The sequence below is a fragment of the Aquarana catesbeiana genome, linkage group LG06, assembly GCF_042186555.1.
Source record: "Aquarana catesbeiana isolate 2022-GZ linkage group LG06, ASM4218655v1, whole genome shotgun sequence".
Lineage (NCBI taxonomy): Eukaryota > Metazoa > Chordata > Amphibia > Anura > Ranidae > Aquarana > Aquarana catesbeiana.
Window position 1 is genome coordinate 361,920,385 of NC_133329.1, and position 72,089 is coordinate 361,992,473.

At 43.2% G+C, this 72,089-nt stretch overlaps 1 non-coding gene across 1 annotated transcript; it reads left to right on the plus strand.

Annotated features, from left to right (window-relative positions):
• Positions 1–26,348: 26,348 nt before the first annotated feature.
• TRNAA-CGC (transfer RNA alanine (anticodon CGC)) lies at positions 26,349–26,420 on the plus strand. The gene has a single exon. It is a non-coding gene; the product is annotated as a tRNA-Ala (tRNA).
• The last annotated feature ends 45,669 nt before the right edge of the window (positions 26,421–72,089 follow it).

Consider the following 72,089-nt stretch of genomic DNA (forward strand, 5'->3'; position numbering starts at 1 on the left):
TCAGTGAAATGAAATAAGTATACATATAAAAATCGCATGGAATGTAGTGTTTAAAACGCATGAGTTGGTATGGTAACTAGAAATGGGGGCAAAAGGTTTGAATATATGTTGATCCAACAAAGTGATAAACATAAATATAAGCAATAAAACATATGTCTAAAATCATTCAATCAAATAAATAAGATATATCAAAGTGCTGGTGCTCTCGTGCCTTAAATAAAATAATACAGACTGGTAAGTATAATAAAGTGCATAAATGGATTACAAAAAATCAATACATCAAGTGAAAAAACAAGAAAGGCATAATCGCCAAATCCTGGTGTTGCAGCAAGTGCAAAAAGTAAATTCAGTGTGGGTGATCGAATAAATAAATAAATATCATAATCTGATATAATTACTAGTGTCCAAAAGATAATAATATAGTGTCCAGAAAATCCGTGCAACCAAAGACAAATCTTATCAATGGTGCACAGAAAAAAGTGCTCAAACTCAGCAATACAATGACAGTGGGGTGGTGATATGCAGACAAAACACTCTGTATCCTCCGTGTCCTCTTCGTGCAGCATGCGCTAGTGTAGGTAATGGCCCCTTACCTAGCGGTGCTAGGTCAACTGCATATAAGTTGTTTAATCACAAGGTCCTGGGTCTCTACTGCGTCTCAGTATCCACGCTTGCCGACTCTGTAGGATCCTATTGAGGGCTGGATGTATCTAGCTATGGTCCTGGGACAGTGCGGTTCCTAGCTCCTCCTCCACATCTCATCTCAAATGTATATAAAATATAGGACAAGGTACCCAGATAGTGAAGTATGTTTTTATGGGGGTCACTTTATTCATGTATACATATAGACAGAGTACTCACATTAAGCAGTTTGTTAACACAGCGTTGTATCCTACGAGCAGCGAGCTCGTAATGCTTTCAGCAGCGAAGGAAACAAGCCTATTCCGTCCCTACGCGTGACGTCACCGATCACGTGACTTCTTCAGGGGATAAAACAAAATAGGCTAATACTGGTCTTAAATAGTCTCTCCCATAGGAATAGATTGGCGGCCATTTCCTTGTAGCCGCGCCGGCCATAACTCAATTCCCGATGTGCGCGGCCATGTTTTTGGTTAGTGAAAGCTAAAATCGCTAAATTCAATGGGGGAGGACCGAATGCTTGTATATTTCCATGGTGATGGGGCAAACAAACCTCATCACAGTCTCATATCTTTCAGGAAAAAACGTTTCCATAGCACACTATGTGAAGGCAGACTCTGTTAACTGCAAAAGTTCAAACTTGCTGACATATAGCTCAAATAGTGAGCTGATAGTAGGCTACTGCTTTGCTATATACAAAATTATAAAAAATATATAAAAATGTGAAAAATTATAAATTTATTAAAAAGTGAATTAAAAAATCTTTAATAAAATATTATAAAATGTTAAAAAATGTAAGATTTGTTGAAAAGAGATTGAATATTCTCTCTGTAAAACTACAAAAATATTTAAATAAATGGAGAGGACTTATTTATTCAATAAATATTTAAATAAATGGAGAGGACTTATTTATTCAATACTGGAGAATTAATTCACGATGGCTCATCTTAAAAAGATATATATATATGGAACATATATATATGAGGGAGGGGAGATGATAACAATAGTATTGAGTTGGCTGACTACTCCACACGGAGGTGATGGAATAGGCCTATTTCCCTCTTGTGCCTTAACATAAAAAACACACCTGAAAGTATCTGGGGGAGGGCGGGGGGAGAGAGAGAGGAAGAAGGGGGGATGGGGGGGGGGGATCAGGGGGGGAGGGGGGGGAAAGGGGGGAAGCCAAGAAAGGGGAGGCGGGGACATATATGTTGCATAGACTACGGAGTGGGAAGAGATTGTCATGCATACTACTCATTAGAAATCGCATTAAAAATCGCTTAAAAAACAGTTCAAATCGAACTCAATGTTCAAACCTCTAGGGGCAAAAGTGTCTAAAGTATATATCCACTTGGATTCAAGCTGGCTGAGGGTTCTAACTTTGTGGCTCCCCCGCCAGTGCCTAACATACGGTTCGATCCCCCAAAATTTTAATTGTGTGGGGTCTTTATTGTGACACAACAGGAAGTGTTTGGATACACTGTGTTTATCGTACCCCTTCAGGATGTTATTCAAGTGTTCTTTAATCCTGACTCTGAGGGGTCTCTTAGTGCGGCCTATGTATTGTAGGCCGCAACTACATTCTAGGGCGTATACTGCTCCCTCTGTGTTACAGCAAATGAAATCTTTGATCCCATATGTCTCTCCAGTGCTGTTTGATGCAAAATGAAATTTCTTTTCATTTGGGCGCTTGGTTCTCAAACAAGCAAAACATCTTTTGCAGGGGAAAAAAACGTTTCGTGTAAAGAAAGAAATCGTTTTCTTTGGAGGGTCGATAACGTTTTTTACGATTTTATCTTTAAGGGTGGGTGCTTTCTTATATATAAATCTGGGATTACGAGGAAGTTTATCTTGCAAGTCTTTGTCCGCTAGAAGTATGTGCCAGTGTTTCCTAATGATTTTCTCTATTCTTTTATGTTGAACATTGAAATCCAAAATTAGTGGTGCTACCGCAGGTGCCGTTTCTTTTCTAATTTTGTCTCTAATTAGTTCGTTTCGGTTCATTTCTTTTACTTCCAATATCTTGTTTCTTATAAATTGCTGGTCGTATCCTTTATTGGTAAATTTCTGTGCAATGTGTTCTGCCTGTTCTAAATACGTGTTTAAATGGGTACAGTTCCGTCTGACCCTCATAAGTTGACCTTTGGGGACGTTGAACAGCCAATTTCTGTGGTGACAGCTATCTCTTGGGAGGTAGCTGTTTCTGTCCACAGTTTTAAAATGCGTGCTTGATGATAATTTGCCGTCTTCCTGTGTGATGTCCAAGTCTAGGAATGTCACTTTTTCTTCGCTAATCTCCCAGGATAATCTGATATTTCGGTCATTGACGTTCAAATTCTCTAGGAAGCTAGTGAGTTGGTCTGCTTCGCCTTTCCAGAGTATAAGGACGTCATCAATATACCTCTTGTAGATGGCTAGTTCAGTGGGTCTGTTCTTAAAAACATTTTGCTCCTCCCACTGGGCCATGAATAGGCCTGCCACGCTTGGGGCAAATTTGGCACCCATAGCTACTCCTGTTCGTTGGTGATAGTAATGTTTGTCATACCAGAAGTAATTGTTCTTTAGGCAAAAGTCTAAGCATTTCACTAGGAACTTCCTTTGGACACATGGTAACTTGGTGTATAGCCTCAGGCCCCATTTTGTGGCTTCACATGCTTGGTGGTGGAGTATCACTGTATATAAAGATGAAACATCTGCGGTAGCCAAAATCCAAGGTCCTTCTTCTTTCGGAATATCTTTTAGTATTTGTAGCATCTGCTTCGTATCTCTGAGGTATGCCTCTGTGTTCTGGACCGCTGGCTGTAGGAACACATCGATATATTGCCCCATCCTTGATGTTAAGGAGTCTATGCCGTTTACAATCGGTCTTGGTGGTGGATCTGTTTTATTTTTTTATTTTTTTTTTTTCAATTTTAAAGAAGTTTTATTGAAGAGCAGTACATTACACTTCATAGACTGGCAATGCTGTGGGACGCAGCCCACTTCTGTGAACAATGAACAATAACAGAGAAGTTGATCAAAAACGTATGGTTATACGTAAGGATAGGGAGAAAAGAACCCTCAGGAATGACAAGGTAAGACCTAGTGCTGCATGTGGGCTCGACACCCCTAACGGGAACATACTGTGTCGAGCACCGAAGAGTGGCCTTCGATAACCATAGGGTGAGTGGCTATTCTGTTAGGGCCCATCGCACCTTCCGGGAGATTAATTGTCCCAGACTGCGTGAGGGAACCTTCCCAGGCTCTCTCTAGCCAGAAGGCCAAAGGGGCTAGGGGAGCCGTAAAGAAATCCTGAGGGTTCCAGCTTAGAAGATCGACCCATGTGGAATGGATCGAGGTACCATCTGAGTACACACTAGTGCAAATAAAACTGGAAGGAACCGTGTGAAACCGTATACTTACAGTAAAAATGTAATAACAACTTCCTGAGATTTAAGAAGAAAGAGAGAGAGGAAAAGTGGGAAGGAAGACAGAGGAGAAGAGAGGAAGGGGGTGGGGTGTGTTGACAGACTGCAAAATCACAATAGCACCAGGTCAAGCTTCAACTCCCGGTATAAGAGAGATGCCTACATGCCGCGCCCAGGGTTCCCAAACCGCCAAAAATGCTTTATTTGAGTCTGCTATGGTACTAACTAACTTTTCCTGAGACATGATCCATGAGATCTTTCTCTTGGCTGATGCTAGGGAGACCCCCGGTTGTTTCCAAGCCTTTGCTATGGAAATCTTGGCGCCTGTCAGAATAAAAGCGATAAGTTTAGCAGTTGTTTTGGAAGTTTTGGGGATATTACCATTTAAGAGAGCCATTTGGGGGGATTTTGGAATGGGAGTGTCCGTAATTTTCCTGATCAGGTGAAAGATCCCGTTCCAGAACCCCCTGATTTTAGGACATTCCCACCAAATGTGTAACATGGAACCCTGGGCTTGGCAGTTTCTAAAACATAAAGGAGACGAGGAAGGGAACATCAGTGCAAGTTTGGAAGGAACCAGATACCATCTCGTAAGGACTTTCATGTTAGCTTCTATTAATGCAATATTAACTATACCTTTGTAGGCTCTTGTGCTCATTCTGTTCCAGCTCTCCAGGTCCCAAGACTCGCCCAAGTCCCTCTCCCAGTCTGTCATGTATGTGAGTTTGGATGTGGGAGTTGACAGGGCTTCATAAATCAGGGATATGCCTCCTTTTTGCTCTGTTGCTTGTCCACACCATTGTTCACAAGGTGTGCACTCTGGTGGGATTGATTTGACTTTCCAAATGGTGTGAAGGAAATGGGATATTTGAAGAAATCTAAATTTCTCGGAATCTGGGAGTTCTAGTTTATCAACGCAGTATTTCTTGGAGATTGGACCGGAGGCGACGAGGTAATGTCCGATACGGTACATTCCCTTATCAAGCCACCATTGAAAGGATTTGATGTCTAATCCTGGCTTGAAAAGGGGGTTGCGGAAAATGTGTGAGAGAGGGCGGAGCTGTGAGGTCAGAGCTGGGTTTTGAATCAGGGTGTCCCAAAGTTTGAAGGAGTGTGAAAGTGTGGGTGCCATGATGGGCGGTCTAGATTTGCTGGGGGTCCAGAGTAGATAGTCTAGTGTGTGGGAAGGAACCGCTTGGCGTTCTATTTGTATCCAGTCGGGTTTTTCGCCTCTGAAATATAAGGTGGAGAGTTGGGCCAGTCTGGCTGCTTGGTAGTATTTGAATAGTTCGGGGAGACCCAGTCCTCCCTTAGACTTTGGGGCATAAAGGGTGTTTCTCGAGAATCTATAACCTTTCCCCCCCCAGATAAATTTTATGATCTTCCCCTGGAAGTGTTTGAGGTGATTTCTGTTAATCGCGATTGGGAGAGCTCTAAATAAGTACAAAATTCTGGGGAACAGGGTCATTTTGATGGCATGGATTCTCCCCAGCCATGATAATTTGTGGAAAGACCAGGCTCGTATGTCTTCCTCCAATCTACGAAACATAGGAGGGAAGTTAGCTTGGTAGAGGGAGTCTATGCTGGGTGTGAGGTTTATACCTAGGTATCGGATTGAAGAGTCACTCCAGTTAAAATTAAAGGACAGTTTTAACCTCTCAACTAGGGCTGGATTAAGGGAGATGTTTAAAGCTTGTGATTTGGTCATGTTGACCCGCAGGCCTGAGACTTCGCCAAATGTCTGGAGTAGTCTGTTAATGTTAGGGAGGGTGGTAATTGGAGATGTGACGAATAGAAGAAGGTCGTCTGCGAAGAGGGCGCATTTATGGGTGTTCAAGCCGCAGTTGACACCTTTGATGTTTGGGTCTGACCTGATCGCAATGGCTAGTATTTCTATTATTAGAGCGAAAACGAGTGGGGAAAGGGGACAGCCCTGTCTTGTGCCCCTGGCAATTTTGATTGGGGATGAGAGGAAGCCCTGTAGTTTGACTTTCGCTTCCGGTTCTGAATAAAGAGATTTGAGGATTCCGATGAAATGTTCTCCGAATCCCCAGAATTTAAGGGAAGCGAATATGAAGGACCAGGACACAGAATCGAAGGCCTTTTGAAGATCTAGGGAGAGGAAGAGACCCTCCTGCTTTGGGCCTCCGTCCCATCCCGAGTGCAAAATTGAGGCTATGTCTATGGCCCTTCTGACCTGGTCCGGACCCTGTCTGCCGGGGATAAAGCCCACCTGATCCTTGTGGATATAAGTGTTGATGAATGTATTTAATCTATTGGCGTAAATTTTCGTTAGGATTTTTAGATCGTTATTTATTAGTGATATTGGTCTGTAATTTTCTACCTGATCCGGATTTTTGTCGGGTTTAGGGATGACTGTAATGAAGGCAGCATTCATCTGGGGGTCTATGGGGTCTCCCTTTCGTTTGGAATTGAACATTTTAGTTAAATGTGGCGCTAGAGTCACGGCAAAAGTCTTGTAGTAAAGATTGGAAAGACCATTTGGACCTGGAGCCGAGCCCCCTTTCAGATTTTTTATGACCTCCAAGGTTTCCTCCACTGAGATCTGAGCCTCCATAATATCTTTGTGGGATTTTTGTATAGTGGGGATAGGGAGGTGCTCTAAAAATGCTTCTATAGCTCGTGAATCTTTGGAATCATTTGCTCTGTATAGTTGTGAGTAGAATGCTTGGAAAGAATCCAGGATTCTATGTGGATTTTGGGAAGACGTCCCATCCTGTAGTTTTATTTTGGGGAGGGCGAAGAGACGGGTCCTAGGGGATAACTTGGAGGCCAGCATCGTGCTCATTTTGTCCTGATTCAGGTAGAATTTCACCCCATTCCAACGCAGAGAATCCTCAGCTTTAACCGTGAGCGCCAGGTTTAGTTTAATCCGAGCAGCATCAAGCTGGTCGGATTGAACCAGGGATGGGTTAGCTTTATGGTTTTTACGTAAGAGGAGGAAATCTCTCTCCAATTTTGCAATGTCCATGGTTTTCTCCTTTTTGAGTTTGGAGGATATTTGGATCAGTTTGCCTCGTATCACGGCTTTGTGGGCTGCCCAGAGGGTCTCGGCTGAGATGTCGTCTACGTTATTCAGGAGAAAATATTCTTTTAGTGTCTTGGTGAGTTCCGAAATCTGAATGGGGTCTTTAATGATGTGTTCTTTAATACGCCAGATGGGGGAAGAGGGTCTGAGAAGCGAGCCTTGGATAGATAGGGAGATCATAGAGTGGTCGGAGAGGGGAGTATCCTTAATTTTAGCTGAGATAGCGGCTGGAATATGCATGGAGGAGATCAGGATATGGTCAATTCTGGAGTATACTTGGTGGGGTATTGAAAAGTGGGTATAGTCCCTAGAAGTGGGGTTGAGTTCTCTCCAGATGTCTGTGAGGCCCTGTTGGTGAATCAGTTTAGCAATTTTGGAGCTGGTTTTTGTTGGCCTAGAGAGCTGTTTAGCCGGGGGTTTAGATTTATCGAGGCTCTGATCAAAGGCGACATTCGAGTCTCCTCCAAAGATTACTGTTCCTTCCAGAAGGGGACCTAGTGTTTGGAAAAGCGAAGTGAAGAATACAGTCTGTCCCTTGTTTGGGGCATAATAGGAGATCAGGGAGAGAGTTTGGTCTGCGATCTGACCTTTTACTAGTATGTACCTGCCTTCGGGGTCACAAAGAGTCTGGCTTACTTTGAATTGGCAATCCTTAGCAAATAGGATCGCGACTCCCCTGGTCTTATCCTCAGCATTCGCCAAATAAAACGAGGGGAAGCGCGCGTGTAGGAATGAGGGGGAGAATCGAGAAGGGAAATGCGTTTCCTGGAGCATTACTATCGAAGCCCTTTGTTTATGATATGATTGGAAGGTTTTCCTTCTTTTAATTGGGGAATTGAAGCCTTGGACGTTGTGGGAAATAATTTTTATCTGGGGGCGAGATGGAGTGGTGTTAGGCATGTTTTTTGAGTGATGTGTGTGCTAATGAAAGAGGAACACTTACCCTGACCCAGTTGAAGAGGGGTGGGCAGGATGCGAATGAGGAGCGAGGTCTGGAACCCGGAGATGCTGGACAAGAAGGAGCTGCAGACAATCCGTCAACCCTGGCAGGAGGGGGTAAGGGAGAAAAAAAGCACAGATGGGTTAAAACATAGAGACAGAAGGAGAAAGATAATATGTACAAAATGACCTGAAATAGGCCGGAGGCGGAGAGGGGGGAAGGTATTCCCCTTTCCGAACTCCAACAACAGGAGAAGGTGGTCCTTGGATCGAACCACCAATCCATCGAACGAGAATGGGAATTCCATTTTCGTAGGATGGAAGAAGTCGCAGGGCAGCTACCGCAGCCCAAACCACCCTTGAGACCTTGCATAGAGAAATAAGCTTTGTAACAACATAGATAAAAAAAAAAGGCATACGGAGAACAATAAGGAGTATCAAAATCTGAAAAAAACTGAAGTGTTTTTAACTTGGGGCCGCTCTGGTCTGGAGTACAGATAGAGTCTTCCTGGTAGACATAATGGGTTCCTCTGTGGGGATGGAGAAGGAAGGTGGTGTGGGGAATCCAAGTCCCACTGTGGGCTTAGCCAGTCCGTTGTGAGGGAATGAGGTTGTGGAGATGGGCCGTAACATCCTGCTGGCGCTGGGGGAGCCCAGAGGGACGATGAGGGAGTGATGTTCAAGAGCCGATGAGGCCATTCTTGTGGAGATCAATGGGCTAAATCTTTAAACCTCCTTGAGGCGTAGGTGAGGGATAGGGGCAATAGTAGATCTTGGGGATCTGGATGCGTAGCCCCGCTGGGGTGTTGGGATGCAAACTTGAGAGTTAGGGGCGAATGGAAAAATTTCCCCTCGCGGGGACAATGCCTCTTTGTGAAGGATCCGAGAAAGGTGGAGAACATCTGGTATGAGATGGATTGGGGACAGTGGAACACAAAGAGGAAGAAGGGTGTCGCCGGGGTCTTGTGTAAGACCTCCTCAGGTTGGTAATTGTTCTTTCAGTCGCCTGCTTTTATTAGCTTTCCAGGCTGGAGAAATGGGGCTGTTGGGAGTTTGGCGTTTAGATGAGCCCGCTTGAGTGTTGGTTATGTCCATTTCCGAGTCTAGGGATATGAGCTTGAGTGAGAGGAGGATTCGTTCGCCTTCAGTGAACGTGGTGAATGAGTGGGTTCTGCCTTTAAGGGAAAATTTTAGGGCGAAAGGGAATGCCCACCAATATTTAATCTCCTTCTGGGAGAGGACGAGCAGAAGGGGCTTGAGGGCTCTGCGTTTCTGGATGGTTGTGGGGGAAATGTCCGCGAAAATTTGCACTTCCTGTCCTTGAAAAAGGATGCGGGATTGCTGGCGTGAAATTTTCATTATTTCTTCCTTTACACTATAGAAGTGTGGTTTCACGACCACATCTCTGGGGGATCCGTCTTTTCTGGGTGGGCCCAGGGATCTGTGTGCCCTGTCCAGCTCCAACTTGATGGGGGGCAGCTCAGGGATGAGGGATTTGATTAAATCCTGGATAGCTTTGGGGACGTCTGTGATTGATTCGGGGATACCTCTTACTCTAAAATTGTCCCTTCTCGACCTGTTCTCCAGGTCATCGATTCTGTTCAGTGCCACCTCTAGTTGCTCTTGAACAGTATGAATGTGCTCAGTGTTCTGGTTAGCTCTGGACACTGTAATGTCTAATTTGTGTTCTATGGCTTCCATCCTTGCTCCCAAGTTTTGAAAGTCTGCTCTTATCTCGTTTGTGATTCTTGTGGCTGTGTTTGCTAAGCCTCTGTCTAGTAGATCTGACAGTTTGAGGAATAAATCTCCTGTGTTAAGGGGTATGGCAGCCTCCGGATCTCCTATGGAGGTTTCAGCTCCCTGATGTGGTGGTGTAGCGATCAGTGGGGACAGGGAGTAGTTCTCATAGGTGCGCTCTAGGAGGGATACTGTGGAGGCTGGGGATGGGGTCCCCATAGGCTGGTTATGCAAAGCAGGTAAGGGTGTGTAGGCCAGAGTGGCAGGAGCGATCACTTGCCTGGTTTCCACGTGTCCCCCTGCATACTGCTCCTTGTGCTGTGCTGCGGCCGCCATCTTGGATAAGGCCCGGGAATCCTCTGCTGAAAACCGCGGTCCCAGGTCCCTACGGACCGTGCTGTTTGGCATGGGTTGATACAGCGGGTGTTCCCGGGTCCGGTTCCGCTAGTGGTGGGCGAAAAGGCGGCCTTAATCCAGCTCTAGGGTGGCTTGCTGGGCTGGGTAGAGCGGAGCTCCCGGCTTACGCGGCCATCTTGGGAGTCCCGCGCCTGCGCACTTCTGGATCTGTTTTATTTTTATGTATTTTCGGCAGTGAGTATATGATCGGGGTTCGGCAAGAATCCGGTATCAGGTATCGAGCTTCTTTTTTATTTAGTATGTTTTTCTTGATTCCCAGGCACACCACCTTCTCTAGTGCTTTTCTGCACTTAAACATTGGGTTGCTTAGCAGTCTACTGTAGGTTGTCTCATCTTCCAACATCTTAATCATGCTCGTGTGGTATTGTTCTTTAGATAAAATCACAATTCCCCCTCCTTTGTCAGCTGGTCGTATGACTAAATCTTTCCTTCTTGTTAATTTCTTAATACCGCTTTTTATATGGTTTGGATCTTCTTTCTTTTTGATTTTTAAAACTTTAATAACATCTAAAACAAGTTGTTTAAAAACTTCAGTATGCTTATTGTTCTTTACTGGTGGGTTAAAAACAGATTTATTTCGTAGTGCGCTATGGACAATCTCTTCATCACAGGGTTCCGTATACCTTGGCCTTACTGGGTTTCCTGCCATATACTTGGCAATATTCAGTTTCCTCACGAACTTTTGAATTCCCAAATAAGTTTGGAATTTATCCATATTTTTGTAAGGTGCGTATTTCAATCCTTTGTCCAGAACTCCTGTTTCTTCATGCGTTTATGTTTGGCCACTCAAATTGAAAATGCCTTCTCCTTTTATACTCTTCTTCTTTTGCTCTCTCTTTCCAGATCGCTTTCCTCTCTTCTTTCTTGACTTCTTCTGTGGCTTCTGTTTTCGTCTAAATGTCTCTGAGGGGGATTCTCCCGGCTTCTGTCTAAAAAAGGCCTGCTGTAGTCGGGGTTTTCATTTTGTGGGGGGTATTGTCTATACTGGTTATTTCTCTCTTCCCCTCGATCAGTTAGTGGAGCATAATAGTTATATGTGGGTACCGGACTTCGTTCGTGGTCTCGGTAATCTCTTCGTTGGGGTCCTCTTCTTTCTCCCTGTTCGTAGTCTTGACCGGGGCTTCTACCTCTTGGTCCGTGGTAATCATATGCTGGTCCTCTATTGTCTCTATATTCATATGGCTTCCTGTATTCTCTGTAATCTTGTATGTATCCTCTTTGATCCCTCTGGTCGTATGGGGGTTTGTGCCAGTTATTCCAATTGTATGGCTTCCTGTTGTTTCTTCCATAAAACGGTCTCCTCCCTCCATTCTGCGGCGTTCTGTCCTCCAAGATGACCACTGCCTCGCTAAAGAAGCTGAGCGTAAAGGTGATGGACTGGCCAAGCATGTCTCCAGACCTAAACCCTATTGAGCATCTGTGGGGCATCCTCAAACAGAAGGTCGAGGAGCACAAGGTCTCTAACATCGAACCAGCTCCGTGATGTCATCATGGAGGAGTGGAAGAGGACTTCAGTAGCAACCTGTGAAGCTCTGGTGAACTCCATTCCCAAGAGGGTTAATGCAGTGCTGGAAAATAATGGTGGCCACACAAAATATTGACACTTTGGTCCCAATTTGGACATTTTCACTTAGGTGTGTACTTACTTTTGTTGCCAGCGGTTTAGACATTAATAGCTGTGTGTTGAGTAGGGATGAGCCGAACACCCCCCTGTTAGTTTTGCACCAGAACATGCGAACAGGAAAAAAGTTCGTTCGAACACGCGAACACCGTTAAAGTCTATGGGACACGAACATGAATAAACAAAAGTGCTAATTTTAAAGGCTTATATGCAAGTTATTGTCATAAAAAGTGTTTGGGGACCTGGGTCCTGCCCCAGGGGACATGGATCAATGCAAAAAAAAAGTTTTAAAAACGGACGTTTTTTCAGGAGCAGTGATTTTAATAATGCTTAAAGTCAAACAATAAAAGTGTAATATCCCTTTAAATTTCGTACCTGGGGGGTGTCTATAGTATGCCTGTAAAGGGGCGCATGTTTCCTGTGTTTAGAACAGTCTGACAGCAAAATGACATTTTGAAGGAAAAAACTCATTTAAAACTACCCGCGGCTATTGCATTGCCGACAATACACATAGAAGTTCATTGATAAAAACGGCATGGGAATTCCCCAAAGGGGAACCCCGAACCAAAATTAAAAAAAAAAAATGACGTGGGAGTCCTCCTAAATTCCATACCAGGCCCTTCAGGTCTGGTATGGATATTAAGGGGAACCCCGGCCAAAATTTAAAAAAAAAAATGACGTGGGGTTCCCCCTAAATTCCATACCAGACCCTTCAGGTCTGGTATGGATTTTAAGGGGAACCCCGCGCCAAAAAAAAAAAAAACGGCGTGGGGTCCCCCCAAAAATCCATACCAGACCCTTATCCGAGCACGCAACCTGGCAGGCCGCAGGAAAAGAGGGGGGGACGAGAGTGCGGCCCCCCCTCCCTCCTGAACCGTACCAGGCCACATGCCCTCAACATTGGGAGGGTGCTTTGGGGTAGCCCCCCAAAACACCTTGTCCCCATGTTGATGAGGACAAGGGCCTCATCCCCACAACCCTGGCCGGTGGTTGTGGGGGTCTGCGGGCGGGGGGCTTATCGGAATCTGGAAGCCCCCTTTAACAAGGTGACCCCCAGATCCCGGCCCCCCCCCTGTGTGAAATGGTAAGGGGGTACATAAGTACCCCTACCATTTCACAAAAAAAGTGTCAAAAATGTTAAAAATGACAAGAGACAGTTTTTCACAATTCCTTTATTTAAATGCTTCTTCTTTCTTCTATCTTCCTTCATCTTCTGGTTCTTCTGGTTCTTCTGGCTCTTCTGGTTCTTCCTCCGGCGTTCTCGTCCAGCATCTCCTCCGCGGCGTCTTCTATCTTCTTCTCCTCGGGCCGCTCCGCACCCATGGCATGGGGGGGAGGCTCCCGCTCTTCTCTTCTTCTTTTCTTCTCTTCTTCTCTTCTTCATTTTCTTCTCCGGGCCGCTCCGCAATCCATGCTGGCATGGAGGGAGGCTCCCGCTGTGTGACGGCGCTCCTCGTCTGACAGTTCTTAAATAACGGGGGGCGGGGCCACCCGGTGACCCCGCCCCACTCTGACGCACGGTGACTTGACGGGACTTCCCTGTGACGTCACGGGGAATGCCACAGGGAAGTCCCGTCATGTCCCGTGCGTCAGAGGGGGGCGGGGTCACCGAGTGGCCCGCCCCCCGTTATTTAAGAACTGTCAGACGAGGAGCGCCGTCACACAGCGGGAGCCTCCCTCCATGCCAGCATGGATTGCGGAGCGGCCCGGAGAAGAAAATGAAGAAGAGAAGAAAAGAAGAAGAGAAGAAGATGAAGAAGATGAAGAGAAGAGCGGGAGCCTCCCCCCCATGCCATGGGTGCGGAGCGGCCCGAGGAGAAGAAGATAGAAGACGCCGCGGAGGAGATGCTGGACGAGAACGCCGGAGGAAGAACCAGAAGAGCCAGAAGAACCAGAAGAACCAGAAGATGAAGGAAGATAGAAGAAAGAAGAAGCATTTAAATAAAGGAATTGTCAAAAACTGTCTCTTGTCATTTTTAACATTTTTGACACTTTTTTCGTGAAATGGTAGGGGTACTTATGTACCCCCTTACCATTTCACACAGGGGGGGGCCGGGATCTGGGGGTCACCTTGTTAAAGGGGGCTTCCAGATTTCGATAAGCCCCCCGCCCGCAGACCCCCACAACCACCGGCCAGGGTTGTGGGGATGAGGCCCTTGTCCTCATCAACATGGGGACAAGGTGTTTTGGGGGGCTACCCCAAAGCACCCTCCCAATGTTGAGGGCATGTGGCCTGGTACGGTTCAGGAGGGAGGGGGGCCGCACTCTCGTCCCCCCCTCTTTTCCTGCGGCCTGCCAGGTTGCGTGCTCGGATAAGGGTCTGGTATGGATTTTTGGGGGGACCCCACGCCGTTTTTTTTTTTTTTTGGCGCGGGGTTCCCCTTAAAATCCATACCAGACCTGAAGGGTCTGGTATGGAATTTAGGGGGAACCCCACGTCATTTTTTTTTTTTAATTTTGGCCGGGGTTCCCCTTAATATCCATATCAGACCTGAAGGGCCTGGTATAGAATTTAGGGGGACTCCCACGTCATTTTTTTTTTTAAATTTTGGTTCGGGGTTCCCCTTTGGGGAATTCCCATGCCGTTTTTATCAATGAACTTCTAAGTGTATTGTCGGCAATGCAATAGCCGCGGGTAGTTTTAAATGAGTTTTTTCCTTCAAAATGTCATTTTGCTGTCAGACTGTTCTAAACACAGGAAACATGCGCCCCTTTACAGGCACACTATAGACACCCCCCAGGTACGAAATTTAAAGGGATATTACACTTTTATTGATTGACTTTAAGCATTATTAAAATCACTGCTCCTGAAAAAACGTCCGTTTTTAAAACTTTTTTTTGCATTGATCCATGTCCCCTGGGGCAGGACCCAGGTCCCCAAACACTTTTTATGACAATAACTTGCATATTAGCCTTTAAAATTAGCACTTTTGATTTCTCCCATAGACTTTTAAAGAGTGTTCCGCGGCATTCGAATTTGCCGCGAACACCCCAAATTGTTCGCTGTTCGGCGAACTTGCGAACAGCCAATGTTCGAGTCGAACATGAGTTCGACTCGAACTCGAAGCTCATCCCTAGTGTTGAGTTATTTTGAGGGGACAGCAAATTTACACTGTTATACAAGCTGTACACTCACTACTTTACATTGTAGCAAAGTGTCATTTCTTCAGTGTTGTCACATGAAAAGATATAATAAAATATTTACAAAAATGTGAGGGGTGTACTCACTTTTGTGAGATACTGTATGTAGCTTAGAATTTGGTCCCAGAAGGTTGATATTTTGGCACAGCTCCACATTCTATGAAGTAGCGTGGGTCGTATGGTACCACACCAAGAACAGGTTGAGGCTGAGTGATCTGATTTATTAATCAAGAAGGACATGAAAGCTGAATGCAGTAAAGAATTTTGTTTCCCTCCAATTTTCGCTACTTATTAAACTGCTAATTTTTTTTTTATACCCTCCGAAAAGTTTATCATCTAATGCCTCGTCTGGAAATTCCTTAGTCCATCCTTTTAATAGCGAGTGTCTCTGTGATGCAGTTAATTGATAGTTTAATGGAGAATAAAGGTCAGATATTGAGTGTCTTTGACGTTGTATTGCATGGTCTATTAGATCACTTTTTTTCACATTTATACGTTACTGTATTAATTGTAATATAATTCCCTTTCATATGTAGAGCATTTTTATAACAATGAAACATGTTAATGCAACATAAAAACTAAAGGGAACTAAATCAATTTGGGCCATTCTTTATGTTGTTACGTTATTTTGGATGCTTCAAACATTAAAGGAGAAGTATAGCCAAAGCTTTTTGGCTACACTTCTCCTGTAGGTCACAGGAGTGCAGTTCATTCTGCACTCCTGTGACCTGTTTTCAGCCAACAGCTGGCTAAAATTCACTCAGCCAGTCCAGGCTTGAGAAAGATCCTGATCATATGGTCGGGATCCACCCAGGTGCCTGAACTGGCAGCTGGCTCAGCCTTTCAGCGATCTGTCAAAAGCCTAAGTCAGCCCCTCCTGCCCCGTCCACAGCCCAGCACTCTTGTGATCGCTGAAGGGGAGAGCAGAGAGCCACTGACGGACAGTCACTGCTCTCTGATCAGAGTGGAGGGGGAGAACTGAGTGATCAGCTGTGTTTGGTTGTTCAGTTCTCACTGCAGAGCCGGCAGGGGACAGATGCAGCAACAGATCGATGCTGCATCCACCTAGGTGAGTATAAATGTTTGTTTTTTTCCAAAGCCATACTTTTCTTTTAACAAAAGACCCAAACTATTGCATTACGTCATCTGAATTAAACAAATTAATATGAATGAATTTGCTGTATAAATATAATTTATTTAATCTTTGTTGAAATTTGTTACTTTTGTGATTTGTAGATTTAGATACATCGGAATCTCCGAATAATGAAAACGTCATCTGAATTTTGGTTCGTGATGAAACGAATCGCACATGTCTAACGACTTTCATGTTTCTAATTAACTGTTTTCTTTTATATAAAGATACAAAGCACACATTGATTTGGTCATGTACCATAGAAATTATGATGGAAATAGCATTTACAATGACCATACATTGTTTCTTAATATAGCGCTACTAGTTTGTGCAGCGCTTTGCAATATAAGTGAGACAGTATTGTTACAATACTGTCAGAAACCATGAAATCAGACCGAGACAGAAGTACAGTTAAATCACACTTGTTTAATAAAAAAAGTAAAAAGAACAAACGTCAAAATATAGCCACAGTTCAGTAACCGGAACGGATAGTCAGCCAAGCCAGAAGTCGGGGATCAATGTAGTGGAACAGCAAGCAGGATCTGGAGCCAGAAAGGATGTCAGCAAAGCAAGTCTTGAACAGGATCGCAGGAGATAATTTCTGTCATGTTGACCAAGGCGAAGGCAGAGATCCTCTGGACTGGACGGCTTAAGTAGGCAGGACTGACGAGCAGGATATCATCAACAGCTGAATAACTGTGGAGAGAGATGAGAGCTGGCAATTAGCCGACAGCTGAGCGGCCAGCTCAGAGAAGGAAGGGCTGAGCCCAGCCTTAACAAATACAATTCAATACAAGAGGGTACAGAGGGACCTGCTCATGCGAGCTTACAATCTAATAGGGAGGGGAGAGTGGTACAAAAGAGAATAACTGTGAGGGGAGAGCCAATGGAGGATTCAAAGTTCAAGTGGAACTTCACCCAAAAGGGGAAGTTCTGCTTGTCTGTCTCTTACCCCCCACCTCTTTAAGTTTTGTCAGTTTATTTTTTTTTGGGGGGGTACCTGGTTTTGACAGGCACCCGCTCCCACTTTCGGTTCACCAATTTGTTTCTCCGCAGTCTTCTGGGACAAGACACGAGTCCCAGAAAGCTGTGGGACCATTTACAAACCGCAGCTCATGCATGCACATTGATTGGGAAGCCAGCTGTGAAGCCGCAAGCAGTCACAGCTCACTTCCCAAAGTAAATATTCATGCGCCAGGACCCAAAGACGACTGTGAGGACCACGCTGGATCCCTGGACAGGTGAGTGTCAGTATCTCCAACTTCACTTTAGACACTGACCCCAGCTCTACTGCCTACAGGAACTACCGCCCACCTGGCTGCTTCTTAACCAGCCCATCGAGCTGCTTTTTCCAGCCCACCTGGCTGCTCCGAAGATCGCCCAGGGCAAGGGAATGGAAAAAATTGGAAAAATGGAATGGAATGGAAAATGCTGTCTTCCAGAAAGGCTTGCTACATGTGGCAGTCTCTCTCCTTGTGAATCCCTGGGTGTGCTGATGTTCTCACAGTGTCCTCCTTACTCCTGCTGGTTCTCAGGCAAGATTCCTTTCAAACTGCACTGCTGTCCTGATCCTCCCAAGCCAGCCCAAGCTCCAGCCTAAGGCAGAGCCCCCCCCCCAGACATAGGGGCCCCCTTCAAGGCCACTGACAATCTCCTCAGCACTCCATCTTCCACTCAACTCCTCTACTGGCCTGACTCATCCATATGTAAGGGCTGGCTCAGCCACCCTGCCAGGCCGACTGCCAGGGGATTGGCCAAGTTCCCTTAAGTATGCGGATCAACCTCCATGGTTTCTGCCCACTCACTTCTAGAAATCTCTCTAAACTTTTAGAATCAGGGGGAAGCACCAGAGGTCTGCCTATATGAGCCTGACCTGCAGTAACCCATGATTCAATTTAGACTCACAAGTTAAAGTGGTTGTAAGGCTGAAGGTTTTTTACCTTCATGCATATTAGGTAATGCTTCTACGCATGAAGGTAAAAAACCTTAAGTGTGCGGTTCCCCCCTCAGCCCCCCTAATACTTACCTAAGATCTCGGTCCAGCAATGTGCACAAGACCCAAGGCTCTCCTGGGTCTCTCCCTAGTGATTGGCTGAGATGCAGCAGCAGGAGCTATTGGCTCCCGCTGCTGTCAATCACAACCAGTGAGGAGGGGGTGGGGGTTGGGGCTGAGCCGCGCTCTCTGTGTGCAGAGAGCTGGCTCATGAGCGAGCACCCATGAGTGCCCCCACAGCAAGAGGCTTGCTGTGGGGCCCAGAGCACCAGTGGGGGACCCTGAGAAGAGGAGGATTGGCGCTGCTCTGTGCAAAACCACTGCACAGAGCAGGTAAGTATGGCATGTTTGTTTTTTTTTTTTAAATAAAAAATTTCCCTTTACAATCACTTTAACTATGATTCCGAAGGTAGATTTGGCTACACTAACACTAGTAGCACACTAGGGGGCGCTACATAAGAAACAGAGAGATCATTCTTGTCAACACAGGGCTGTGATTGGACTCCCGCTGTGTACAATCACAGTGGGTGTCGGCAGGGGGGCGTGCATGCACGTGTCCTAAAGCCGGAAGCAGGCAGTGACATACAGGTACATCGCTTTGCCTGCATGGGCCACCCATTCGCAGTACATTGCGGGTGGGCGGCACACAAGTGGTTAAAGTCCCCATATTCCATTTCTTTTTTAACCTTTTCTTAATCTATTAAAACAAAAAGCAAAACAAAAAATCACTGGAGTTGGGCTAGTTCCCCTTCAACTACGTCCGGACTGCCCACCACACGTATACTGCGGCGGGGCAGCCTGGCTGTGCGAAACAACGTGCCTGTACATTGTTCGCACTTCCTGGTCTCAGGCGCATGCTGTCGGCAACCCGCTGCCACTGTGATTGGACACATCGGGAGCCAATCAGCAGGTTCGGTTGGGGAATAACAGAACGGCGGTCTGCCTATGTAAATAAGGCAGACCGTCGTTCTGTCACAGAGGAAGAGAGAGATCTGTGAATCCTACTAATCAGAAACACAGATCTCTCTCTTTGTCTAGTGTCAGCGTCCCCCACACAGTTAGAAAACACACATAAGGAACACACTTAACCCTTTGATTGCCCCTTATGTTAACCCTTTCCCTGCCAGTGTCATTTACAGTGCATTTGTTTTAGCACTGATCACTGTATTGGTGTTACTGGTCCCCAAAAAGTGTCAATTATGCCGTGTACACACGAGCAGACTTTGTAGCATCTAAGCTCCGATGGACTTTCGGACGACCGGACTTGCCCACACACGAACGGACTAAAGTCGTTCAAAAGTCCGTTGGTTTGAACGTGATGAGGTACGAAGGGACTAGAATAAGGAAGTTCATAGCCAGTAGCCAATAGCTGCCCTTGCATCCTTTTTTGTCCGTCGGACTAGCATACAGACAAACAGATTTTTCGACTGGACTCGAGTCCGTCGGAAAGATTTGAAACATGTTCCAAATCTAAAGTCCGTCTGATTTTCGACAGAAAAAGTCAGCTGAAGGTCTGATGAAGCCCACACATGGTCGGATTGTCTGACGGATTCGTTCCGTCGGACCAGTCCAGTCAAAAAGTCCACCGCAATGTCGCAGTCTCGCTAAAAACTGCTGATCGCCGCCATTACTAGTAAAAAAAAAAAGTCCCTATATCTATCCCATAGTTTATAGACGCAATAACAATCAATATACGCTAATTGAGATTTTTTTTTAACAACAAATATTTAGCAGGACACAAATTGGCCTAAATTGATGAAGAAATTCAGTTTTTTACATATTTTTATTGGATATGTTTTATAGCAGAAAGTAAAAAATATTGCTTGTTTTTTTTTTTAATTGTTTCTCTTTTTTTGTTTATAGCGCAAAAAATAAAAGCTGCAGAGGTGATCAAATACCATCAAAAGAAAGTTCTATTTGTGGGGAAAAAAGGACATCAATTTTGTTTGGGTACAAGTCATACGGCCGCGCAATTGTCTGTTAAAGTAACGCAGCACTGTATCACAAAAAATGGCCTGGTCATTAAGGCTGGGTTCACACTGCTGCGGTGGCAGACATCGTATGTGATTCGCAGCGCACTGCTGTTCACATCACATGCGATGTCTGTGCTGTGCGATATCAGCCATACAGATAGTATGGCTGATATCGCACCGCATTCGGTCCAAACTCGCACAGGACCCTTTTTTTTGTTCGGACCAGAATCGGATCGCATGGGTGTTCACACCTATGCGATCCGATACATGTCCGAATTGTCAGTTCGCAGTGCGATATGCGGGCTGAACTGGGGGTGTCATTAACATTGTATGACACTCCCCAGCAGTTCGCATATGGCAGTGTGAACTGCCGTGCGAGTTGGTGCAGTAAATTCGCTGCGTTCCCGTACCGCAGCAGTGTGAACCCAGCCTAAAGGGGTTATAAACCCCAAGGCTGCTTACACACTGAGGTGCTTTACAGGCGATATATAGCGCTAAAAATAGCGCCTGCATAGCGCCTGTAAAGAAGAGGAGGATCGGGGCCGCTCTGTGCAAAACCCTTGCATAGCAGAGGTAAGTATGACATGTTTGTTATTTAAAAGAAAAAAAAAAGTGAGACTTTACAGCCCCTTTAACCGCTTCAGCCCCGGACCATTTGGCTGGCCAAAGACCAGAGCACTTTTTGTGATTCGGCACTGCGTTGCTTTAACTGACAATTGCGCGGTCGTGCGACGTGGCTCCCAAACAAAATTGACATCCTTTTTTCCCCACAAATAGAGCTTTCTTTTGGTGGTATTTGATCACCTCTGCGTTTTTTTTTTTTTTTTTTATGCTATGAACAAAAAAATAGCGTCAATTTTAAAAAAACGCATTATTTTTTACTTTTTGCTATAATAAATATCCCCCAAAAATATATAAAAAAAATATGTTTTCCTCAGTTTAGGCCGATATGTATTCTTCTACATATTTTTGGTAAAAAAAAAAATCGCAATAAGCGTTTATTGATTGGTTTGCGCAAAAGTTTTAGCGTCTACAAAATAGAGGATAGTTTTATGGCATTTTCATTAATAATTTTTTTTTTTACTAGTAATGGCGGCGACATTATGGCGGACAGATCGGACACTTTTGGCGCTATTTTGGGACCATTCAGATTTATACAGCGATCAGTGCGATTAAAAATGTGTTGATTACTGTGTAAATGTGACTGGCAGTGAAGGGGTTAACCACTAGGGGGCAGTGAAGGGGTGTCCTAGGGATTGATTATAACTGTAGGGGGGATGGGCTATGTGTGACACGACACTGATCACCGCTCCCGATTACAGGGAGCTGTGATCAGTGTCCTGTCACTAGGCAGAACGGGGAAATGCTTGTTTACATCAGCATTTTCCCCGTTCTTCCTCTCTATTAGACGTTCGCGGGTATCCCCATGGACATCGAGTCCGCGGGACCCGCGATCACACTCACGGAGCTCGCAGTGGGCGCCCGCAAACCGCTTCTTAAAGGGCAACGTACAGGTACGTTAATATGCCAGTATGTGCCCTTCTGCTGACGTATATCGACGTGAGCCGGTCGGCAAGCGGTTAAGGGCGTAAATCCTTCCGGGGCTGAAGTGGTTAATTGACATCACTGAGTTGTGGAAGTTTGGCAAGATTTTGGAAATGTTTTGCAGCCTTTCATCCTTTAAGCTGAATTATAACAAATGTATTTGTTTATGTATAAAATGTTGCAAAACAGAATGCCCGATTCATGGCACAGACAGTTTGCAGTATGTAACATTGAAGCAATACCCAAACTGTAGTTGAACATTTCCTATGTCAGTCGCCTTGACTCAATCAGGAGGAGCATGCAGGAATATTTTTTAAATGTCAAATTCCCATCCGGAAATCTTAGACATCTCCCACTCATCTGCACTTATAACAAGGATAAATCTGGAAACACAAATATGTAACGCCACAGCTTTGTGTAATATGTCTAGAAGCTTTATGTAATAAATCTATTGTAATACGTAATACATCCAGAGTCAAGGGGGCTGCAATGGTGCTCATGGGAGCTCATCCAGAAGACTATTAGGACCATGTCACATGATAACTTTCCTAACTACCAATTAGGCCCCATGCACATTGGGCGTTTAGCCCCATTGTAGGAGGTCCTGGCATTTTGGTGCAGGCGGAAGGCACAGGTCCACCATGTGTGTAAAACTGGTTCCTGCAGCCAACACACGTTATTCTTTTGCAGACATACCATTCATTTCTAATGGTACTCTCATGTATCAGAAAATGTGGCACGCTAAAGCACCATGCATTTCCATGTGGCTGCGTTTTAACCACTTGTGGACTGTCTGCCTGCAATGTGGTGCGGACAGGCCGTGCAGGCAATGCGATGTACCCGTATGTCGCTTCTGGGTTGAGGGTGTGCGCATGCGCCAACACCTGCATTGATTGTACACAGCGGGAGTCTGTCAGCAAGTCCTGGCCAATGATTTATTGGCCAGGACCTGTTGATTGGCTGTGTCTAATCACAGCCCCAGAGCCCTGTTTTGACAATCAACACAGGACTCTACACAGAGGGAACAATCTCTCTGTTTCTTCTCCCTGCAAAGCAAGCATAAGAAGCAAAGAGATCTGTTAGTAAAAGCAGCACATAATACACACATTACACATTATTAGGCACACATTTAACCCCTTCATCGCCCTAGATATTAACCTCTTCCCAGCCATTGTCATGACGGAGCTATATAAGTACCTGAAATAAATAAAAATACATTAGTACAGTGACAGTGTATAGTATTAGCACTGATCACTGTATAAGCCTGGGTTCACACTGAGTGCGGGAATGAAATCATGCGAGTTCAGCTGAACAGTGTCATGTTGGTCCCGATTTCGGGGACGATTTCAGAGACATCTGTGTGGGTTTCTGCACAGATATCAATGGAAATTGCACCCCCAAATCGCCAAAAGTAGTACAGAAACTACTTTAGGAATCGGTGTCGCACCGATTTGGACGCTGTTATTGCCGCCAATTTGGTATGCGATTTGACATGCCAAATTGCATGCCAAATTGCATCACTGTGAACCAGAGCTTAGTGTCACTGGTGATATCTGTGGCAGTTAGTAAGTTCCAGCCCAGTGTCAGTTAGAGTCAGATTGACCGCCGCACTATTGCAGTCCCACTATAAGTCGCTGATCACTGCCATTAGTATACTACACTACATTATTAAAAAAATCCAGTATACAGTATATACCATAGTTTGTAGGCGCTATACCTTTCACGCAAGTCAATCAATATACACTTATTTGTTTTATCATAGGCATGTAGGCAAAATTTATGAACATATTAGAATTTGTTATTTTTTATTTGATATGTTTTCTAGCAGAAAGCAAAAAATACTCTTTTTTTTCAAAATCTTCAGTCTTTTTTCATTTTATTTAACCCGGCGGTGATCAAATACCACCAAAACAAAGGTCTATTTGTGTAAAAAAAATGATATAAATTTTGTTTGGGTACAGTGTTGCATGACCGCGCAATTACCAGTTAAAGTAGCGCAGCGCTAAATAGCAATTAAAGCGGAGTTCCACCCATTTCTTTGTTTATTAAAAGTCAGCAGCTACAAAAAGTGTAACTGCTGACTTTTAATAAACAGACACTCACCTGTCCCACGGTCCAGCAATGTGGGCGCCCGAAGCCTCGTTTCTCACCTTCTCCTCTCCGCAGTGGCGGCATTGCAAGTGTGGGCACCCGGCTGTGACAGCTTGCGGCTTCACAGCTGGGTGCGCAATGCGCATGCGCGAGTCGCACTGCGTGTTCTGAATGGCCGAGCAATCTTCTGGGACCTGTGACGTCTCCCAGAAGATTGCAGGGAGGGAGGGGCGAGAGGAGAATTTCTGCTTGGGGGTCGTGGCGCCATGAGCGGAAGTAGGAGCCGGGTACCTGTCAAAACTAGGAACCCCCCCCCCCCAAAAAAAATGACATGCCAAATGTGGCATGTCAGGAGTGCTTAAAATGGAAGTTCCACTTTTGGGTGGAACTCTGCTTTAAGGGCCTGGTCATGAAGGGGGTGAAACCCCCTGGAGCTCAAGTGGTTAAATAAAGGGTTAAGGACTTTTTCCCTGCAGGAAAAACAAGTACAGTAGCCCATTAAATGCATGGGCTGCTGTACTCACCCAAACGTGAGCTGCACCACCCACACAGATGTGATCCTAGACTGCGGGCCGGTGCACAATCTACCTTTGGGGTGCCATTAACCACCTAAGGACCGGCCTATAGACAAATGATGGCCGGGCGGTGGATTTGTTATCCTGAGTTATCATATGACGTCCTCTCAGGAAGCGCCAACTGCGTGACCGCAGTGCCGCACACTGGTGCGCTCTGTCACCACCCGTGTCCGCTCGTTGCCGGTACCATGTGACAGCCGGGACGAATCACAGCAGATCACACGACAGTGGATGCCATCCAATGTCTACAACTGTGTTGCTAGCTGTGATTGGTCAATTTGGCCAATCACAGCCCATCTGTAACATATGATTAGCTTTGACCAATCACAGCTAATCACAAAAAAACAGACTGAATGAATAATAAAAAAAAACACCTTACTATGGTAACATTATATTGCTCTGGTCACAGTGTGTTAAAAAAATCATTAATAAAGTAATAAAAAATTATGAAATTTAAAAAAAAAAAATTTTTTCTTCATACTGTCATCAGTCAGTGTCCCTGATCACCGCCACACCTGTTATATGATGACGCTGTACTACACTGTACTACACTAGTGACAGTATGTAAAAAAAAAAGAAGAAAATTTGACTTTTTTTTTTTTAATTTCTTCATTTTCCAAAAAATTATGACAAAAAATTACCACTTCAAAAAACCTGCCATGCCTCTTACTAATACCTTGGACTGTCTACTTTCCAAAAAAGGGGTCATTTGGGGGGGGGGGTATTTGTACTGTCCTGACATTTTAGGGGGCCTCAAGAAATTATATAGGCCGTCAGTACGTCAGGATTGATCAATTTATCATTTGTGTGAACAAAATGATAAAAATGTAATTTGGGTACAATGTAGCATGACCGCCCAATTGTCATTCAAAGTGCGACAGCGCTGAGAGCTGAAAATTGGCCTGGGCAGGAAAGGGGTGAAAGTGGCCGGTATTGAAATGCTTAAGAATCGGGGCTTTTTTTCAGCGGGAACGCGGGGGAACGCAGTTTCGGCACCTCCAGCACGTCCAGCACTGAATGTATGTACTGGAAAGGGGTTCTGGAGGGTCTGTTGATGTTTGCTGCTGGGGTATCTATTATCGCTGGTGGGGATCTGTTTTGGGGTGGGTGTCTATTGTTGCTGGGTAAGTCTACTGATGCTAGTAGGGGGGGGGGGTATTATCTTGCTGAGGGGTCAATTGTTGCTGGGTGAGATCTACTGTTGAAGGAGAGGTCTATTGTTGCCCTGTTAAGATTATATTACCCCCTGCAGGAGATCACACACCCTTTTGAACACGGTGCAGGAAACGTGCACATGCACAGTGTTCTGGTGTTAACTGGACCCTAAAGACAAATATCTCGGCTATCTTTTTGGATCTTTTCAGTAACCGGTGCCTTTCGAGGTGTCCAATGGCGGTTATCCTGCCAGGCATTCTGGGTAATCCCCGCCCAGCCACTACATCAAATACATTTTGGCTGTAGATCTAACTGTCCGCCCATCTGTCCACCATGCACAGCTTCCAAAACAAAACTGTTGATGTATGAGAGTAGACTTGTGTTTAAGTATTATTGTATCAGATATATTTCTGAAACCATTTCCTGTATATTAACAACAACAAGATCAACAAAGATCTGCACAGAAACTGAGCAGCAGCAATTTCTAGGAGCAGAACTCAGGCTAAGAGACAGATACTTTTATTTTGATTAACAATATAAAAAAAGTGCAATCTATGTGAAGAAACATTCAAAAGTAACCCTATAAGAAAATGCAAAGCATTGGTGGTTCAGTGGTAGAATTCTCGCCTGCCACGCGGGAGGCCCGGGTTCGATTCCCGGCCAATGCAAGCTTACTTTTTCTTTCCTCTGAACTTTAAAAAACGCCAAATAATATTATACATTATCAAACTGAATTTTGATACCACTAAAAGTATATTCATTTGTTTCCATATAAAACACTTGTGTTTTCATTCAGTTTATTCTTTTTATTTCAAAGCAAGTACAAAAGAGTTTGAGGAAGGGCGAAGGACAGAAAATCAGCAAAATTCAACAGCCTGCATGCTAGAGATAGAGACACTTCCTATTGTGTTAGCGCGATTGACGCAGTCAGCTGGGGGATGTAGCTCAGTGGTAGAGCGCGCGCTTCGCATGTGTGAGGTCCCGGGTTCAATCCCCGGCATCTCCAGACTTTTTTTCCCCGTTTTTTACTTTAAATTTATTTCAAATTATTTTTAGTATGCTCGGAGGAGGAGGGAACAAAAGAATATCAAATACCTGGCTTACTGTGCGTCTGTTACTCCTGTAGCTTGGACAATACACTTATCATTACTGTATAGATAGATAGATGATCAAAAATGTTTTTAACTAGAAATCCAAAGCACACCTGGAGAAAGTAGCAAACAAATAGAAAAATAATAACAACAATAATAATATATATATATAGATATATCTATAGATATTATACTGTATATAGATCTCTCTCTCTCTCTCTCTCCACTTGATTAAATGCAAAATAATACAGTGGGTACAAGAAATTCCCACACTCAGGTCTCAGAATACGCTCAGCTCTCCTCTCTATGCTGTGTAGGTGTCAGGGCTGGGCTCAGCCCTTCCTTCTCTGGGCTGGCCACTCAGCTGTCGGCTAATTGCCAGCTCCTATCTCTCCACAGTGACTCACCTGTTGATGATATCCTGCTCGTCAGTCCTGCCTAGTTAAGCCGTCCAGCCCAGATGATCTCTGCCTTCGCCTTGGTCACATCTCTAGAGACGCTCTCCTGTGTTCCTGTTTAGGATTTGTTTGGATGACATTCCTTCTGGCTCCAGACCCAGCTTGCTGTTCTACTACGCTGTTCTCTGGCTCCCTGACGTTTTGGCTTGTCTGACTATCCGTTCCGGTTCCTGAACTCTGGCTATGTTTTGAGTATGTTTACTCTGTTTACCTTTTTTTTATTATTATTAAACAAGTGTGATTTAACTGTACTTCTGTCTCATAGTCTGATTCATGGTTTCTGACAGTAGGGTGTGGCATTAGATCCCTACCCCCTTACAATCAGAAATGCTGTGTAAAATGTGCTTTAGGAGGCTGTAGAGAAAGAATTGCTGTGGATAAACAGGTACAATCTACATAGGAGGATTTGTTTAATCTCTGTGTATCACCTGAGGCCAGTCACTTCACCGAGTACATGTAAGGGTTTACAGCCACTAAAATTATGCATAGTCCTTACCAGCTTTTCTCCACCTTTTTAACATTGGAAAACCCTTAAAAAAAACGTTCAGGTCCCAGGGATCCCCTGATAATAATTTATTATATCTACATCTCACGGTACAATAGCATGGACAGTAGGTGGATATAAGACCTCCTGCTCGCTAGCTTCCTCATCACCATTTCCCATGCTCGCCTCCAGGACTTTCCAAGAACCTCTCCCATCCTCTGCGACTTCTTACCCCAATCTGTCTGACAATCTCCTACTCTAGCCACCTTTAGATTATCCCTGAAAAATCTTCACTTCAGAGGGGCATATCCCACCTCTAACTAATGAACTATACTTTTACTTTCTCCATCAGCCCATCCCTCCAGTTATTACCTGTTGTATCACTTGACCCTTCCTATTAGATTGTAAGCTCTAATGAGCAAGGCGCTCTGATGTCTCTTGAATTTAATGGAATTGTATTGTAACTGTACTGTCTCCCTCAATTTTATAAAGCGTTGCACAAACTTTTGGGGCAATATAAATCTAGTATATAAAGAAGAAGATAAAGAAGAAAAAGAAGAAGGAATAAAAGAACAAGGAATGTGGCATAGTCATATTATTTGACACCCAGAGATGCAGTAAACATCAACATTATTTTCAGTAACAATACTGAAATGAAAGAAATGACAATAGAGGCCAGAAAAGAAATGCAGACTGTTTCCATTGGTAGTCAGTGCAGAATTGTCCTCTTACATTGGTGGTCAGAGGGAGAAGAACCCTTTTTATATTTGTGGTCAGCAGAGTAAAGAACCCCCTTACAATATGGTCAGTGGCAGAATGACCCCCTGTCGGTGAGAAAAGTGCCGTTTACACTGGTGGTCAGAGGGAAGAATGCTCCTTACGCTGATGGTCAGTGGGAAAAATGTCCTTCTTAGAGATGAAAAAAGATAAAAAGATCATTGGTGCCAATCTGAGATTGCTCAAGGAACCCTTATCAACCTCTGGAGGACCCTTTGAGTTCTATGGAGCCCTGGCTAAGAAAGGTTGTCCTATACAGTCGGTAGAGTCTATAGAGTCAGTGGGCCTGAGTAAGGAAAAGATTGGCCAGATCCCCAAAATGTTGGGTCCTTAAAAACAATCCAGGCTGCCAATAAGTTCTGAAACTTGTCGTTGGCATCTCTATCTATGGTCACAAGACTTTCCATGTGCATTATTTTATTCTGGAGGTCCATCCACTCCACCAACAAAGGGATGCGTGTAGACTTCCAACGTCTAGGTACAGCTGGTCTGCCAGCAAAAAAAAAAAAAAAGAATTATTGTCTTTGGCAGAAGAGATTGCGGTGGTATTATTAAAAGAGGCAATCTAAGAAAAGAGAAAAACCATCCAGCTAGACCATGAGAGTTGCCACATCCCTGAGATAAAGAAATAAAAATACCCCCAAAAGTCAATGGGACTTTAATGGCAACGTAAAGAATTTTATAAAAGCGAATTTATTGATATAAGCAAAACTACACAAAAACAGCAATATATATATAGAAAACAAAATATTATACAGAGTATTAAACCACTAAAAACAATGATATAAAAAGGGTAGTGATGCTTGTAAAGTCTTCAACACGACCCTACGCGTTTCAGGACTTGGTAAGGCGTCCCTTAATCAGGGGACGTTTGTGGAGAAGAATCACACTGTATAGTAGAGTCAAATTGAAAAAAAGGAAGAGTATATCAATAACTCTTACATAAACAGTATTATACAGTTGCTATTGTGTTACAGAGCAAGCGGCATAGTAGTCACATAGAAGGAACACATACCCAAACATATCAGAATTGGAGTTCCACTGCCGCAATATCAACTGTATAATACTGTTTATGTAAGAGTTATTGATATATTCTTCCTTTTTTTCAATTTGACTCTACTATACAGTGTGATTCTTCTTCACAAACCGACCCTGATGAAGGGACGCCTTACCAAGTCCTGAAACGTTTAGGGCCGTGTTGAAGACTTTACAAGCATCACTACCATTTCATATCATTGTTTTTAGTGGTTTAATACTCTGTATAATATTTTGTTTTCTATATATATTGCTGTTTTTGTGTAGTTTTGCTTATATCAATAAATTCGCTTTTATAAAATTCTTTACGTTGCCGTTAAAGTCCCATTGACTTTTGGGGGTATTTTTATTTGCTATTAAAAGAGGCAATGTCAAAGAATTGATAATATATTCAAGATAAACATTAGTATAAACTCTGATTTTCCTGTCCCACAGGGTGTGAATGGGTGGGCACATCCAACAAATGTGTGCATGTCTTCCAGTGCTCTAATGACAACACTAGCAAATATCAGTATGAGTAGGATAAACTGAATGTAATTTAGATGGTGTCAAATACTATCTGGTAGGAATTTTGAAATTGCGCTCTAGAAAATCTACAACAGATAGAGCGTTTATGTGTTAATAAGATAGAGAGCTAAGCCTAGTACATACCAACTGCTGGGTTGAACGAAAAAAAAACTGACAGCTCCGGTCAGAGCCTCTGTACTAACAATCCAATGTTAGTACAGCGATCTCCCCTGCTGTATTATTGTGTTCTGACAGGGGGACAACCCCCTTCACCAGAACACTGGCATTGTTCTGAGAGTGTTGATTGGGAGCTGGTTGGCAGACCCTTTTTGGTCATAAGCCTTCGGCCAAACGGACAGATTCTGTCGGACCGGCTGCCCTACACATGGACTGAATGTCGGCCGGTTTCTATTGAACCAACTGATGTTGGCCAACATTTGGCCCGTGTGTACTAGGATTTAATGTGTTCCCATTCTTCTGAGAATAGTAAGAATAGCAAGGATAGTTTTTTTTTTCTCTCTTTGCATATGTCAGACCCAGGGCTGGGACAAGGGGTTGGCAGGAGGGGTATCTGCCCTGGGCACAATGGTCTATTGCAGGGATGGGGGCTCCCTGACACTAACCTTAAAAGAAGCGCTGTGGGGGCGGTGCAGGTTCACAGTTTGGCATCTTTGCCGTGGGTGTGGATGACTTTGTTCCAGCACTGGTCTGACCATTTTGTTTAACAAAAATCTTCCCAAAAGCTTATATGTTCATTTAACAAAATTTATTAATGTGTTTTACCTGTAAAAGCTTCCCTTGTGTAGACATTCAATAACCCTTAAGCCCCATACACACTATCAGATTTTCTGCTGATTTTTTTCCTTCAGATTTACCAAAACCATATAATATGAGGTCAAACCTTAGGAGTTTCAATTTATATGCAATCAGGCAGGCCCTTGCACTACATGGTTTTGGTAAATCTGAAGGAAAAAATCAGCAGAAAATCTGATAGTGTGTATGGGGCTTAAAACTAATCCTGGGTGTCACCATCTTGGATGTCATCAGCCCCAGTAGTCTCTCCAAAGTATTCCCCTTCACGCCTCCCAAGTAGCTACATAAATGTTTATATTGGGAGGAGTGAGGAAGGACAGGAGAGCTGGGCCAGCACAGTCAGTAATTAGACACTCTGTACTTTGGATACACCCCCCTCTATGGCTTCACCAAATGATCCATCTGTTGATATCCCCATGATTATGGAGCCTCAATTTATGTGTAAACGGTTGTGAACATACAGGTAATTATTATGACCATTGGTGACTTGTTTGCTGTGCTGTCTTCAATCAATGAATGCTATTTCCAATTTGTTCAAACTGTATCGATTTATGTACTGTAATTGTTACAATTGTTGATCTGTTTTTCGACAAAACTCTGTTTACTTCTAGTGCTTATTGTGCCTGACATCAATTATATCTCCTGAAGAAGCCAATATCAAGGCGAAACATGTAGAGATGAAATCAGTCAGCATATGTATTAGTACTGTATCAACATTTATTCTTTGTATGTCTTGTTTTTACTTTTTGAATACATTTTTACTTTTATAAAAATAATTTTGTTCTAATTTGGCACCTTAAAAATCCCATTTACTTTCTCTCATTTTTCAATAATTTTCAATAGGGATGTGGTGTCGTTTATGCTAGATAATAGGCAAAATATTTTCACTCCCCTATAAGGGTTTTTGTTCTGGAGACGTCACATTTTCAAGCAAGCTCCAAGGCACATTGCAATTAAATAAATAAATAATTTATGGAATGGATGAAAAAAAACTGCAAGCAAGCATTTTAAGTACTTTTTCTGTGCTTTACCAGCAATTTTTGGTAACCAGGGCTCTTTAATATGGTAACTACCATTCCCTATTGGATATTTCTCGCTTGATTGGCATCTATAGGTCAACAGTCAGAACAGATATGGATATCCGGAATCTGATAGTTTATATTTTCTCATCATTCCTGAGTGGCAGAGATCTTAGTATAGACCCGCTGATATCAGTAGCACATGGCATCAGTGGAGCGAGTGGCTGCCAGGAGGTGAGTCAGGCCTCCTGGCTGCTGTGTCTGTAGTTATTCAGATTGGGCTGTGGGCGTTCCACTGTGGAATGCAGATGTCACTAAGCAATACAGAGCTTTTATAAAACACTGCGAAGATTTTTGCTGTACAGTAACCCATAGCAACGAATGCTTAAGTCACACAAATAAATTACTAAATTATTATAAATAATAATAATAGATTGTGATCACGTGGTGTGGAATATGGCACCTTCATCATTTTTTTACCAACTTTTTAAATTAGGGTCATGTTGCGATTCTTGAGAGTCACAAAATAAAAGTCTGATGTGAAAAGACTCAGATTGAAGCTACCACTTGTTGGTTGGTAGACAACATACTAGCCCTGGACAATAATATTGAGTCTATGCAGCATAGTGAGAAACTGTAAGCTGCTCATTCATTTTTATCTAGCAGGGTATAGCAATGTATACAGCATATAGGAGGTGCTATTCAATGCAAATACATAAAAGAGAAGTATATATCCCAACATTCAATCCCCTAAACCAGGAAAGGGACATATGTTAAACCTGCTTTAAACATTATGAAAGTTGCAAACATAAGAAGAAGCCACCTGCCACTGTGTTGGTGCCCTTGTAGGTGTGTGGTCCCATGTGACATCTTTTCTATATTATGACCAAAAATGAAAATTAACGATTACAAATAAATTTAGAAGGTGGAGATTAAGTCTTTTTCATGTTTTGCACTCTTAATTGAATGAGGTTGGTGACGCCACTGGTTGTGCCTGCACCCGCCGGTGTCCTTAACAACCATTGACGGCGGATGCTGTCATTTATAATGTCATAAATAATAGCGGGACCTGTGTTAGGACCAAACTTTAAGCTCATCCCTGATTCCCATGTACAGACTTCTGGTATCATTCCTGGCTATCTGAGTCTGCTATCTGCCATGACCCTTTTTCTTCAGGCTCCGTTCACAATAGTGTCATTGTAGATGCAATGTGAGTCGCAAAGAATTGCATGACAATGGAAATCATATTGTTTTCAATGGTGCCTGTTCACATCAAAGCGACTGAGCACAGCACGATTTTGGAAAAGCTTCCTGTACTACTCTGGTGCGATTTCAGCATGATTTGGGCCCTATAGAATATGGAACCCCTTCAAAGCAGCATCCAAATTGTACTGCATAATTGTACTGAAAGTGGGATCAAAATCAGATCACAGCAGTATGAATCTAGCCTTATTATTTAAATCTTCTACCTGCCCTGACCCTTGGCTTTGTTCCTGTCTTTTTGAGTCTGCTACCTGCCCTGACCCTTGGCATTGTTCCTATCTTTTTGAGTCTGCTACCTGCCCTGGCCCTTGGCTTTGTTCCTGTCTTTTTGAGTCTGCTACCTGCCCTAACCCTTGGCATTGTTCTTGTCTTTTTGAGTCTGCTACCTGCCCTGACCCTTGGCTTTGTTCCTGTCTTTTTGAGTCTGCTACCTGCCCTGACCCTTGGCATTGTTCTTGTCTTTTTGAGTCTGCTACCTGCCCTGACCCTTGGCTTTGTTCCTGTATTTTTGAGTCTGCTACCTGCCCTGACCCTTGGCATTGTTCCTAACTTTTTTATGTCTTCTATCTGCCCTGACCCTCGGTTTCAACTATAACTAAAGGCAAAACCGTTTTTTGGTTTTTTTTTGATAGAGTGGAGAGGGATTAGAACACCTGCCAGGTTTTTATTGCTGTCTGTGCCCCCATTAGGGAAATTCCCCCTCTCTGTCATGTCATCGTTATGATCAAAAGTGAAACTAAAAGAAAATCCTAAATTTTGTGTTGTCCCATAAATATAATAGAAGGGAAATCTTCCAATGGGGGCACAGATACCCTGATGACAACCAGGGGTTCCCACACTTTGGAGGGATTTCTTCTCACTTCTTGGTTTGGCTGTGGGACAGGAAGTAAAGGGAAATCGCCACAATGGGATGCAGATGAAAAAAAAAAAAAAAAAACTGACATGGGCTATAACCCTCCCCGTACTCCATCCAAATAAAAAAAAAAGTTTTAACTTTAGTTCTTCATTCATTCCAGGTTATCAAGTCCACTGTTGGACCTGTAATCTGACTTCTATTTTCACTACGGTGTCTGTAATCAGTTTTGGGATGAGCCGAACACCCCCCTGTTCGGTTCGCACCAGAACATGCGAACAGGAAAAAAGTTCGTTCGAACACGCGAACACCGTTAAAGTCTATGGGACACGAACATGAATAATCAAAAGTGCTAATTTTAAAGGCTAATATGCAAGTTATTGTCATAAAAAGTGTTTGGGGACCCGGGTCCTGCCCCAGGGGACATGGATCAATGCAAAAAAAAGTTTTAAAAACGGCCGTTTTTTCAGGAGCAGTGATTTTAATAATGCTTAAAGTCAAACAATAAAAGTGTAATATCCCTTTAAATTTCGTACCTGGGGGGTGTCTATAGTATGCCTGTAAAGGGGCGCATGTTTCCTGTGTTTAGAACAGTCTGACAGCAAAATGACATTTTGAAGGAAAAAACTCATTTAAAACTACCGCGGCTATTGCATTGCCCACAATACACATAGAAGTTCATTGATAAAAACGGCATGGGAATTCCCCAAAGGGGAACCCCGAACCAAAATAAAAAAAAAAAAATGACGTGGGAGTCCCCCTAAATTCCATACCAGGCCCTTCAGGTCTGGTATGGATATTAAGGGGAACCCCGGCCAAAATGTAAAAAAAAAAATGACGTGGGGTTCCCCCTAAATTCCATACCAGACCCTTCAGGTCTGGTATGGATTTTAAGGGGAACCCCGCGCCAAAAAAAAAAAAAAAATGGCGTGGGGTCACCCCAAAAATCAATACCAGACCCTTATCCGAGCACGCAACCTGGCAGGCCGCAGGAAAAGAGGGGGGGACGAGAGTGCGGCCCCCCCCCCTCCTGAACCGTACCAGGCCACATGCCCTCAACATTGGGAGGGTGCTTTGGGGTAGCCCCCCAAAACACCTTGTCCCCATGTTGATGAGGACAAGGGCCTCATCCCCACAACCCTGGCCGGTGGTTGTGGGGGTCTGCGGGCGGGGGGGCTTATCGGAATCTGGAAGCCCCCTTTAACAAGGGGACCCCCAGATCCCGGCCCCCCCCCTGTGTGAAATGGTAAGGGGGTACAAAAGTACCCCTACCATTTCACTAAAAAACTGTCAAAAATGTTAAAAATTACAAGAGACAGTTTTTGACAATTCCTTTATTTAAATACTTCTTCTTTCTTCTATCTTCCTTCATCTTCTGGTTCTTCTGGTTCTTCTGGCTCTTCTGGTTCTTCCTCCGGCGTTCTCGTCCAGCATCTCCTCCGCGGCGTCTTCTATCTTCTTCTCCTCGGGCCGCTCCGCACCCATGGCATGGGGGGAGGCTCCCGCTCTTCTCTTCTTCTTTTCTTCTCTTCTTCTCTTCTTCATTTTCTTCTCCGGGCCGCTCCGCATCCATGCTGGCATGAAGGGAGGCTCCCGCTGTGTGACAGCGCTCCTCGTCTGACAGTTCTTAAATAACGGGGGGCGGGGCCACCCGGTGACCCCGCCCCCCTCTGACGCACGGGACATGACGGGACTTCCCTGTGGCATTCCCCGTGACGTCACAGGGAAGTCCCATCAAGTCACCGTGCGTCAGAGGGGGGCGGGGTCACCGGGTGGCCCCGCCCCCCGTTATTTAAGAACTGTCAGACGAGGAGCGCCGTCACACAGCGGGAGCCTCCCGCCATGCTAGCATGTGTGAGGAGCGGCCCGGAGAAGAAAATGAAGAAGAGAAGAAAAGAAGAAGAGAAGAAGATGAAGAAGAAGAGAAGAGCGGGAGCCTCCCCCCCATGCCATGGGTGCGGAGCGGCCCGAGGAGAAGAAGATAGAAGACGCCGCGGAGGAGATGCTGGACGAGAACGCCGGAGGAAGAACCAGAAGAGCCAGAAGAACCAGAAGATGAAGGAAGATAGAAGAAAGAAGAAGTATTTAAATAAAGGAATTGTCAAAAACTGTCTCTTGTCATTTTTAACATTTTTGACAGTTTTTTAGTGAAATGGTAGGGGTACTTTTGTACCTCCTTACCATTTCACACAGGGGGGGGGCCGGGATCTGGGGGTCCCCTTGTTAAAGGGGGCTTCCAGATTCCGATAAGCCCCCCGCCCGCAGACCCCCACAACCACCGGCCAGGGTTGTGGGGATGAGGCCCTTGTCCTCATCAACATGGGGACAAGGTGTTTTGGGGGGCTACCCCAAAGCACCCTCCCAATGTTGAGGGTATGTGGCCTGGTACGGTTCAGGAGGGGGGGGGCCGCACTCTCGTCCCCCCCTCTTTTCCTGCGGCCTGCCAGGTTGCGTGCTCGGATATGGATTTTTGGGGGGACCCCACGCCGTTTTTTTTTTTTTTTTTTGGCGCGGGGTTCCCCTTAAAATCCATACCAGACCTGAAGGGTCTGGTATGGAATTTAGGGGGAACCCCACGTCATTTTTTTTTTTTTTAATTTTGGCCGGGGTTCCCCTTAATATCCATACCAGACCTGAAGGGCCTGGTATGGAATTTAGGGGGACTCCCACGTCATTTTTTTTTTTAATTTTGGTTCGGGGGTTCCCCTTTGGGGAATTCCCATGCCGTTTTTATCAATGAACTTCTATGTGTATTGTCGGCAATGCAATAGCCGCGGGTAGTTTTAAATGAGTTTTTTCCTTCAAAATGTCATTTTGCTGTCAGACTGTTCTAAACACAGGAAACATGCGCCCATTTACAGGCATACTATAGACACCCCCCAGGTACGAAATTTAAAGGGATATTACACTTTTATTGTTTGACTTTAAGCATTATTAAAATCACTGCTCCTGAAAAAACGGCCGTTTTTAAAACTTTTTTTTGCATTGATCCATGTCCCCTGGGGCAGGACCCAGGTCTCCAAACACTTTTTATGACAATAACTTGCATATTAGCCTTTAAAATTAGCACTTTTAATTTCTCCCATAGACTTTTAAAGGGTGTTCCGCGGCATTCGAATTTGCCGCGAACACCCCAAATTGTTCGCTGTTCGGCGAACTTGCGAACAGCCAATGTTCGAGTCGAACATGAGTTCGACTCGAACTCGAAGCTCATCCCTATTTCTGGATTATCACTGCATTGTACAACATAGCTTTCTACCTCTGACCTACTTCCTAGTACCAACTTGTCACCAAGTCCCTAGTCTTAAGTATGGCGAACCCTGGAGTTGCGAGCTGGGGTCCATCAGGAGCTCTTTTAAATAATGGCTGGCCCTTAGAAACCAAGACCTGGGGGATCCCACATCACCTGCTTTCACCTGGGACCACTGACTTACTACCATACCTCCCAACATTTTGAGATGGGAACGAGGGACACCTAGTAGTAAAAATATGTAAGCATAGGACACACCCCCCTGCCACACCCTCTTAAAGGATAAGTATACAAAAAAAAAAGATCAGTTCCCACAAGTGCTTTTTTTTTAACACTAATATTTCTTTATATTGGCTTTTGAAATTTACGAATGCAGCAATTTAGAAATTGGATAAAGAGTTGAGCACTGGGAAAACACTTTTTGAAAGATAAAAAGTGAATTTTATATACAACGCTATTGATCAGACCAAAATGAGGGACAAATATGGAGGAAAGAGGGACAGAGGGACAATGGGTTCCATTCACAAAAGCACCTTGCATGCGGTATGTAGGTGTCCGGACACATTTTCCCTAAATATCGCAATGCGATCCTGAAATTGTCAATTCACTATACCGTTTTGCAGTATTTAGCACAAAACTCTCAAAGCTGTCACTAATTACCGAATGAAAAGGGGTTAAAGTCAATTCACAGAGAGAAAGAAATAATTAAATGTATGCAGTAATTACGTAGGGGTCCAGGCATGTGGTATTTAAGGAATGTAAACATATAATAGACAATTCGGAGTAGTCTCTGCCTTTTTGGATCAGTGCTTTCATCAGTAATGCATAGAAAACTAAATATGGAAATAGGGAAATCATTGGGGTTGATTTACTTAAAGAGGAACTGCAGTCTGCTCACATAATCTGTAATAAACATCTTTGCCATTCTGATTCTTCTCTCCAACCACTTTGCCTAATTTTTTTATATACTGTGATTCTGTACTTGCCAAATATGCTGCAAAAATCTCCCTCCACTGAGTCTGGCTGCAGCCATTTTAACTGTGGGCAGCTGAAGCTGCTGCCTGTTCACTTCCTGGAATTACACAGACACAAAGAGGCACACCTCCAACTCTGCAGCCCTGCAGCTCTCATTGGTCCTCTTATGACTCACCCCCTCCCTTGCTGGCAAACTCTCACGAGAGAGAGCTATACATGATGTCATAAGCCTAGGCTAAGGACCAGACAAGAATCAGGAAGTAGGCTGTATAAGGAAAGTATTTACTGGCAGAAAAAAAAAAAGTTTTACTATCCAAAGTTAAAACAACAAGGGCAGAAGATTTAATAGATGGAAAGTTGAAAAAATGACTGAAGGTCCACTTTAAAGTATAACCTAAAGGAAAACCTTTTTTTTGTTTTAGTGGAGGTGGATTAGAACACTTGTCAGGTTTTTATTGTTGTCTGTGTCCCCATTTAAGAGATTCGCCTTCTCTATATTTATCCTGTTTACCATTAGTAAATGTAAAACAAAATCCCAAATTTTGGGTTGTCCCCAGACAGGTAATAGAGGGGAAATCTTCCAATGGGACACAGATGGCAAAAAAAAAAAAAAAAACTGGCAGGGGTTATAATCCTCCCTTACTCTACCCAAAATTAAATAGACTGAGCACTTTGCAAGTTGCTCCAAAGCTTAGTAAATGAGGTAAAGCTTCACTTTACAAAGCTTACACAATCATATGCAAGAAATTTAAAAATAAAATGCATTTTTGCTTGCACATGATTGGATGATGGAAGTCAGCAGAGATCTCCCTCATTTACTAAGCTCTGGAGTAACTGCACTTGCAAAGTCCTCAGTCTATCTGCCTTTAATAAATTGACACCATTACGTTTAGTAAATCCACCCCATTACATGTAGTGAAATATATCTATTTTCTACAGTAATTTTGCCAGATGTTTGGAACGTTTTTTGTGTATATAATACAAGCATATCCATCATTTGCTGAAAAAAACCCCAATCATTCCAATGTACAATGTACATTCATATCACAATGGTCTAATCCCTTGTTAGAACATATGTCATACAGTATGTAGTGCCGGGGTACTTTACTTATTCACAATTATTTTTTAGAGATATATTTGATTCAAATATTCACAAGACAGGATGTGATTATGAATAGACAAGTATTCTTACAAAGGTGTGGAACTTGAGCTGTTAGGAGAAGGGTGTCATCAATTTGAAGGTTTGGCAGATGGATACCAGAGTGACACTTTCAAGAACATCAGATAATGACAATGGCTATTCTCCAACAAGAAAAGATAGACCTGTCCAAAGATATAGCAATGACTTCACCAAATATTACAGCAAAAATTACTTTAAAGCCGGGTTTCTCCACCAGGGTTCCATGGAAGCCAAGGGTTCCTCCAGAGGTTACCAGGGGAAAATAGTATAAAAAATTACACACATATACAGTAAAACCTTGGATTGCGAGCATAATTTGTTCCAGAAACATGCTCACAATCCAAAGCACTTGTATATCAAAGCAAATTTCCCCATAAGAAATAATGGGAACTCAGATGATTCATTCCACAACCATTTATTCATAAGTCAATCAGTTTATGGTCCATATAAAAAGATTATAGCAATGTGACCAGGTTGTGTAACCAGAAAATGTCCATCCACAAATGGAAGCCTCCACAAGGGGATCAGAAGCAAAATCCAGCAGGAGCTACAGAGTATAAAACAGAAGAGAGGCACCTTTAAGTGTAGTAATATGGTTACATTTAATGAAGGTCTAACATTTAGCAACTCACATGGTTGATGATTAAAAGAGGCACATCTAAGTATGCAGGCATCCGGGGTAGAGCTGTCCACATAGACCATCCTCAGCACTGCCGGTTCTCACCACTGTCAGTCTTCAATCGTGACCAAGAAGACTACCCTACAGTAGAGAATCTGAACCACTTGTGGAGCGCAGCGTGGAAGGGATGACGTCGATGGTGGTGAGGAGGACGGTCTATGTGGACAGCTTTACCCCGGATGCCAGCATACTTAGATGTGCCTCTTTTAATCATCAACCATGTGAGTTGCTAAATGTTGTACATTCATTAAATGTAACCATATTGCTACACTCAGAGGAGCCTCTCTTCTCTTTTATACTCAGTTGTAATATGACGCTACTTGTATATCAAGACATCGCTTGTATATCAAGTCAAAATTTATTAAAAAATGTTGCTTGTCTTGCAAAACGCTCTTAAACCAAGTTACTCTCAAACCAAGGTTTTACTGTATAGATATCCTTCTTCCACCAATAAAAAAGGCAACGTTGTAAAAGAAGGGTATTTATATATCTGTGTAATTGTTGATACTATTTTCATTCAATATTTTACATTTTTAAAGATATTTTGTATTTTTCTTAATTTTACTTAGTTGTTTTTGATACACAATGTGTCCTGGGAAAGCAGCTTCCCTTTGACTGGTATTCTAGTCACTTTTTTTCTTTTGCATTATACATATGCTGCAGAGAGCGCACTGAGTGTGTTGCCACATTTCTATGGTTTAAACCATTTTACCTCTTTATTAGCAATAAAATCTGACAGGGGTTCTAATTCTTCTCCACTGTATCCACCCCACGGAATAAAGCATGAGATAAAATACTGCATGGTTTCATGAGATAAATACCGCACATTTCAATGAAATACCGTATGCGTTTTTTTTTAAGTAGCTTTTTTTTGTAAATTTCAAAAATATTTTTGAGAAACGCTATGAGCTATTTTACTGTAAGTTTTAAAGAGGAAAATACTGCATCGTGATTGGAGCCCATTGTTCCAAATCAGGGACAGTTGGGAGTTATGCTTACTTCTGAGAGTCCTGATCCTATTCCTAGACCTGATCTGCTTGTGGAGTTCTACTTTCCTGTGATCTAGCATCTCTCTGAAGGATATCCCTTACAGCATAGCTAGAGGGTCTACTCCAGTGCAGCCGCCTCCTTGACAACTAAAGCTCCATACAAACTATCAGATTTTCTGCTGATTTTTGTCTTCAGATTTACCAAAAACATATAATAAGAGGTCAAACCTTAGGAGTTTCAATTTGTATGCAATCAAGCAGGCCCTTGCACTATATGGTTTTGGTAAATCTGAAGACAAAAATCAGCAGAAAATCTGATAGTGTGTATGGGGCTTAAGACATTTTGGAACAACACAACAGCCAAAGCTGACAAATTTTACCTAGCTCCCAAAAAAGTAGAAAACAAGAAGTATTCCTGCATAATCCTAACTACTTTATTGACTGGGGAGGATATTTGCAATATTGATTTTTTTTTTGTTTGATTAATTGTACATTGGCCTCTTTGCTGCATTCAGTTATTGGGCTCCTTCACTAGTTATATGGAATCATGTGTAGCACCCTCCTCTAGTTAGGCTGCGAGGCTAAATTTAGTTTTTGGCTTCAATGCAGTCAGTGGAGCAGAAATAGTTTTTGTTTGGTCAGGGCTTCCTAAGCTGGGTGTTTGATTTCTCCCACCTGCTTCTGGAAGAAGCTCCCAGAATATAGGGCATGAAGAGTCAAATATTCAGTATAAATATTTATCATGCCCCAGCCAATCCCAGGAAGAAGGCACCCAGAAGGTTGCTGCGGAGGGGATAAATATTTGGCAGAGTGTTCTTTCTCTGCCAGGAGGGTTCCAGTTCTCTTGAGACTGCTGCCCCAGGAGGCAGCTTTATTGAGTCAAGGGTTCCAGTCTGGCCCTCAGCAGGAGCTGGGCTTAGGGCCTGTGGAAGACTGGTAAAGGATCAGTGCTGGATGCACTGTCTGAAGTCCTAGTCCTGAGAAGGATCTTTTATCTCCCTCATTGATGATCTCCCGATGGAAGCTGATTGTTTTATGGCTCCTGGAACACTGTGAGTAGGACTTGGTTTGGGACATTCATGTGTGACAGCAGTTATAAGGATTAAGTGTGAAGAACACTTTTCAGAGGGCAGTAAGCATTACCGCAAATGTGAAAGAAATTTGAAACACATCATCCATTTCACACTTTAATCGGGAGAACGTCAATGAGGGAGATAAAATATCCTTCTCAGGACTAGGACTTTCCATGTTAGCCACCCCCCTTCAACATATATCACAGGTGTGAAAAAAACAATGGTAACCAAGCAAAATCCGCCCCTCTTGAGTTCCCACCACTGCTCTTACAAATATAAAAATTATTTCAGTAAAGCTGCCACTTTAAATAAATAAAATGTGAAATAGTATATTAATGTAAACTCTATTACAATAGTGCCAAAAAATTAATATAAGCGGCGCTTAAATAACACTTCAAAAGTGATATGGTGAATGCCTGTTTACACAGACCTACAACATAAACAAACTAAAATTATATCACATAAATCACCCTGTGCCAATAGTGAAAAAATATAATATCAATGTGTAAATGATAAAGTCCATAGATTTGATTCAAACGTTGATTATGTGTAGAATTCCTCTAATTATCCACCACACCCGAGTGTCAGTGATTCCTCTCCCGTCAGACAAAACACTCACCAACTAGATATGCTTCGCACTCTCGTGCTCGGCAAACAGATGTGAAAAAACCTCACAGAAAGGTTTAACAGATACACCAAATTCCATCCGTGTAAATACAGGATCAATTAATCTCTTTAAAAACGAGCAATAAATATCACAGGTTTGGGCACATCAGTATGTGCCCAAACCAGTGCAATATGGTCACGGCGGACCCGAGGTGTGCGGATAAATTCTCACCACCACTCGCTACTCGTGCTTGGATCTCTGCTTCCTGAATCGGCTCAGCACGTCACACGCTAGCTCAGATGGTTGCCGTACAGCCACGCCCGACATGTTTCGTCACACAGACTTAATCATGGGATTCCCACGATTAACCTTAATCTACCTTGCATTAATGCCTTGCAAATCACCATATACAGAAGGATGTCAGCTATGTCTGTCCCTGGAGGTTCTCATTAGACTGAAGGAGGCCTGGGACCTTGCTATAATTAGTACTCATTTAATTTTGTGATTTAAAATTTTGTGATGTATAGAGGAACATAGGGGAATGTCAGCTACTCTAAACATATCACTGGTAAAAAAAAAGTGTCTCTGAAAATATTTTTGAAATGTTGGCAACTATGCACTTGGGCACTGCCCAGGGGCCACCGGGTCAGTAGGGGTCCCCATGAGAGACTCCTGGGATCCTGTGATATTAAAGCGATAGTAAACTTTGCTAACATTGTTACTTTTTAGAGGCTCTGAGGTAGGTTATGCCATAATAAACTAGTATGCACAGCATATTAGCACATTAGGATACACTTGCCTGTCAGGCTGAGCTCTCCAGCGCTGTGCTGTGATCAATCCGGTGGGTCCCGGGCGCTTCCATCTTCACCCGGTCTTCCTTCCGCATTCTGTGCCTTCGGTCACTTGCCTTGGCCTGGCTGTATTGCTGTCACTCCCACGCATACTCATTCGCATCCTCTCTCTCTCATTTTGAGAGCAGGCTATAAAATTTTCCGACAACAAAATCCGTTTGCATAAATTCCGACAGTGTGTGGACAATTCCGACGCACAAAGTGCCACGCATGCTCAGAATAAATTAAGAGATGAAAGCCATTGGCTACTGCCCCCTTTATAGTCCCGACGTATGTGTTTTACGTCACGGCGTTCAGAACGATCGGATTTTCCGACAACTTTGTGCGACCGTGTGTATGCAAAACAAGTTTGAGCCAACATCCGTCGGAAAAAATCCATGGATTTTGTTTTTGGAATGTCCGATCAATGTCCGATCGTGTGTACAGGGCATTAGACTGTCCGGTGAGTGGGGATCCGGTGAGTGGGGACACAGGAGGGGGTGTTGCACCCCTCAAATTTTGGAGCACTTTGCACTTTATGGATTGGAGCACATCGTTCACTAATATATGGACATTCACTTATTAATGAATTGTTATTATGTGATTGTTTGGGCTATTGTTTGTTTTTGCGAGCGCTGTAATATATATATATATATATATATATATATATATATATATATATATATATATATATATATATATATATACAGTATATATATATATATATATATATATATATATATTTATTTTTATTTTTTTTAATAGGACAAGCGACCACTGACCTCTTCCCGACAATTCCTGGAGGCCCTTTAAATAGGCTTTAATGAGAGAGGGAGCATTAAAGGACTGCTATGATTGGCTCTCATAGCAGCCATATGACTGGGAGCCTGTCTCCCTGGCTCCCAATTATAAGTCATGACTAAGAGCTGTCAGAGACAGCATGCTTAAAGTGCTGGGATCGCCCAGTGAACGTGTTCTTAAAAGCTCAGGCCGCTGCAGGTGCATATGTGCAGTGGCTGGGCGTTAATTCCTTCAAATGCAGCCACATATAAGTGTTACACAGAGGAAGTGGTTAATTTGCGCCTGGGCAATCATGTCTCAACCACCTATTGTTACCGCCCTCCAAGCATAAATGAGGCCAAAGATAGTTTAGAGGTCAGTGACATTTTGTCTCACTGTGTGATTTTTATATCCAAACCCCAAAGTGTGATTTTCTTTGCCAAAATCTAGCCTACCACACTGCTCGGAAGAGTGGTGATGTTGCCGCCGGTGTGGGAGATTTAAAACACATGTGTGTACTTGGCCTCAAGCAGCTAATACAAAAACCCAGACGTCTCTGGCAACTTTGCCTGAGCTGAGCTGCGGGTATTAGTCTACCTGCCGATAAGCATAACCACGGAAGAAAATGCAAATCTTGACTTAGCCTTTCCCGAATGTGGGTGAATTAAAGCTATGTTTTGCCAAATGATTTGTGCCTGATTTAGGTTAGCAAAGGGAAAAAGGTTTATTGTATTTCATTGTGGAAGCGCTAGAGAAGATGATCTGAGGAAGTTTTATTGTCTGTATGAAAATTAATGCTTACTCTCACAAAGTGCAGATAATGGTAAACTCTCCTGAACTTTTTCAATCTGACATTTAATCCCAAATTTTACAGCTGCACAGAAAAAAATATAGTAAAGACATTTTATTCCATAATGAATTGCCCTTTAATTTTTTTTTTCTAGGGTATCAGATTAATAGTAAATCCTGAATAAAAGAGCTAAACCATGAGGCTTCGAGCTGAAGATTTCAAATTTAGATTGGAATTACAAGAAAAGTAACCAAAATATTTTCGTATTAGAAGAAAAGGTTTTTTTTTTAACCATGCATTGCTTGATAAATTGAAGGGATGCAACACAGTTAAGTATTGCAGAACATAAATAAATTCCCTAGACCCCAATTAAAAAAGAGCACCTGTCTAAACTGTTTCTATTTTCAAAACAGACATTTTAGTGGAATTCATTTGGAAATATATTTAATCACTTCAGCCATGGAAGATTTTCCCTCCTTAATGACCAGGCCATTTTTTGCGATACGGTACTGCGTCGTTTTAACTGAAAATTTTTCTGTTCGTTCAACGCTATACCCAAACAAAATTGACGTTCTTTTTTTCCCCACAAATAGAGCTTTCTTTTGTTGATATTTGATCACCTCTGCGGTTTTTAATTTTTACCCTATAAATAAAAACAGAACCAACAATTTTGAAAAAAAAAAACAATATTTTTTACATTTTGCTATAATAAATATCCCCCCAAAAAAGTAAAAAAACAAATTTCTTCATCAGTTTAGGCCAATACGTATTCTTCTACATATTTTTTGTAAAAAAAATCACAATAAGCGTATATTGATTGGTTTGTGCAAAAGTTATAGCGTCTACAAAATAGGGGATAGATTTATGGTATTTTTATTATTATTATTTTTTTTACTAGTAATGGTGATCAGCAATTTTTAGCAGGATTGCGACATTGCAGCGGACTAGTCGGATACTTTTGACACTTTTTTAGGACCAGTGACATTTAAACAGCGATCAGTGCTACAAACATTCACTGATTACTGTATAAATGACACTGTCAGGGAAGAGGTTAACACTAGGGGGTGATCAAGGGGTTAAGTGTGTTCCCTGGGAGGTGTTTCTAACTGCGAGGGGATGGGACTGACTGAGAGTACAGAGAGATCGCTGTTCCTAATCACTATTATTATTATTATTATACAGGATTTATATAGGGCCGACAGTTTGCGCAGCGCTTTACAACATTGGAGCAGACAGTACAATTACAACACAATTCAATACAGGAGGAATCAGAGAGCCCTGCTTGTTAGGAATAGACGATCACTCTGAACTTCCCTTTCAGAACTGACCAGTTCTGGTTCTCTGTGGAGCGACCGTAGGTGGCCGGTGAACATCGTGGCCGCTGGCCACGCGCATCAGCTCCCCCACCGCGTAGTGGGTGCGCGCGCCCGCGCCTGTTAAAACTCTTAAAGGAGCTGACGTACCGGTACGGCAATTCGCTGGAACGAGCCGACCTGCAAATCAAGGCCCCTCCATAATGTACAGTCCTGCACTAATATGCTAATTAATGAGAGCAACAACATTGAGACTTACATAAGCATTGAGTCCCAACTCTAGGTTAACCCTCTCCTCCCTGTTTTGCCCCACTTTCTACTCACCCCAATCCTTGAAATAACACTATTATTTAAAAAAAAAACAGTATACATACCTTTTTTTCTAGGTGTCTTAGGACCAGTTGCGCGATGTCACAGTTCCTCTTCTTACATAGGTGGGAGGCTCCTTGCAGCCTTCCCCTGTGCGCCTGGGCTGACATGATGATGCCCACCTAAATCTAGGCTTACAGGAAGTGGTTGAAGGGCACTGGTCATCATTCAGCCTGGAAGCGGACCAGTGCTGGATCACAAAGCAGTAAATCTGTAGGGGGGGTGCAGGAGATAGAGCAGCCTTTGTCAAGCAGGGTCCACACAGGCATGAATAGTGTCCCAGAGAGATATAAGAAGCTGTCAGGTGGGTTCACATGCCTGCACAAAATACTTATTTTTCTGATGAAAGAAAGGGTTATAAAAATGACACTAGCTTTAGAAAAAAAAAAATCTCCTCCCTGGGAACCATTTTTTTTTTTTTAGATATATGAGAAAAAAGGTTTGGGACTTTATGTGAAGCATACAGCCAGGGAGGCAACACAACATAATAATACTAATGATGATGTCTTCTCTCTATATAATACTCAATCTAATATTTACCTTAATACCTTTATAGACATCTACATCGCATCTTCTCCTGAAGAGTGGCAACATAGCCATGAAACGCGTTGCGCTATTAATTGCCTCTCATACTATTTTTATACATGATCTATAATATGCTCTTTTGGACTCTACCAATTTTTATTATGTTGTTACTGTGGAGACACGCAACAATGAGTCTGGTGTTTTCATTATTTTACCATTGTGATTATATTATGCTGCTATGCTATTATGTTACTTTGCTACTATGTACTATGATATGGAATTAAAGTTTCCTTGTTTTACTATATTATATTGTATGTGTTCTGGTATTATGCAAGATACATGGTCACAAATATGGTTTGTCCACCAGACATCATCATTAGTATTATTATGTTGTGCTGCATGCTTCACATAAAGTCCCAAACCTTTTTGTACATGTCCTCATATAAAGTCCCAAACTGTTTCTTCTCTTCTTTACATTTTTTTTTTTAAATGGAATCTTTTTTAAGAAAAATGAAATTCCCAAGAGAGCATGTTGTTTCATCCAACCAGCACTCAATGTCCTTAAAAAATTCTACATCTTTACACCCAAAATGGCCAAATCTCTCCAAAGATAAAAATGTATCTAAAGTTAGTACTTTTTTTTTGTTTTGGATAAAGTTAGATAAAGAAGGGTTGGAAGCGTTGGAACCCCTGTCTGTTTTTTATTGCTTTCCGCGTCCTCACTGGGGAGCTTTATCCTTTCTGTCTTGTTGGTGCCCATTAATGTCTTATGATGGGATAGGCAAAAATATTCCAGCTGTTTCTGAAACTGCAGGAAATATTAGAAGGGGCAAGCCTATTCGTTTGACACATGTTGAACGGGGATTTCCCCTCACTTTGGTGAGATTTCCTTTTATTTCCTGGAGTGTCTTCAGGGCAAGAAGTGAAGAGAAACATACAGCAAATGGAAAAAAACCCCGATAGGGATACCAACCGTTCCCTACTTGACCAAAAAAATAAAAGGTATGTAATTAGATGTACTTTACTTTTAGTAACTAAAACATGGGATTTTGAGAGACTGCAATAGTCCATTTTTCATAGTATAATTTTTAATGACACCCTCTATTTGATAGAAAATATTATAACAAAACCTAAACCACAAAAACCTGTGATGTTGCTTTCTTAGCTTTTGAGAATGAGCAGAAAAGGACTTCCCCTAGTGGCATTCCAAGTCTCTGACAAACCTGCTCCTATACCTTCTGCAACTGACCACTTCTCTTCCCCAGATCTTAGGAGACTCAAAAAACTTGAGTGATATCCTGTGCCCTTTGGGAAAGCAGGGTGAAAAAGTTGTGTTAATGGTAAGGTCTAATCACTTTCAGCACTAGTATTCTTGGGCACCCCAGCAGTTACATATCCTGAGTAATGCATAGGGGTTGATTTACTAAAACTGGAGGGTGCAAAATCTGTTGCAGCTCTGCATGGCAGCCAATCAGCTTCTAACTTCAGCTTGTTCAATTAAGCTTTCACAAAAACCAAAAAACTGGAAGCTGATTTGTTTCTATGTGGAGCTGCACTAGATTTTGCACTCGCCAGTTTTAGTAAGCCCCATTGTCTCTTTGCAATGCCCCCTTCATTACTAAAAGCCTAGACTTCCCCTTAAACCTACATGGTGGCAATATAATGCCCCCCAACTGTTCTGGATCCTATGAGACTATTCCAGATAAAGAATACCAGCATCCCAATGGCAGACACTTTTCTTGTCAGATATGAAACTCTCTTTGCTCAAATTTAGTATCAGGACCTTTATAGTTATGGCTGTTTAATAGCTCCTAATGGACAAATATACTGGGGGAGATTTACTAAAACTGATGCACACAGAATCCGGTGCAGCTGTGCTTAGTAACCAATCAGCTTGTAGGTTTTATTGTCAAATTTTAAATGAACAAGCTGAAGTTAGAAGCTGATTGGTTACTATGCACAGCTTTACCAGATTCGTGTCCACCAGTTTTAGGTGGCCTCTTCCCAAGATTGGTCTACATGCTGTGGTCTGCATGTAGACACAGTAGCACAGTAAATCTCCCCCATTCCATCATCACAGAAAATGGCTGCTTTCACTTTATTCGGCTAACAGGTACAATAAAGGGATTTCCAGCTTCAAAATCCACATTATCTGCATCATATTACACGGCAGACTCTAGCAATATAATAACCCACATTTGCATTCATTTCATACACAGGCTGATGAATGGTGAGGCTTATTGGATGGTTTCACAGCATTAATTAAGTTTGTAAATTGACCCCATGGGCTCAATTCATTATTGAAATACCAATGAGTATGTATTGGACATTACATTTTGAAAGATGTTGACTGGGGAAAAGACTACGCCAATTACAACAATTCATTCATTCTATTGACTGGAGCCTGCCGTTGTTAGGCATTGAGGAATATATGCTTCACTAGCCTTCTACTGATCCATAATACACTGACTGCAAGATGGAACCTGCCTTGAAGCCCAGACTGGAGAAGCGCCCGTGTTTTGTTAACATTCCCTGATGCTCAGGCAACATACTGCAGTATTTTTAAAAAGAAAAGCTGCCACAAAACGAGGCTACTGAAACTAAACATACCGTACAGTATATGATCACGTGATTTGGTGACCAAAACCAGTAGGCAGTCAAAAACAACCTCTTGCGCTAAAGTGTGATGTTTCAGACTCCGATGGACCTTTATTCACCCACTTTTTAGGTATACATGATCACAAGGCTTTGTTGCCCTCTCAGGGCTGGGGAATCCCTAATAGCATTGCTAGAAAAACATAAAAGAAGGTGAAGCACCAACCTTGCGCATTACCTTAAAAAAAGTTTTTAATTGAAAGGAAACATAAAGATGTAGACTCACAAACAGTTGTATGCCACAAGCTTATCAGAATGATAAATCATCCATGCTGTCAGACCACTGCATGTAGACTAATGTTGGGAAGAGACCACCTAGACCTAGGCCCCCACCTCCAAACACATCAGCCGCAAAGGTCTAGGTGACCTCTTTCCAAAATTGGTCTACATGCAGTGGTCTGACAGCATGGATGATTTATCATTCTGAAAAGCTTGTGACATACAGCTGTTTTTGAATCTACATCTTTATGTTTCCTTTCAATAAAAAGTTTGTTCATGAAAAAGCACAAGGCTAATCACAGCTAATCACAACAAATCACACTGAATGAATGAGTTTGTTTCATTAAAAATTGTTTGCGTCTACCAGTGAAATTCATTGGTATCAGCACTCATAATGTGTAAAAAAACCCCACATTGGTCACAGTGTGTTAAAGTGGTTGTAAACCCTGTTACACCACTTTTACCTACAGGTAAGTCTATATTAAGGCTTACCTGTAGGTGCTGGAAATATCTTCTAAACCTCCACGGTTTAGGAGATATTTACAAAAAAGCTGTGCGCTGATGACTACGGCGCATACGCCAATGTCTACGGTGCATGTACACTTTAGAAAGAGCACATCGTGCCGTTTCTAATAGGGGTCATGCCATGACTGGCGGCTCCCGCCTATAATAAGGCTTACCTGTAGGTACCGTGAATATCTCCTAAACTTGTACAGTTTAGGAGATATTCACTGTATCCGCATGTGCCAGCGTCATCGGCACATTCGCACTGAAGAAACAGCTCGCTCGTGCCGTTTCTTCAGTAGCCGTGCCGTGACCGGCAGCTCCCGCGCATGCGCGGGAGTGACGTCATCGCGGCTCCAGCCAATCACAGAGACATGTCACAGCGGTGTGCCGGGTCCGCTGCAACAGCTTCGATCTAAGGTGTTTCATAATGAGCTAGTATGTGATGCATACTAGCTCATTATGCCTTTGTCTTGCAGGGGTTTTCTTTTTCAGAGTTTACAAGAACTTTCATAAAAATCATAGAAAAAAATGTAATAAAAAAAGAAAATAATTGAAAAAAAATTATATATATTTTTTTTTTCTACATACTGTTACCAGTTATTGTTCCTGCTCACTGCTACATCTGTAATATAATAACGCTGTACTGAACTAGTGACAGTATGTGAAAAGAAAATTGTGAAAAAAACAATTTTTTTAAAAATTCCTTAATTTTCCAAAAAATTGTGACAAAAAAATGACAGCTTCAAAAAACTTGCCATGCCTCTCACTAAATGCCTTGGACTGTCAAATTTTCAAAAAGGGGCTCATTTGGGGGATATTTGTACTATTCTGGTGTTTTAGGGCCTCAAGAAATGATATAGGCTGTCAGTACATCAGGATTAATTCATTTTCAGATATATGTACCATAGTTTGTGGACTCTATAACTTTCCTACAGATTAAATAATAAACACTGATAAAAATTTCATATGGATACAGTGTTGCATGACTGTCCAATTGTCATTGAAAGTGCGACAGTGCTGAAAGCTCGTAATTGGCCTGGGCAGGAAGGGGGTGAAAGTCCCCGGTATTGAGGTGATTAAACAGAAGCATAGTAGAGGAACAAGCCAAATGTTGTTAACTAGTGGTAGCGAAGATAAGGACGGCAGCAGAAGTGATAAGAGCGAGATATTGGCTGGAGAGAGCCCAATATTATTGCAAACAGGATGTGCAAAGGCATGGCTTAAAGTAGAGTTCCACCCCAAAAAAAAAAAAAAAATAGTAATGTGCTTAAAAGAAAAATTAAATAAAAACATTTGGAGAAAAAATTTTTTTTTACTCACCTCTAAATGCCTGTTGCTAGGGGGTCCCTCGTAGTCTGCCTCCTTCGGTGCCTGGGCTCCTGACGTCACTCCCCTCGGCGCAGGAAGGGAGATCGCCTCTCCACCCTCCCTCTTGTCAATCATCTGGGACACGTGACCGGTCCCAGATGATTGCGGGGCCAGTGACGGCGCGCGGCGCGGCTTGCGCATGCGCAGTGGGTGCCCGGCTGTGAAGCCACAGCCGGGCACCCACAGTTAAAATGCCGGCGTCGCCAAGTGGAGGGGGGGGCGAGCGGGGCTTTGATCCCCCGCATCGCTCGACCCTGGGACAGATAAGTGTCCGATTAAAAGTCAGCAGCTGCAGTATTTGTATTTTTTTTTAAATGGGAACCCCCTTTAAATAGGAAGGAGCAAAGAGGTCAACGTTCGGCAGAAACAAGGCACAAGGCAGGATTGTCCAATGGATCAGACAGGGAGCTGTCCAGCATCTCAGGTGGCTCAGCAAGAAGAGGCATTATGAGACACATCAGAGGTTGCAGGTTCAGACCTAGGTCCATTGACAAGGCTTCAGGTGTGGGATCCTTTCCCAGGACCCTCCTTCTTGTGTCTGACATTGGTTGTAAGGGTTGCTATGATGTTAATTCTACCAAAAAAAAAAAAAAAAATCAGCTCTTAAAGTGAACACGTGCTTACTGGCCCAATGCTGTCACCTTTTTGCTGTCATATGTTCCTGTACCAGATTTTTTTTATCAACTGGCACCCCTAAATAGAGAACGTACAAGTTTGCCTTAAAGCAGAGTTTCACCCAAAAATGGAACTTCCGCTTTAAGGGAGATGACCCCCTGACATACCACATTTGGCATGCCATTTTTTTCTTGGGGGGGGAGCGGGTACCCTCCCTCTAGGCAATCATCTGGGACACGTCACAGGTCCCAGATGATTGCCCGGCCAGTCATGGTGTGCGGCATGGCTCGTGCATGCACAGTGGGTGCCTGGCTGTGAAGCTACAGCTGGGCGCCCACAGTTACAAAGCCGGTGCCACAGAGAGGAGGGGGAGACGAGCAGGGCTTTGTTCCCCCACATCGCTGGACCCGGGACAGGTAAGTGTCCGATTATTAAAAGTCAGCAACTGCAGTATTTGTAGCTGCTGACTTTTAATTATTTTTTTTTAAGCATAACTCCGCTTTAAGTTGGCCTTGGGAGATGTGTTGCATTTGAGAGGGCTCCACTGAACTGATAAAGTTTAGGTTTGCCTAAAATTGGACTTAAAGTGATACTAAACACACACTGTTTAATTTACATTGTTCCTTCTATTTCTGTATGTGGATGATGGCACTGTAATTATTTTAATTAAAAAAAATCCAAGTACCTTTTTTTCTAATCGATATACAGCTGTCACATGACCCAGATCCTTCCCAGTCTGTCTGCAGGGAAACATAAGCAGGAGGAGCTTCTAGTCCTCTGCTACTGGTTACATGTTTAAAATGAAAAAAAAAACAAAAAACAGCCTTTGGGATACAGAGTAAAAATAAATAAATAATATCAATAAACAGTTTTAAATTGTCATACAAATATATATTTGAAATCAGATCTTAAGGGCCCTTTCACACTGGGGCGGGGGCGGCATTGGCGGTAAAACGCCGCTATTATTAGCGGCGTTATACCGTCGGTATTTGGCCGCTAGCGGGTCGGTTTTACCCCCCGCTAGCGGACGAGAAAGGGTTAAAAACCACCGCAAAGCGCCTCTGCAGAGGCGCTTTGCTGGCGGTATAGCCACGCCGTCCCATTGATTTCAATGGGCAGGAGCGGTGAAGGAGCGGTATATACTCTGCTCCTTCACCGCTCCGAAGATGCTGCTAGCAGGACTTTTTTTCCCATCCTGCCAGTGCACCGCTCCAGTGTGAAAGCCCTCGGGGCTTTTACACTGGATACAAAGCAGCGACACTTTCGGGTCGGTTTGCAGGCGCTATTATTAGTGCAATAGCGCCTGCAAACCGCCCTAGTGTGAAAGGGCTCTAATTAATTTGTGGAAATAACATGGTGTGGTTGGATTTCTGACAGTCACAGGTTGTGTCTCCCCCATTCCCCCCCCCCCCCTTTTTTCTACTCTCTTCTCTCTATCTATCTCTCTATCTCTGTATCCATTCCTATTTGAACCTTTGGTACCCCAGCCGATGTAACATATATTGAATAATGCAATCCTTACACATATTTATCTTTGTTACTACTTACAACCCATTTTTTCTTTGTTGCCTATATAATTGTAACCTATAAAATGCTGCCAACCAATGCTGTTTCCCGTCAAATCGTGATAAATGTACAATATTTCCTTATAGTTTCACACCTGTGCACGATATCTGTGCTTTTATGTATAAATTATATCATGATCTGGAGTTCGCCCGGCACACAAAGCCGCCTGAGCGATCCTGGCTCTTGGCGGCGCTGTGTGAGGATACAGTGTTGTTTACACTGTCCTCCATCTTGCGACCCCGGCGGGCATGCACAGTCCGCCGGGGAAGCTAGACGTGTCGGCGGGTGTAGTGGGCGCGGCCACGCCTCGCCGCGGATGCGTGCGCATGCGCGGTGGATGCCTGGCGGCGCTCGCTCCACCCGGGGGGCCTGTCCGAGCGTGTCTGTCCCTCCTCTACCACTCTGAATCAGCTGTTGGACCTCACACCAGCAGCTGATTGGTGAGGAGGGGTATAAATACACTGACACTGCTCACACCGAGCATCTTCTGCTGTGTGCAGGACGCTGTCGGTCTGGGCTGATGTGTTATAAAGTAAGTGACCTGATGAATATACTTGTGCCTAAACCTTTGTACACTTATCATCTACACTCATACCTATACACCCACCATTTACATGTATATTGCTCTGGTTAAAAGACACCAACTCTCAACTATACCTGGATTCCCTTGCTTCCCCTCCCTTTTCTTTTCTCCCCTTTTTTTCTTTTTCTTTTTCCTTTTTCCCTTTTCTTCCCTCTTTTTCCTCCCCCCCCCCCCTCCTTTTTCCTTCCCTTCCAGTTCCTTCCTTTCCCCCTCCCCCCCCCTTTCCTTTCCCCCCCTCTCTTTCCCCTTTACTTATTTACTTACTTACTTTGACTTATTTGTCTGGCTACTATATATATATATATATACCTTCACATTTTACAGGACCCGCATTTGGCCTCAGTGAAACTCCAGATCTAAAATCTCTCTACGCCCTACGTATATGGGCCTTTCTTCCCACTATGAGGAAGTAAACCACTTATGTACATCTATATTTAGCTACCTCCACCCGCTACATACGGATTATTAACACTCTGGGGATACCAAGTGACCCTGTTATACCACGATTGGGAAACACGCTGGATGGACAGACAGTGTCAGCGCCTTTGTTTTTAAATTTCTGTGGAATGCAAAACTAGTCTACATATATGTGTACATAGCAGTCCTTATGGTCTGCTATGTACACATACTCACTATCTCTTTGTTAAATATAACATTTTCAATCTAGAAACCTCTGCTTAAACTTACAACCATCCCTGAAGAAGGAGGCTATAACAACTCCGAAACGCGTCGGGTGCAAGCACATTGGTATCAATAGTTGTAGTTGTACAATTGTACGAATCGCATTCCCTCTATTATTTGTTATAACATTGTTGTTGTTTTTATGATATTTTTGTGATGAATAAATTACTATTTATGTACTTTTCACTTTTCTACACGTCCTTCCATATGTGCCTTTAAAGTCCACTAGGGGAACTGCTCTTGCTTAAATTCTTAAATATAGGATGTGGCACAACCCGCAGATAAATAGCCGGTCAACAATCCTTACTTTCTCTCTATCTACTATTTTTTTGTTTTCTACCTTTCTTTTAATATTGTGTGGCACTTATATACACATTATCTCTTCAGTTTTTAAACTATACCTATTAGATTGATCTCCTTATTACTGAACTTGCAAAATGAAGCAATGGTCACTAGCTTATTTTTTTCCTTCTGATGGAATTTTCTAATGCTTCTAATGCTTTTGTAATGCTTTTGATATAATACTTTTTTGGTTTATTTGTTGCTCTACTCATTACATTTTTACATTGTTCATAAATCTATATGTTTAGCTTTATTGCTATTTGAACATTGTACCACCATCCTTGTATATACTCAATTTGTCAATCATTGTTATATTTAAAAAATAATCCACAAATTTGACGAGAGAATAAGAGGGAGGTGAAGCCATCATTTATCTACTGGACATGTAATATCCCACCCCCATTGTGATTAGCTGGTTAGTGGGCATGAAGGAGGAGGGGGGAGGAGCTGTAATTTACCACTGTGTATACGCCCACATGTGTGACTCTGTAGTCACGTGGGCTGCTCAGATGTGATAGGGAGGAAATGCTCAGCATAGAAACTCACTGAAAACTGAGAGGTGCCACCACAGCTGCAAAATCCCTAGCTTAATTGGGGGCATGAACAGAAGGTGGAGATAGAGGGCAGCAGGATCAACCAGGTTTTTTGCAGAATACAGAAAACAAATCTCATAGTGACTCAGTGAGTATGAACAACATGTAATACACCATTTATTGATCTTTTTTTTTAATGGTGTGGGTTCAGTGACACTTCAAGAAAGTGCTTAACTCTCAATGTCTCCCTCAAAATTTGAACTGGTTCTCAAAGGGTCTTCTCCCAAGGACTGTACAATTCAAATAGTTTGCCCTATGAATAAACTCCTTATTACATTTGCTGGGGGCAGACTAACTGGTTATCAATCATTTGTACTGTATAGCAGGTAGATGTGCAGTTTGCTCCTCCTTCATGTTCATCAAGTGGTCTCCTTACTAGGTTGTCAATGAGGTCCTTTGGCAGTCAAGTGTCACTGAGATCAATAGACAGTTCCTTTATCCTTGAAGGGGCTGATATTAACACTGTTGCTGTTTCCCCACCTTATTACAATAGTTATGTAAGAATTCTAGGTGCTGACCCGCTAATATAATCTCATAACTGACTTTATCACGTTTCATCCGGTAATGAATTTGTTAACCATTACATCTTCTCGTTAGCTGTGCCATCTGAAGGTTTGTTAAGGAATGTGCAGAAGATGCAGAAATAAAAAGCCTGGGCACAAGACAGCTCTGTTCTGGTACAGTTTAATCATCTCTGATGAGTAATAGAACAAAAATTATACATAGACATTGTTTATTACAGAGAATAGAAGGCAGTTTCCTCCCACTCAGTCTATTATTATGAGAAGCAAATTCTTAGAAATCCATCATATGCCAGCAAGGCATTCTAATTAGATTAGCTGAGAAAGCTACTTCATTATGATAATGACTCTCAGATATATCAGGATAGCATATGCCAAAGTCAGACTGGCATCGTAGTGTGATATCCTGTATATGGAGAACAGGAACTGGTGATACAATACTTAAAACTCATACAGTGCCTATATCTCAAACAGATTTTTCCATACTATAGAAATTTTGAACCTGTACAGTTAGACCTTCCCTTAGAAAAATATGGGACTGTCATATTGCTTATATTTGATATGCTAGTTTCCTGGCTATTATATTGACCCTCTGGCTTCATGGTCACTAGCCCAGAACAATAGGCATGTCAGAAAAGTCACAGCAAAGTCAAAAGTCCTTATCTGTAAACTTGTTCTGGGTTAGTGACTTAAAGTATTATTGCAAAAGGAGAAGCATGAAAGCAGGGGCATTGCTAGGTGGCAAAAAAAAACAGGGGCTTCAGCCCAAAGTCTGAGATCAGCGCCAGAGGGGGTGGTAGTACCTACCTGAGGCGCGCTGACCTTCTTGACACTGACCTACACTGACCTACCTGACATACACTGACCTACCTGACACACCAACCCACTTGACCTATCTGACATACACTGACCTACCTGACCTACACTGACCTACCTGACATACACTGACCTACCTGACCTACACTGACCTACCTGATATGCACTGACCTATCTGACACACACTAACCCACCTGACATACATGACCTACACTGACCTACCTGCCATACACTGACCTACCTGACCTACACTGACCTACCTGGCACACACTGACCCACCTGACATACACTGACCTACCTGACACACACTAACCCACCTGACATACACTGACCTACCTGACCTACACTGACCTACCTGACATACACTGACCTAACTGACACACACTAACCCACCTGACATACATGACCTACATTGACCTACCTGACCCACCTGACATACACTGACCTACCTGACCTACACTGACCTATCAGACATACACTGACCTACCTGGCACACACTGACCTACCTGACACACACTAACCCACCTGACATACATGACCTACACTGACCTACCTGACATACACTGACCTACCTGATCTACACTGACCTACCCGACACACACTGACTTACCTGACATAAACTGACCTACACTGACCTACCTGACCTACACTGACCTACCTGACACACACTGACCTACCTGACACACACTGACCTACACGACATACACTGACCTACCTGACCAGACTTCAGGTGTCCTCCTGCAGCTCAGCAGCGCACCCATCACACAGTAGAGTAGATTTCAGGCAGCCAGAGCCATGATGAGGAGAGGAGAGCCGCCCGCCTGATCGCCGAGTGGGGTCGGGATCTTCTGACAGTGGTGCGGCGGCCACATTGTAATTCCCGCCTTCTGGAGCCTGCAGCGCCTACGATGGATGTCACATGTCCCACGGTCCCCGCATTGGACCAGTGGGACGTCGATCAGTGCTGCAGGGACCTGCTATTACACTTGGCCGCGCTCTGGATAAGATCGGTCCCCGCTCGGCGGCGGAGTTCGGGGCTAATAAAAGAAGAGTGCCCATCCGAGACCCGGGGCTTTTTGGGGACCCACTCGGGGCTTCAGCCACTCTCAGCCCCCCCCCCTCCTGCCAGGCAACTAGCATTGTCAAAAATGTTCCTAACAAGAGAGGTTTCCTTTAAGGAGTATCTAAAAACAGAACAAGCCCTGCAATGATATGGAGATGGGTGGGGGCCATCTTCCCCTCACTCATCTCCATACCAAACAGGAGAGTGGACCCATCGCCTCCGCCGCTACTGACGGATCCGGTAAGCGGCGCAGGGCAACGGAGCGCAGCGGGAGGGGGGGCCCTCTCCTGCCACCGATAAAGGTGATCTTGCGGCAAATCTGCTGCAGAGACCACTTTTATCTTGAAGCGGACCACCCGCTGAAGAAGAGAATACGGGGATTATGGCAGCTAGCTGCTGCCATAACAACGATAATCCTCTTCAAAGTAGCGACGTAAAACTGCGGTGGGCGGTCCGTAAGTGGTTAACCCCAAAGAAGTTGTGGCGCTTCTGAATTGCTTTTCAGGCGCTTTGGAAGTGCTGCCTATTCATTCCAATGGGCAGGGCATTTTGGGAGCCCTAAATACAGCAATCCCAAACTGCCCCAAAGATGCTGCTTGCAGTACTTTTTGGAACGTCCCGCAAGCGCACCTCCCCAGTGTGAAAAGTCACACTTGAATGAATGGGAGGCGGTTTTCAGGTGCTTAGCAGAGGCTATTTTCAGAGCTAAAGCACCTGAAAACCGCCCCAGTGTGAAAGGGGTCCAACTGTCGCAGGGAATGTGCACACGTGACAGTTGCTGGGGCAATGCATCAAGAGACCTGCGACAAACATACTGTCTAAAAAGTCAGAGATATGGCAATCAAATGTATGGAAAGAGCTTCCATTGACCCTGGGAGACACGGATTGCTACCGAACCTGGCAATCCCCTTAGCTGCACATTTTATAATCTGTTACATATTTAAGATAAACTTGGAAAGCCAACATAAAGTTATAGAGTGCTGAGGATTTCAGCATGTTATGGGAATGTGTGTTTGAATTCATGACATAAGACCATTAATGTTTGCTCTTGGGGCCTCCTCACCTCACACCTCCCATGGAAATTCCATCCACTGCTGCCACCACCAGCAGAAACGTAACACTACTGGAAAAAAGCATTAAACTCAATATTCGCTGCTTATGTCAACTCACTACAACCTGATTAACCACTGGGCAGGATCCAGTGAACACCCAGCCGTTAGTCCTCATCGTGTTATTTCTCTGGGCTGGAAGGAAGGCATTATAGCAGTCAATTTAGCAGGAAATATAAACGGTACAACGCTAGTATATTTTCGAAAAACTTCTTATAATGGAAAGATTTTACCCCCTTTAAGACCATTATTTGCGATACGGCACTACGCTACTTTACCTGGCGATTGCACAGTCATGCAATGTTGTAGGCAAACAAAATTTATATAATTTTCCCCCACAAATAAAGCTTTCTTTTGGTGGTATTTGATCACCACTGGGTTTTTTTAATTTTTTTGTGCTACAAACAAAAAAAGAGCATACATTTTGAAAAAAATTGAATATTTTTTACTTTCTGTTATAAAACATATCCAATTAAAAAAAAAATGAAATATCAAATTTCTTAATACATTTAGGCCAAAATGTATTCTGTGTATTCTGCTACATAAAAAAAATCCCAAGAAGTGTATATTGATTGGTATTTGCATTATTAAAGCCGAGCTCCACCCAAAAGGGGAAGCTCCACTTATCTGCCTCCTCTCCCCCTCCAGTGCCACATTTGGCACCTTTCGGTTTCGGTACCAGCTCCATAGGCGTGTGCACAGGGTGTGCCAGGTGTGCATGGGCACACCCTAATCACCCTGTGTGTTGCAGATTCCCCCTGTTTAGACCCCTGATCCCCATACCTAATGGGGCTCCTAAACAAATTGTAATAAAATAAATGTAAAAAAATTTAATTGTAAAAAATAATAAAAAAATAAAATAATAAAAATAACTGGCACTGTCCACTGCCTTGCTGACACCAGTCTCTGTCCAACTGACACCATCCATTGCTCTACTGACACTGTCAATATGTATACACATGTGTGTTTGAGCTTTGGGGTGCACACCCTAATGCAATAGGCTGCACAGACCTATGACCAGCTCCCACTTCTGGGTGATCTCACCATGGCGAGATCACCCTCAAGTTCAGCCCCCCTCCTCCTTGCCCTGCCGCCGGGCCATTGAGAAAGCACTGCACGCTTCACGCATGCGCAGTAGGGAACCAGCTGTAAAGCCGCAAGGCTTCACTGACAGTTTCCCTTAGAAGCAACAGCACCCGAGAGACGATTGAAAAATCGTCTGGTGTGCTAACATCGCTGAATTCCTGGACGGGGAAGTGTCCTAATATTAAAAGTCAGCAGCTACAGTATTTGTAACTGCTGACTTTAATTTTTTTTCTGAAGGAGCCTGGAGCTCCTCTTTAAGTTATTTTTTTTTTATGTACTAATAATGGCAGTGATCATCGACTTATAACGGGACTGCAGGCAATCTGTAACTAACTGACACTTTGTGGGAACTGACTAACTGCCGCTGACATCTTCATTGACATTAATACAGTAATCAAAGCTCAGAATATACATTGACACTGTATTAATGACGCTGGCTGGGAAGGGGTTAATATCTGGGGCAATCAAAGGGTTACATGTGTGCCTAACTTTGTTTACTGTGCGTCCTATGAGCTGCTTTTACTAAGGGATGTGCTGCTTTTTATTTCCCCCCTTAGCGATCGGCGGGTCCCGGCCATAAATCATTGTCCGGGAACTGCTGATCAGTATGTGATGGAGCCAGTGACAGCACGGGTGGGCGGGGGCGTGCGCCCCCTACCTGTAAATGCAGAATCACGTGATTATTACATGATATACATGATTCTGCGCAGTCGGCCCACACTGTAGCAGCAAAATTAAGTTTAGTCAAATTACAAAAAACAAAAATCAGGACAAGGGACATGATTTACTATTGATACAACGTGTCCCTTGTGCTGCTGGCTCCTGGATTTCTTAAAACCTTTGCCCTTTAGTGAGGGAAGAGTCTGGCATTTCCGTCTGTGATCCACTGATTGTGGTTGCAATGCTTTGCAGGCTCATTGGAAAAAAATAATAAATGCATATTTTTTATTATAATAATTTTATTATTATTATTATTATTACTATTTTTGCAGAAGGTGGATTTAGCCTAAAGTGTATCTAAAGCCAAGAACAAAAATGTAACCTATTACAGTTTACCAGTCATTAGATGTGGTGGCTACATTCATTTTTTTTACATTTATTTCCTTTATTTTCACTGACAGTAACCGTCTTCTTGTTCTTGGATGACAATGCTTGCTCTGTACCTGTGGAAGAACATTGTTATCACCCTATGGTGCTTGCTCCGGACTTGGACTACAGAACACTTCCCCTCTCCATCTCTTCAACATAAGTTTTGTGGGGTGTGTGCTATTCTTTAGTCCACAGAGTAGAACTGTCAAGGGCTGAGAACAGTATAACAGTGCTTCAGGTTTCAGTTCACAGGAAGTACAAAGCTCACTGCATGCAGTTTTTTTTTTTCTTTCTAATTGAACAGATATAATAAAAGTCTTTTAACCACTAGCCGACCAGCGCACGACAATGTACATCGGCACAATGGCATGGCTGGGCAAATGGGTGTACAGGTACGTCTCCTTTAAATCGCGGCATTGTGGGTGTGCGTGCGCCATGTCCGCCGCGGGCTCCGTGACCGTGCCCGCGGGTACTGCGGACTTGATGTCCGCCGGGGGCCCGTGATCGTGTCACGGAGCGGAAGAACGGGGAGATGCTTTTGTAAACAAGGCATTTCCCCGTTCTGCCTAGTGCTACTGCTCCCTATCATCAGGAGCAGTGTTTGCTGTCATGTCAGTGGTAGCCCATCCCCCCCACAGTTAGAACACCTCCCTAGGACACACTGAACCCCTTGATCGCCCCCTAGTGTTTAACCCCTTCCCTTCCAGTGTCAGTTACACAGTAATCAGTACATTTTTATAGCACTGATCGCTGTATAAATGACAATGGTCTCAAAATGGTGTCAAAAGTGTCCGCTGTGCCCGCCATAATGTCGCAGTCATGATAAAAATCGCAGATCGCCGCCATTACTAATAAAAAAAAAATGAATAATAAAAATGCTATAAATCCATCCACTATTTTGTAGACGCTATAACTTTTACGCAAACCAATCAATATACGCTTATTGCGATTTAAAAAAAAAAAAAATATGTAGAAGAATACATATCGGCCTAAACTGAGAAAAAAAAAATTTTTTTATATATTTTTTGGGGGTATTTATTATGGCAAAAAGTAAAAAATACTGCTTTCTTTTTTTTTCAAAATTGTTGCTCTTTTTTTGTTTATAGCGAAAAAAATAAAAACTGCAGAGGTGATCATATACCACCAAAAGAAAGCTCTATTTGTGGGGAAAAAAAGGACATCAATTTTGTTTGGGTACAATGTCGCACGTCCGCGCAGTTGTCAGTTAAAGCGACGCAGTGCCAAATCACAAAAAGTGTTCTGGTCAGGAAGGGGGTAAATCCTTCCGGGGCTGGAGTCATTAACCATTTGCTAAACATGCACTGTAGTTTTTCTGCTGCAGCGAGGGCCGGCTGCACAGAGTCACGTATATAAATATGTGAACCTGCTTCTCCGGGTAGGGTGCACACATGCGCCTCCAGCACGCCGGATGTGCTGTGATTAGTCACAGCACAAGCCGATCAGCGGGTGCCAGCCAATGGATGATGGCCGGCACCCACTGATCAGCAAGGAGAAAGACAGGACAGAGCTCTGTTTATGTCAACATTACAGAGCTCTGTCCTGTCAGCAGGGATGTGCTGGGTTTTGTTTCCCTGCAAAGTATGGAATAAAAACCAGCACATCCCTTAGTGAAAGCACCTCACAGTACACAAAATCACTGGTCAGGCACACATTTAACCCTTTGATCGCCCTAGATGTTAACCCCTTCCCAGCCAGTGTCATTAGTACAGCTGTATATTTTCAGCACTGATCACCGTATTAGTGTCACTGGTACCCAGAAAGTGTCAAAAGTATCAGTTAGTTGTAGATTGCTCGCCATGAGTCCTGATTTAAGTCTCTGACCGCCGCCGTTACTAGTATAAAAATATATAAATAAAAATTCCAGTATATATACCATAGTGTGTAGACACTATAACTTTTGTGCAAACCAAACAATATTCACTTATTGGGATTTTTTTTTTTTTTTTACCAAAAATATGTAGCAGAATACATATTAGCCTAAATTTATGAAGGAATTAGATTTTTTTACATTTTTTAAATGGATATGTTTTATAGCAGAAAGTAAAAAAAATATTGTTTTTGTTTTCAAAATTTTATAACAGAAATTAAAAAGTATATTTTTTTTTTTTCAAATTGTATGCTTTTAACCCATTGGTGATCAATTACCACCAAAAGAAAGCTCTATTTGTGGGGTAAAAAAATTATATAAATTTAATTTGTGTACGGCATTGCATGACCACGTAATTGTCAGTTAAAATAACACAGTGCCGTATAGCCAAAAAAGGGCCTGGCCATGAAGGGAGTAAAACCTTCCGGAGTCTAAGTGGTTATTTAAAGCTGATCTTATGGGATATTACAAAACTGCAATGGCATTGGGGCTCCCCTTGAATTCCAAGGGTTAAAGCAGAGTTCCACCCAGACATTTTTTTTTTTTTGTTCACTCGTTCTGCTATACTGCATTAGATACTTTAATGTGTGTGATTAATTAAATCGCCGTTCTATTCCCGTTTTTTTAAATGTACTCACGTTTGATTTCTTCATTGCAGAGCCCTTCCATCTTCACTGTGGGCATGTGAAGCTCACTAGGAGTCTGTTCCGGGATAAGGTGCTGCTGGCTACCCAACAAGCACCTCCTGATCTCGCGCGTGCGCAGTCTACACAGGAAGTGTAGCGCAGGAAGATTATCCTGTTGCCATAACAAGTGGCGGCGATGGAGGAAGTGCCCACCCCATTGTTATGGCAATGCAATCCTGTGGCGATGCCCACTGACTCCTGGGAACGATGACAAACATCTTCCAGGATCCAAGGTACGGCAGCATATGACGTACGACGCCGCGACCGAGAAGAGGAAGATTACAAGGGACACCCTAGCAGCAAGACACACACAGTAAGTAAAAAAAAAAAAAGTGCCAAATGTTGTTAGACTGGCAGCAAGGGACTCATTCAGATGAAGTTTAAAATATGGGTGGAACTCTGCTTTAAATGCTCGTTTTTGTCTAGGTTACCTTAAAAGACCACTTTTACTTACCTTATCCCTTGCAGGCACTCTCCTCTTTCCTCCAATTATCTGAGTTGTAAATTTCCTCACTGCTGGTCCTGCATTGTACGCGATAAGATCAGAAGATGACCGATCTACAGAGCTCCGAAGAGAAGCAATTTCAGGGGATTGGTCACATAGGGAGGAGGAGCCTGGGGGAGGGAATAGGTAAAAAAAAATTGCATTTGAAGGTATCCTAGACAAAAATTAGCGTTTACCTTTGCAATAAAGGGAGGAAGTCCATTTCAAAGGGAGTTTTTTTTATTTTTCCAGAGTTCAGCTTTAATCAGAAAAAGCAAAAAAAAAAAGACATTCAAGAGTTGATTTACTAGACAAATAGACTGTGCACTTTGCAAGAGCAGTTGCTCCACAGCTTAGTAAATGAGGAGGAGCTCTGCTGACTTCCATCATCCAATCACGTGCAAGCAAAAATGCATTTTTTTAAATTTTCCTTGCACGTGATTGGGTATTCTTTGCAAAGTGAAGCTTTACCTCATTTACTAAGCTCTGGAGCAACTACCCTTGCAGAGTGCACAGTCTATTTGCCATCAGTAAATCAACCCCTCATTGTTAAGAGTTCCATAATTCTTAACCGCTTCAGCCCCGGAAGATTTTACCCCCTTCCTGACCAGAGCACTTTTTGCGATTCGGCACTGCGTCTCTTCAACTGACAATTGCGCGGTCATGCTATGTTGCACCCAAACAAAATTGACGTCCTTTTTTTCCCACAAATAGAAGTTTCTTTTGGTGGTATTTGATCACCTCTGCAGTTTTTATTTTTTGCTCCAAAAAACAAAAAAAGAGCGACAATTTTGAAAAAAACTCAATATTTTTTACTTTTTGCTATAATAAATATCCCCAAAAATATATAAAAAACATTTTTTTTCCTCACTTTAGGCCGATATGTATTCTTCTACATAGTTTTGGTAAAAAAAAATCGCAATAAGCGTATACTGATTGGTTTGCGCAAAAGTTATAGCGTCTACAAAATAGGGGATAGTTTTATGGCATTTTTATTATTAATTTTTTTTTATTAGTAATGGCGGCGATCTATGATTTTTATCATGACTGCGACATTATGGTGGACACATCGGACACTTTTGACACTATTTTGGGACCATTGTCATTCATACAACGATCAGTGCTATAAAAATGCACTGATTACTGTGTAAATGACACTGGCAGGGAAGGGGTTAACCACTAGGGGGTGATCAAGGGGTTAAGTGTGTCCTAGGGAGGTGTTCTAACTGTGGGGGGATGGACTTCAACTCACATGACAGAGATTACTGCTCCCGATGACAGGGAGCAGTGATCTCTGTCATGTCACAAGGCAGAATAGGGAAATGCCTTGTTTACATAGACACTTCCCCGTTCTGCAGCTCCATGACATGATCGCCGGTCCCGTGGGCACGGTCACGCTGTATGCAGCAGGCGCCTGCTACCCCTGCCAATTAACCGGTTCAATACCGGGCATTTTTACCCCCTTCCTTCCCAGACCAATTTTTAGTTTTCAGCGCTGTCGCACTTTAAACGACAATTGCGCGGTCGTGCGACATTGTACCCAAACAAAATTGACGTCCTTTTTCCCCCACAAATAGAGCTTTCTTTTGGTGGTATTTGATCACCTCTGCGGTTTTTATTGTTTGCGCTATAAACAAAAGAAGAGCGACAATTTTGAAAAAACACAATAATTTTTACTTTTTGCTATAAAAAATATCCCAATTTAAAAAAAAAAAAAAACGAATTTTTTCCTCAGTTTTGGCCGATACGTATTCTTCTACATATTTTTGGTAAAAAAAAATCGCAATAAGCGTATATTGATTGGTTTGCGCAAAAGTTATAGCATCTATAAAATAGGGGATAGATTTATGGCATTTTTAAAAAAAAATTATTTATTTTTTTTTTTTTTACTAGTAATAGCGGCAATCGCAATTTTTTTTCGTGACTGCGACATTATGGCGGACACATCGGACACTTTTGACACATTTTTGGGACCATTCACATTTATACAGCGATCAATGCTATAAAATTGCATTGATTACTGTGTAAATGTGACAGGCAGTGAAGGGGTTAACCACTAGGGGGCGGGGAGGGGTTAAATGTGTTTCCTAGGGAATGCTTCTAACTGTAGGGGGAGGGGACGCACAAGGGGAGGAGACCGATTAGTGTTCCTCGTTCTGGGAACACAGATCACTCTCCTCTGAACTGACAGGACGTGGATCTCTGTGTTTAGACACAGAGATCCACGGTCCGGCCCGGTTAACGGGCAATCGCGGGTGCCCGGCGGACATCGCGGCCGCCGGGCACACGCACCGAGTCCCGAGCAACGCGGCGGGCGCGCGCGCGTGCCCCCTGGGCGGCCGGGAACCCGAGGCCGTCATATGACGTCCACCCAGGATGGGAGATCCCATCTGTGGACGTCATATTTCTATAGGCGGGTAGGGAAGTGGTTAAAGGGGACGTACAGGTACGCCCATTTGCCCACCGTTGCCATTGTGCCAACGTATATTGGCGTGCAGCGGTCGGCAAGTGGTTAATATAAAGCCTACAAATTACACTGAAAACCTTGACAACTAAGAACACTGGGGTTGATTTACTAAAAGTGTACAGTGCAAAATCTGGTGCAGCTGTGAATGGTAGCCAATCAGCTTCTAACGTCAGCTTTTTCAATAAAGTTTTGACAAAAAACCTGGAAGATGATTGGTTTCATTGCAGAGCTGCACAAGATTTTGCACTCTCCAGTTTTAGTATTTAAACCCCAGAGTCTTCTCCCTATATCCTCATCATTCGCTGCAATCTATTTATTAGTAGAATTACAATTATTCTGACTGTTGATTTTAGGAAGTATATTTTTGCATCTTTTGAGGACTAATAGAAAGTAAGTATAAACTCCATGTTTCCTAAATGCTTACCACTCTTCAGAAAAGCCATCCTGATCAGCTACTTTGTTAAATATCCTTTAAATTCTTTATAGAATAGTAAAAGATTTCTTGACTTGAGAAACATCACTGAGCTGCCAGAACAACATTCCTTGGAAAGCAAAGTTAAAACAGCTGGTTCCCATTTCTGAGCACTCATAGGCCACAACGGAGACCTGGAAATGTGCGTCAGGCATCGCACGCAGGTTTGTGACGGATTAGTGGGAAAGGGGGACTATGGGACTATCAGCAATTTCAGGAGAGTGCCTCCTCCAGCCCAAGATGCCCCTCCATTACATGGCATGGGGGGGGGCAAGAAGTCCACGTCCAACAAAACTCTTGTATGACAAGGATAGAGCAACCCCCACTTATTTCTATGCTGTGCCGTTGTCACCAAACAGGGAGTAATATGGGACCTAATGCCACCCATGTAATGCATATGAGCAGCAGCAAAGAGAGTGGGCTTTAACCTCCCTGGCGGTATGATTATTTCAGATTTTAGGTGCCGAAAGCGGTACCATTATTTTGCACATAAATTTGGCGTTTTATATTGTAGGCCTGTAATTCTTAGGAATAATTCACTTAAATATGTCCAAACAAGAGTCTAGTTGACATCCCGGGTATGATAAAGTTTGAAAAACGAAATAAAAAATTATAATATAATAAATAACTATAAATAATAATAACAAATAATAATATAATAATAATAAAAATTATTCAATAATGTAATCAAATCAAAAACACTGAAATTTGCTCAGTTGCAGAATTGTCGCTTTCGTTACTTTTAGTGTTTGATGACGGATTTCCCCACAAACCACTATCGCTCAATTCTGCGAGTGATTCTAATTTATTATCGCTGTTTTCTAGCTGGTCTAAAGCCACTCTTGATGTAAAGGGACAGTTTTGGTTGCTATGGACAATCTCCAGTTTCCAGGCAGAAAGAACAGTATTTACAATATAAAACTGCATGCAGGACACTGGACAGACCACTAGGGACAAAGGGGTGTGTAATTATTTGATACAGTACTGTAATCTGTAAGATTACAGTATACTGTATCTATACTGTGTGTTTCACTTTTTGAATTTGCCGCCGAACTCTGTCCCCGTGCGTCGCAACGCTCGCAGGGAACGGAGCTCGGCACTGTGAATCGAGCGAGACACAGCGGCTCGCCGATCATAGCGGAGAGGCATCGCAGGAACCAGGGGACAAGGTAAGTAAACTCTTCCTGGATCCTGCGATGCGATCTCGAGTCTGGCTCGGGGATACCGCTTTTGGTATTAAAAAATCCACCCCGAGCCAGACTCGGGAATACCGCCAGGGGGGTTAAAGGGATACTAAACACACGCTGTTTAATTTACACTGGGGGTTGATTTACTAAAACTGGAGCGTGCATAATCTGGTGCAGTTGTGGATGGTAACCAATCAGCTTCTAACTTTAACGTTTAAACTTTGATAAAATACCTGGACACTTATTGGTTTTCTATGCACAGCTGCCTAGATTTTGCACTCTCCAGGTTTAGTAAATCAATCCCATTGTCCCTTCTAATTCTGTATGTGGATGATCGAAGGAGGTGAATGTAAAGGAGCGCCCGAAATGCAGTACTTAAACCTCTTTATTTGGAGTATAGATGGTAGAATATAGCCATCGTGTTTTCGGGGGACAAAAGATTCCCCCTTCCTCAGGGCTGCTGTTTGAAAATGGATCCCGTTAGGGTCTGTCTGGGACCTGTGCATCAGGTCTAAGAATGTCTGATCGTCAGCTGAGGCTTGAGAGGCAGCATTGAGCTCAACATTGACCATCAGCATTGACCGTCAGCTGAGGCTTGAGAGGCAGCTCAATGCTCAATGGATGCTCAATGGATCGATGTACGTCTGCTTGCGTGTGGGATGGATATGAAGTGTGTGATCTAGGTATGGTGGCCACCTGTGTCTCATCTAAACATTTAGTCTCATTTTAATTATGTGTTGGAGATGGGTGTAGCATTCTATTTTGTGTTGTATATGTTTTTTGGATAATCAATAAATGATATTTAGCATTCACCTCAGCTGAAAGTCGGACATTCTCAGACCTGATGCACAGGTCCCAGACAGACCCTAACGGGATCCATTTTCAAACAGCAGCCCTGAGGAAGGGGAAGTCTTTTGTCCCCCGAAACGCGTTTGATACATTCTACCATCTATACTCCAAATAAAGCAATTTATTTCACAAGTACTGCATTTCGGGCGCTCCTTTACATTCACCTCCTTCGATCACTACGGGAGCAACCACCTGGCCGCACCCTGAGGTAGCATTCCATACCCATAACAGGGTTTACCATCTTCACAAAACAGTCAGGCATCAAACTCTGGAAAGAAACCTTTCCTACCTTGCCTTTTGGACCTCCTATCTACAACCAGTGACCAACCAAGTCAGTCCAGCGTGATCTATACAATTCAAGAATATGTATGTGGATGATGGCACTGTAATTATAAAAAAAAAAACAAAAAAACATCTAAGTACCTTTTTCCTAATCAATATACAGCGGTCGCATGACCCAGCTCTTTTCCAGCCTGGCTGCAGAGAAACATAAACAGGAGGAGCTTCTAGTCCTCTGCTGCTGGTCACATGTTCAAAAAGAAAAAAAAAAGGCCTTTGGAATATGAAGTAAAAATAAATAATTAATTTCAATAAACTATTTTAAACTGACATACAAATATATGTTTGAAATCAAATCTTTATTATTTTGTGAAAATAACATGGTGTGGGCAGATTTCTGCCAGTCGCAGGCTCTGTCACACCCCTCCAGCCTGTGTTTTAGAATAAGAGAGAGGTGAAGCCTACAATAATCTACATGTATTATCCTGTCCCCCATTGTATTTAGCTTGTTGATGGACATGGAGGAGGGAGGAGCTGTCATTTGCCACTGTGTATACGCCCACATGTGTGACACTATAGTCACATGGGCTGCTCAGATGTGATAGGGAGGAAATGCTCAGCATAGAAACTCACTGAAAACTGAGCATGTGCAGAGTTACCACCACAGCTGCAAAATCCCTAGCTGCATTGGGGACATGAACAAAATGAGAGATAGAGAACAGCAGATCAACCAGTTTTTTTTCAGAATACAAAAAACAAATCTCATAGTGACTGAGTGTCACGTACCTGGGAGCAGAACCTAATATGATGAGGAAGGACTCTCTTACACCTCTAACTCTGGGCCCCTGATAGTGTGAACAGAAGGTGCAGGAGTGCAGAGTGGCACGAGTGCCTGTAAGTCTTGCTAGCAGAGCAGGTGTCCACGCCAGACAGCGTAGTTGCCAGAGGTCTTCAGTGAAGCAGGCAAGCGGGGTGGAAGCTGGTGAGCAACAGACCAAAGAAGGCTGATACTGGCAATAGCAGGCAGGCGAGGCGTATACTGGTAACAGACAGTGGGTAGGCAAGCACAGCTAGTAGACAGGTAGGTACTGGCAACAGCAGGAGGAATAGCAGAGTCAGGCAAGCAGGGTCATACACTGGCAAGACAGATCAGGTATAGGGGCACAGGCAGGAGCATGGTCAAGGTACAAGCCAGGTCAGGAGCCAATCAGTGGAACAGTAGCAAATGAAGCTGGCAGGAGTGGTGGGCAGGAGGCAAGCCGAGGTCTGTACAGGCAGAGTTCAGGGAGTAGTCAAATGAGCCTGGTCAGTAACTGGAAACAGAATACAAGATCACAGGTTCTCAGGACACAGAAGGCTGAAGACAAAGCAGCACTGAGCCTGAGCACTGGCTCAGTTTAAATAGCCCATTTGCTGCCTCTGTCGGTCATGGGTGCACATGAACACTCAGACGCGCACGTGTATGTGCATGGATGCGTGCATTCGTGTGCGCACGGATATTCACGAGCATGCGCGTAAGTATTAGCATGTGACCTATTGCTATGTCTATGAGAAGGAATGTCGATTAGCCTGTGAAGATGCACAGAAGTCCACCCAGAGGAGCCATCTTGTCCACTGGCATACCCATCCTGACACTAAGTATCAACAGCATGTAATACACCATTTATTGATATTTTCTTATGATGTGGGTTTAGTGACACTTTAACCCCCAGACTTTGCACATACACTATACTGCCAAAAGTATTGGGACACTTGCCTTTACACACACATGAACTTTAATGGCATCCCAGTCTTTGTAGGGTTCAATATTGAGTTGGCCCACCCTTTGCAGCTATAACAGCTTCAACTCTTCTGAGAAGGCTGTACACAAAGTTTAGGAGTGTGTCTATA